Source organism: Ranitomeya imitator, chromosome 6 (genome assembly GCF_032444005.1).
Source record: "Ranitomeya imitator isolate aRanImi1 chromosome 6, aRanImi1.pri, whole genome shotgun sequence".
Classification (NCBI taxonomy): Eukaryota; Metazoa; Chordata; class Amphibia; order Anura; family Dendrobatidae; genus Ranitomeya; species Ranitomeya imitator.
Window position 1 is genome coordinate 13,164,318 of NC_091287.1, and position 72,089 is coordinate 13,236,406.

The 72,089-nt window shown below is 47.5% G+C and overlaps 1 protein-coding gene across 2 annotated transcripts; it reads left to right on the forward strand.

The window, feature by feature from the left end:
- The first annotated feature begins 312 nt into the window (after positions 1–312).
- On the forward strand, positions 313–22,698 carry CCDC12 (coiled-coil domain containing 12). 2 transcript variants are annotated; one of them, XM_069729166.1, is made up of 7 exons: positions 313–425; positions 7,731–7,801; positions 15,924–16,003; positions 16,092–16,153; positions 16,727–16,761; positions 17,158–17,234; positions 22,308–22,698. In XM_069729166.1, exons 1-7 carry the CDS (start codon positions 348–350, stop codon positions 22,385–22,387), a joined length of 483 nt encoding a protein of 160 aa, XP_069585267.1. In that variant the 5' UTR covers positions 313–347; the 3' UTR covers positions 22,388–22,698. The 2 variants fall into 2 exon arrangements, with proteins under 2 accessions (XP_069585267.1, XP_069585268.1); XM_069729167.1 differs by having other exon boundaries at positions 7,731–7,789.
- The last annotated feature ends 49,391 nt before the right edge of the window (positions 22,699–72,089 follow it).

Sequence of the window (72,089 nt, forward strand, 5' to 3'; positions counted from 1 at the left end):
CACGGTGGATTAGATACACAGCTCAGTATCACGGTGGATTAGATACACAGCTCAGTATCACGGTGGATTAGATACACAGCTCAGTATCACGGTGGATTAGATACACAGCTCAGTATCACGGTGGATTAGATACACAGCTGAGCTTGGGGTTTCTCTCGCTTTCCTGCTCTTCGCTCTGCTGTTGCAGCAGCCGATCTTCTCCGTCATCCATTGCTCTTCCTTATCTGTCGCTCCGTCTCCATGGCATCTTAGCTCAGCAGCGATCTATTTATCTGGCCTTGCATCACGTGGTGCCCGTGCTCCGCTGTGATTGGCGGTGCTGGTGTATCGCGGTGCGTTGTGGGAAGATGGAGGGAAATGTGGGCAAATTGGAAGAAGCGGCGCTGAAAAGGAAGGAGAGGCTGCGGGAGCTGCGGAGGAAGCGGGTGAGAGGCCGGGAGGGAGGCGGGCGGGGACCGGGCGCTTGTGTCTGCGGCCTCGTACCTCAGACAGAGCCGCGGTACCGGGACTGTGCGCTCGGGATGAAAAGGTCTCAGTTTGGTTTTCACGTTTTGACTCCAAGAACAAGTTCTCCCATCATCCAGGACAGTGTGGAGAGGATGATTCCTCCATGATGGAGACCAGGTGACAGAGGAAAGTGAGAACTGAGAGACCAAACACCGGAAACTCCCAGACCCGAGTCTCGGGGAGAAGCCGCGGGGGATGCTGGGAAAGAGACAAACCGGAATGTGCCTGGGGCGGCTGTGGAGCGAGGGCCCCCCTGGTCTGTTGGGGCGAGGGCCCCCCCTGGTCTGTTGGGGCGAGGGGTCCCCCTGGTCTGTTGGGGCGAGGGCCCCCCTGCGTCTGTTGGGGCGAGGGCCCCCCCTGGTCTGTTGGGGGCGAGGGCCCCCCGGGTCTGTTGGGGCGAGGGGTCCCCCCCTGGTCTGTTGGGGCGAGCCCCCCCTTCCCCCGGGCTGTTGGGGCGAGGGCCCCCCCTGGTCTGTTGGGGGCGAGGGCCCCCCGGGTCTGTTGGGGCGAGGGGTCCCCCCCTGGTCTGTTGGGGCGAGGGCCCCCCGGGTCTGTTGGGGCGAGCCCCCCCCCCCGGGCTGTTGGGGCGAGGGCCCCCCTGGTCTGTTGGGGCGAGGGCCCCCCGGGGCTGTTGGGGCGAGGGCCCCCCTGGTCTGTTGGGGCGACAGTGTCTCCCTTTGCTCAGAGTGGGGGCAGAGAGCAGCCATCATACAGGCCCACATATCTCAGACATATCTCTGTAGGTTTTACCGTCCGGTGACGATGACATGAGACATTCGGACTTCTCTGCCGCCGTCCTCCCTGCTGGCGCTCGGTGCGGGGACGTCGGTCACACTCACCTCTCATCCTCTCCCAATGTGTGTGGTGCCATATGTGAGCACACGGTGACTGAGGGGGGCAGCGCACTATAGGTTTGCTCCCCCTGGGTGTGTGCAGACACTATAAGGCTGTGTGCACACGTTGAGTAGTTGCTTGCAGATATTTCTGTAATGTTTCTGCATCTCTTGGCAGGAATAACACGTGCGGTTTTGCTGTGTTTTTATAAAGCAATGGAGGCTTTTCTGGGCTAAATAAAGATATTGAAAAAATGTTTTCTCTTCTAATTTCTTGGTTCAACACCATCTTTTTCATGCTGATGTAGTAGCATCAGGGTAATGGGATTAGGGCTTGGTGTCAGCAGCTGTCATTGACACCAAGCCAATAGCCATAAAGGTTCCTGGGCTATTAATATCAGCTCACAGCTGTTTACTTGGCCTTTACTGGCTAGTTTACAGGGGGACTCTGCATGATCGGCAGTAGCATTACCGCGTGTGACGGTCGCAGTGACATATGACAGCATGATCCCACAGCGCTCTGACCGGCAGTAGCATTACCGCGGGTGACAGTCACAGCTGCAGGGTCACGGTGACATATGACAGCATGATCCCACAGCGCTCTGACCGGCAGTAGCATTACCGCGGGTGACAGTCACAGCTGCGGGGTCACGGTGACATATTACAGCACGATCCAGCAGTGCTCTGACCGGCAGTAGCATTACCGCGGGTGACAGTTGCAGCTGCGGGGTCGCGGTGACATGACAGCATGATCCCGCAGCGCTCTGACCGGCAGTAGCATTACCGCGGGTGACAGTTGCAGCTGCGGGGTCGCAGTGACATATGACAGCATGATCCCGCAGCGCTCTGACCGGCAGTAGCATTACCGCGGGTGACAGTTGCAGCTGCAGGGTCACGGTGACATATGACAGCATGATCCCACAGCGCTCTGACCGGCAGTAGCATTACCGCGGGTGACAGTCACAGCTGCGGGGTCACGGTGACATATTACAGCACGATCCAGCAGTGCTCTGACCGGCAGTAGCATTACCGCGGGTGACAGTTGCAGCTGCGGGGTCGCGGTGACATGACAGCATGATCCCGCAGCGCTCTGACCGGCAGTAGCATTACCGCGGGTGACAGTCACAGCTGCGGGGTCACGGTGACATATGACAGCATGATCCCGCAGCGCTCTGACCGGCAGTAGCATTACCGCAGGTGACAGTCGCAGCTGCGGGGTCGCTGTGACATATGACAGCATGATCCCGCAGCGCTCTGACCGGCAGTAGCATTACCGCAGGTGACAGTCGCAGCTGCGGGGTCGCTGTGACATATGACAGCATGATCCCGCAGCGCTCTGACCGGCAGTAGCATTACCGCGGGTGACAGTCGCAGCTGCGGGGTCGCGGTGACATATGACAGCATGATCCCGCAGCGCTCTGACCGGCAGTAGCATTACCGCAGGTGACAGTCACAGCTGCGGGGTCACGGTGACATATTACAGCATGATCCCGCAGCGCTCTGACCGGCAGTAGCATTACCGCGGGTGACAGTCACAGCTGCGGGGTCGCGGTGACATATTACAGCATGATCCCGCAGCGCTCTGACCGGCAGTAGCATTACCGCGGGTGACAGTCACAGCTGCGGGGTCACGGTGACATATTACAGCACGATCCCGCAGTGCTCTGACCGGCAGTAGCATTACCGCGGGTGACAGTCGCAGCTGCGGGGTCGCGGTGACATATTACAGCATGATCCCGCAGCGCTCTGACCGGCAGTAGCATTACCGCGGGTGACAGTCACAGCTGCGGGGTCACGGTGACATATTACAGCACGATCCCGCAGTGCTCTGACTGGCAGTAGCATTACCGCGGGTGACAGTCGCAGCTGCGGGGTCGCGGTGACATATTACAGCACGATCCCGCAGTGCTCTGACCGGCAGTAGCATTACCGCGGGTGACAGTCGCAGCTGCGGGGTCGCGGTGACATATGACAGCATGATCCCGCAGCGCTCTGACTGGCAGTAGCATTACCGCGGGTGACAGTCGCAGCTGCGGGGTCGCGGTGACATATGACAGCATGATCCCGCAGCGCTCTGACCGGCAGTAGCATTACCGCGGGTGACAGTCACAGCTGCGGGGTCGCGGTGACATATGACAGCATGATCCCGCAGTGCTCTGACCGGCAGTAGCATTACCGCGGGTGACAGTCGCAGCTGCGGGGTCATGGTGACATATTACAGCATGATCCCGCAGCACTCTGACCGGCAGTTTTACCGATGGTAGCGTTACTGCCAATAAGAACCACTGTGTCGATGTTTCCCACGCTGCCACACAGATAACAGCGTGGGAAACACCATAGGAAGCCAGTAAAACGCAGAACAAAAACACAGAAAATCCGCAAACATTTTACTCCTGTGTTTTTGCTGTGGATTTGACTGACTCAATTGAAGTCAGTGGGTGAAAAACACTGCGGAAACGCACAAAGAATTGACATGATGCAGAAAAAAATGCTGCAAATACACAAGGAAAATTACCGACCATGTGCCCAACACTTCAGGATTGTCATTGAGTTATCTTGCATAAAGATTCCATAGTTTTTGGCCTATTTCCGCATGGAAAAAACCTGCAGTGAAAATGCACCGTGTGTACACAGCCTAAGGGCTTGTTGCCACATAGCAAATTTGCACGCAATCCTGATGCCAGCCAAGTGAATGAGAAACCTGAAGTGTCTTGCACACGTTGAGCATTTTTGAGTTGCAGAAAAGTTTATTCTGTGTTTTTGGCAGCGGTTTTCACCATTGACCTCAAATCAGTCAAACGGAAGCAAAAATGTACCAATAATGTGCGTTTTTCTCTGCAGAGAGATGCAGAAATGTCTGAATCCATTTCCTCAGTGCCGCTGCCCCGGGGCCGGGGAGATCCGTCAGATGGAAATGCCCACAACAGGATGAAGCCTGTGTAATAATGGTCTGCGCTGCTGGAGAGGCGTCTCGTGCTGCGAAATCCTTAGGTCATTTGTTTCACTGCAGCACTGACGTCTTTATCAAGTGTGGAAAAAAACAACCCCACACAGGTTTATTTTACAGCATCATGTGCTGAGAAGCAGGAGTCCGCGTCCTGGTGGGGTGTACTGGGGCCAATAAACCATTTCACCTTTATATTTCTGGGTTTTGTTTTCAGTGTTCATTATAAAGCGGAAATGATCCTGCACATCAGGAAGATTACAGCCAGATCACATTATTTATGTTTTTTAATTGGTGAAAAAAGTTCAAGACTTGGTAAAAACAACCATATGTTTTTTTTTTTTGTTTTTTTTTTTTTTACTTGTCCATCAATGCAACTGGGTGGGTCTTGTTCTTTTGCTGATGTTTTTTTGCTACGGTTTTGGGGGCCGTAAGACCTGTATTGTATGTTCTCGGTGGTTGTGACTGAAGTAACATAGTTCTGACATTTGTTTTCTTTTTCGTCATGACATTTACCATTCGGGTTAAAGCGTCGATTGTGATGGGACTTTTAGGGACATAACAAATATGGTTGTGGAGGGTTTTTATATTGTGGGGGGGGGGGAAAGCAGATTGATTTCAAAACTTATTTTTAAACTATTTTTTTTTTCTTTTTTTCAACTTGAATCTTTGATCGTCTGCTGGATTGTGCTGTAAACTACGGTATTACAGTACACGATCATGGTCTCCCTGGAAGCGCAGAGGAGGACTAGCATAGAACGACGGGGGTCTTCATCAGACCCCGACTGTCATAGCTGATGCTCCACGACTGTATCATGGGGGGCTAATATGAGCTGTCGCGCCCCTCGGCTTTGATGTCATTTAAATGCCACTGTGAGAGATTGACCGCAGCGTCAGGTAACAGCCAGAGCGCGGGTCCTGAGCCCCCTTCACGTGCAGGTCCCGAGCCCCCTTCACGTGCGGGTCCCGAGCCCCCTTCACGTGCGGGTCCCGAGCCCCCTTCACGTGCGGGTCCCGAGCCCCCTTCACGTGCGGGTCCCGAGCCCCCTTCACGTGCGGGTCCCGAGCCCCCTTCACGTGCGGGTCCCGAGCCCCCTTCACGTGCGGGTCCCGAGCCCCCTTCACGTGCGGGTCCCGAGCCCCCTTCACGTGCGGGTCCCGAGCCCCCTTCACGTGCGGGTCCCGAGCCCCCTTCACGTGCGGGTCCCGAGCCCCCTTCACGTGCGGGTCCCGAGCCCCCTTCACGTGCGGGTCCCGAGCCCCCTTCACGTGCGGGTCCCGAGCCCCCTTCACGTGCGGGTCCCGAGCCCCCTTCACGTGCGGGTCCCGAGCCCCCTTCACGTGCGGGTCCCGAGCCCCCTTCACGTGCGGGTCCCGAGCCCCCTTCACGTGCGGGTCCCGAGCCCCCTTCACGTGCGGGTCCCGAGCCCCCTTCACGTGCGGGTCCCGAGCCCCCTTCACGTGCGGGTCCCGAGCCCCCTTCACGTGCGGGTCCCGAGCCCCCTTCACGTGCGGGTCCCGAGCCCCCTTCACGTGCGGGTCCCGAGCCCCCATCACGTGCGGGTCCCGAGCCCCCTTCACGTGCGGGTCCCGAGCCCCCTTCACGTGCGGGTCCCGAGCCCCCTTCACGTGCGGGTCCCGAGCCCCCTTCACGTGCGGGTCCCGAGCCCCCATCACGTGCGGGTCCCGAGCCCCCATCACGTGCGGGTCCCGAGCCCCCTTCACGTGCGGGTCCCGAGCCCCCTTCACGTGCGGGTCCCGAGCCCCCTTCACGTGCGGGTCCCGAGCCCCCTTCACGTGCGGGTCCCGAGCCCCCTTCACGTGCGGGTCCCGAGCCCCCTTCACGTGCGCTCCCCCCAGATACACCTATGTGTGTGGAGGAGAATGGCTGATTATATTACACTGCGCCATGTCCTCCCTGATAAGAGCCTCATAGTGTGGGGGGCAGTGCGGACCCCTGTACAAGGTCCATGTACCCTAATATCTCTTCTAAATCCATAATAAAAGTTCTGCAACTGTCTCAGGCTTTAGGGGATGGGGATTCCTCATTACGGATGTTTTATACATCAGTCTGTGCCAGGCTCACAAAAGCTTGCGCTTCCTGATGGATGTGAGCATCGCCCGCCAGTACTTCTCACAGCTGAGGGTTTGTTACACTTGCATTCACTGTAGATCCTCTGAGTCAAACTTCCATCAGCAGCCACACAAGTCTTTATCCTTAGCAGATGTCACTTGTACTGATACTTAGTAACAAACCCTCAGCTATGAGATGTAGTGGGGAATGTGTAGTTTCTGCATACTGACAGCAAGCAGAGGTAGTGCAAATTGTTGGAAATTAAATAAGTCTAGGTTTCTGAGATTCTCCTGATTCAGAGGGTCTGGAGCGCGGACATCTCTTGTGTGATGATAATCCCCCCCAGTCCTGTGTGGGAGGAAGCGCAGGATGTGTGCGGGGAGATAGACGGCGACCATGGAAATATCAGCGGCAACTTCCTGACACTTCTGTCACATGATCCGATGCAGATAATGCTCCGGGGGCCGCTGACAGTAGACATCTGGGCTCCAGTGACTTCTGCTGGGTCCGTCATGTGCACTGCTTCTGTTAGGGGGTCTTCTGCTCTGTAGGGTATATTGCTGTGTTGTATAAATGCGATAGGTGGAGGTTTGGGGGTCCTTCTGTCTTTCGGGTTGAATATACTCAACACCATGCTTTACTGTGCCATAAGTGACCTGCAGTGGCCGTCCTCCTCTGTATGAGATGTGAATGTTAAGGCAAAAGCTGCGTCACATCCTTAATGTGAGGGCTTGTCTTATATCACAAGCCGCACAGATGTCGCATAAAGTATGGAGGACACTGTTTTTGCAGGATTCTGTTTAGGAAGCATGATGGCGGCAACAGGGTGGCTGTGTCTGGGCGCGGGGGGGCTGTGTCTGGGCGCGGGGCGGCTGTGTCTGGGCGCGGGGGGGCTGTGTCTGGGCGCGGGCGCGGGGGGGGCTGTGTCTGGGCGCGGGGGGGCTGTGTCTGGGCGCGGGGCGGCTGTGTCTGGGCGCGGGGGGGGCTGTGTCTGGGCGCGGGGGGGGCTGTGTCTGGGCGCGGGGGGGCTGTGTCTGGGCGCGGGGCGGCTGTGTCTGGGCGCGGGGGGGGCTGTGTCTGGGCGCGGGGGGGGCTGTGTCTGGGCGCGGGGGGGGCTGTGTCTGGGCGCGGGGGGGGGCTGTGTCTGGGCGCGGGGGGGGGGGGCTGTGGCTGTGTCTGGCTCCGGGGGCTGTGGCTGTGTCTGGCTCCGGGGGCTGTGGCTGTGTCTGGCTCCGGGGGCTGTGGCTGTGTCTGGCGCGGGGGGGGGGGCTGTGTCTGGCGCGGGGGGCTGTGTCTGGGGCCGTGGCTGTGTCTGGCACAGATCTGTGCGGCATCACTGACCCATCTTTTTTTTTTTTTTTCCCCCTTATAGTTACGAGAAGATGGCGACCCAGACGGAGATGAGCCCGAGAACAAGGAAGAAAAACACCAGTCAGTTCCTATGTAATATATATTCGTACACGGCTGAGTCATAAATAATCCGCACTCTCGCTGTACAATTTATTGTAATCAACTTTCAGAAAAAAACAATACTTAATTTTTCATAAAGTTTTACTTTTTAATAGACAATGTGTATCTGTCCGTACGCTTTCGTATTCCCTCACTAAAAAATATTTTAGGCTGAGGTCCGGTCACGAATGCACCGCTGTCCTCACCTCGTCTTCAGACATGAATCTTTGCCCTTGAAGGGATCGAGCTGGTGATGATGGCGGTTCCTCCTTGTAGTCCTGATCCTGCTATACCGGACGATCACCTCAGTCCGGCTCCTTCCTCCTTGTAGTCCTGATCCTGCTATACCAGACGATCACCTCAGTCCGGCTCCTTCCTCCTTGTAGTCCTGGTCCTGCTATACCGGGACGATCACCTCAGTCCGGCTCCTTCCTCCTTGTAGTCCTGGTCCTGCTATACCGGGACGATCACCTCAGTCCGGCTCCTTCCTCCTTGTAGTCCTGGTCCTGCTATACCGGACGATCACCTCAGTCCGGCTCCTTCCTCCTTGTAGTCCTGGTCCTGCTATACCGGGACGATCACCTCAGTCCGGCTCCTTCCTCCTTGTAGTCCTGGTCCTGCTATACCGGACGATCACCTCAGTCCGGCTCCTTCCTCCTTGTAGTCCTGGTCCTGCTATACCGGGACGATGACCTCAGTCCGGCTCCTTCCTCCTTGTAGTCCTGGTCCTGCTATACCGGACGATCACCTCAGTCCGGCTCCTTCCTCCTTGTAGTCCTGATTCTGCTATACCTGACTATCACCTCAGTCCGGCTCCTTCCTCCTTGTAGTCCTGATTCTGCTATACCGGACGATCACCTCAGTCCGGCTCCTTCCTCCTTGTAGTCCTGATCCTGCTATACCGGACGATCACCTCAGTCCGGCTCCTTCCTCCTTGTAGTCCTGGTCCTGCTATACCGGGACGATCACCTCAGTCCGGCTCCTTCCTCCTTGTAGTCCTGATCCTGCTATACCGGACGATCACCTCAGTCCGGCTCCTTCCTCCTTGTAGTCCTGGTCCTGCTATACCGGGACGATGACCTCAGTCCGGCTCCTTCCTCCTTGTAGTCCTGGTCCTGCTATACCGGACGATCACCTCAGTCCGGCTCCTTCCTCCTTGTAGTCCTGGTCTTGCTATACCGGACGATCACCTCAGTCCGGCTCCTTCCTCCTTGTAGTCCTGGTCTTGCTATACCGGACGATCACCTCAGTCCGGCTCCTTCCTCCTTGTAGTCCTGATCCTACTATACCAGACTGTAACGGGGTCTACCAAGCTGGGGTACCTGTTTCAGTACCACCCCGTGTTTCAGGAGGTCCACTCTGCTTTTGCTGGATTCTGAATGAAGGACGCTGGCAGGAATTTCATGATTACATGAGAGCATATAAAATATCACTGCTTCTCCACGTATTTCCAGTCTAAGAACACACTTTATTTACAGCACACAGAATATATAACACAGATACACAGGGCAGTCCAATAGAAAAACAGCAGGCCAGACCTACATTACAATAGCCGCAGGGGGCCAGAGCCTGCCGATATTTACTGTGGGAATTACAAAGGTGGGGGGAGGTCAGAAAGAGAATATATTGTCCAGGGGCGCAGCCTGTGGACTGATGCATTTCACATGGAAACTATTATACATACATACATACAGTTAGGTCCATATATATTTGGACAGAGACAACATTTTTCGAATTTTGGTTATAGACATTACCACAATGAATTTTAAACAAAACAATTCAGATGTAGTTGAAGTTCAGACTTTCAGCTTTCATTTGAGGGTATCCACATTAAAATTGGATGAAGGGTTTAGGAGTTTCAGCTCCTTAACATGTGCCACCCTGTTTTTAAAGGGACCAAAAGTAATTGGACAATTGACTCCAAGGCTATTTCATGGACAGGTGTGGGCAATCCCCTCGTTATGTCATTTTCAATTAAGCAGATAAATGGCTTAGAGTTGATTTGAGGTGTGGTGCTGCATTTGGAAGGTTTTGCTGTGAAGTAAACATGCGGTAAAGGAGCTCTCCATGCAGGTGAAACAAGCCATCCTTAAGCTGCAAAAACAGAAAAACATCATCTGAGAAATTACTACAATATTAGGAGTGGCAAAATCTACAGTTTGGTCCATCCTGAGAAAGAAAGAAAGCACTGGTGAACTCATCAATGCAAAAAGACCTGGGCGCCCACGGAAGACAACAGTGGTGGATGATCGCAGAATAATCTCCATGGTGAAGAGAAACCCCTTCACAACAGCCGACCAAGTGACCAACACTCTCCAGGAGGTCGGCGTATCAATATCCAAATCTACCATAAAGAGAAGACTGCATGAAAGTAACTACAGAGGGTTCACTGCACGGTGCAGCCACTCATAAGCATCAAGAAGAAAAAGGCCAAAAACATCTAAAAAAGCCGCACAGTTCTGGAAGAACATTCTATGGACAGATGAAACCAAGATCAACCTCTACCAGAATGATGGAAAGAGAAAAGTATGGCGAAGACGTGGTACAGCTCATGATCCAAAGCACCACATCATCTGTAAGACCCGGCGGAGGCAGTGTGATGGCGCGGGCATGCATGGCTGCCAGTGGCACTGGGTCACTAGTGTTTATTGATGATGTGACACAGGACAGAAGCAGCCGAATGAATTCTAAGGTATTCAGAGCCGCCATAGTGTGTGCTCAGATCCAGCCAAAAGCAGCCAAACTGATTGTCCATCTATAGTATGAAACGACGACCAATGACCCAAAACATAAAGCCAAAGCAACCCAGGAGTTTATTAAAGCAAAGAAGTGGAATATTATTGAATGGCCAAGTCAGTCACCTGATCTCAACCCAACTGAGCAGCATTTCACTTGTTAAAGACTAAACTTCAGACAGAAAGGCCACAAACAAACAGCAACTGAAAACCACCGCAGTGAAGGCCTGGCAGAGCATCAAAAAGGAGGAAACACAGCGTCTGGTGATGTCCATGAGTTCAAGACTTCAGGCAGTCATTGCCAACAAAGGGTTTTCAACCAAGTACTAAAAATGAACATTTTATTTAAAATTATTGAATCTGTCCAATTACTTTTGGTCCCTTTAAAAACAGGGTGGCACATGTTAAGGAGCTGAAACTCCTAAACCCTTCATCCAATTTTAATGTGGATACCCTCAAATGAAAGCTGAAAGTCTGAACTTTGACTGCATCTGAACTGTTTTGTTTAAAATTCATTGTGGTAATGTCTATAACCAAAATTCGAAAAATGTTGTCTCTGTCCAAATACATATGGACCTAACTGTATACTGCATAACATTCTTGGTGCTGGGGGGTTCTGTAACACAGACGATCACCTCAGAGTCCGGCTCCTTCCTCCTTGTAGTCCTGATCCTGCTATACCGGACGATCACCTCAGTCCGGCTCCTTCCTCCTTGTAGTCCTGATTCTGCTATACCGGACAATCACCTCAGTCCGGCTCCTTGGGTCGACTCTGGGTTCAGCACCTGTTCACACTCAGTCTATGTTTGGATGTGCAGATCAGGTTTTTTGAAATGTATTCTCTAGCCTTCTGATCGTGCACTCCCTGCCTCCTAGCTTCAGGTGTTTTAATTATAGTAGGTCCAATACCCCTCCACAGTGAGAGAGAATTTGAGTCCAAGGAGAGGTTTCACAGGTACCCATTCAGATGGAGACGTTTATTCTCAGGGAGATAGGTTTAGAGTAGGACCTCGTATAAGAGAGATGCCGTAAAGTGGCTACGAGGTACACATAAAATTGGCCATTTTTATGCGCTAAAAGCTCTCATTTTTCATATTTCTAGTGCAGTAATGCAGTTTAAATTTCGTGTTTTCAAGTTTGCATGTTTTGGCGCTGCAGTGTGCTGCCCTATTTATTTAACTATATACGAGTTGGCGACTCTTGGTTCAGCACCTGTTCACACTCAGTCTATGTATGGATGTGCAGATCAGGTTTTTTGAAATCCTTCCTCCTTGTAGTCCTGATCCTGCTATACTGGACGATCACCTCAGTCCGGCTCCTTCCTCCTTGTAGTCCTGATCCTGCTATACCGGGACGATCACCTCAGTCCGGCTCCTTCCTCCTTGTAGTCCTGATCCTGCTATACCGGACGAGCACCTCAGTCCGGCTCCTTCCTCCTTGTAGTCCTGATCCTGCTATACCGGACGATCACCTCAGTCCGGCTCCTTCCTCCTTGTAGTCCTGATCCTGCTATACCGGACGATCACCTCAGTCCGGCTCCTTCCTCCTTGTAGCCCTGATCCTGCTATACCGGACGATCACCTCAGTCCGGCTCCTTCCTCCTTGTAGTCCTGATCCTGCTATACCGGACGATCACCTCAGTCCGGCTCCTTCCTCCTTGTAGTCCTGATCCTGCTATACTGGACGATCACCTCAGTCCGGCTCCTTCCTCCTTGTAGCCCTGATCCTGCTATACCGGACGATCACCTCAGTCCGGCTCCTTCCTCCTTGTAGTCCTGATCCTGCTATACCGGACGATCACCTCAGTCCGGCTCCTTCCTCCTTGTAGTCCTGATCCTGCTATACCGGACGATCACCTCAGTCCGGCTCCTTCCTCCTTGTAGTCCTGATCCTGCTATACCGGACGATCACCTCAGTCCGGCTCCTTCCTCCTTGTAGTCCTGATCCTGCTATACCGGACGATCACCTCAGTCCGGCTCCTTCCTCCTTGAAGTCCTGATCCTGCTATACTGGACGATCACCTCAGTCCGGCTCCTTCCTCCTTGTAGTCCTGATCCTGCTATACCGGACGATCACCTCAGTCCGGCTCCTTCCTCCTTGTAGTCCTGGTCCTGCTATACCGGACGATCACCTCAGTCCGGCTCCTTCCTCCTTGTAGTCCTGATCCTGCTATACCGGACGATCACCTCAGTCCGGCTCCTTCCTCCTTGTAGTCCTGATCCTGCTATACTGGACGATCACCTCAGTCCGGCTCCTTCCTCCTTGTAGTCCTGGTCCTGCTATACCGGACGATCACCTCAGTCCGGCTCCTTCCTCCTTGTAGTCCTGATCCTGCTATACCGGACGATCACCTCAGTCCGGCTCCTTCCTCCTTGTAGTCCTGATCCTGCTATACCGGACGATCACCTCAGTCCGGCTCCTTCCTCCTTGTAGTCCTGATCCTGCTATACCGGACGATCACCTCAGTCCGGCTCCTTCCTCCTTGTAGTCCTGATCCTGCTATACTGGACGATCACCTCAGTCCGGCTCCTTCCTCCTTGTCTGACATCTGTTCGACATTCCTTGATCTTCTCCGTCCAATCACACACTTCTTCGTGACAAAACACTTTCTCCATACTGTGCACAAATATCGGCACAGACGCCCTCAGACCACAAAAAGCGATTCACCACACACTGACGTTCTCTCATGCAAATCATGAGTGCGGCCACCATTGTTTTCTGCACAGAGGACCTGATAAATCGCGTCCAAACCTGCACAGCAGCGACCGGAGAGACTCGTACAGGAAGCGCTGAGGAGACTGATCGGACAACAGAAGATTCAATATAACCCGAGTGCGGAAAACTTGTAATTCGCCCATGTGTGTGTATAAACAGATATACCATCGTGGCCAAAAGAGTTGGCACCCTTGTAATTGTTAAATCTCCCCTGACGAATCCCCAAAATAGGGGAGGAAACGCGTTGGGAGGCCACACTGCATAGGGAGGTTGTCAGGATTTCCTGACCGCTGCCACCAATTTGTCACGATTCACACCGTGACGGTCACCCCCTACGTCACGGGTCGGGGTGACTTTAGGCCAACAGACGGCTATCACATGTGCAGGGGGGCTTATCTTAGTTATCCCTCCACTGCTACAATGTGATGAAAAACACACACAAGGCTATTGACCTCTTAGTTTACAGCAGGGGCTTATTTTAGGTATCCCACTGCTTTTCAATATACCACGAACTGCAGGGATTTATGTATATCCCGCTTACAGTTCCACTCAACACTTGCAGCTCTCTGGCGCCCCCTTACTCTCAGGTCAGATTTGGTACTGCACCTGGGGTAATTAGTTGCCAGACAGGCTGCCTGCTATGTACTGGCTATTGGGCACGCTGCAGCGACGCGATAAACTACTCCCACTCAGGCAGGAACAATAATTATCAACGCCGCAGTCGCTACATCATCACCCAAAAGCCTGCACGGTATCGCTGCCACCAGCTTCGATTAAACGGGTCCGAAGCTAACCCAACACAGTAGCGTAATTCCCTTCAGGAGACTTAGGGTACGGTTTAGAACAGGAGAACGAACTAGTATTAAATAGTATACCCCATCAAAAGTTTCAGGCAGTGTTTTATCAAAATAATTTACAAAGATGTTACAAATGAGACAATTGCATATATGTACAAGGTAATTATAACATAAAGGGGATTAAAGGAGAAAAGATAACACTCACATGTTCTCAGTTCATTGCATTGCAGGCAACCATACGTCCCAGTTCATTGGACATGCTCAGGGCTCTTCCAGGAGAAGACAAGAAGTCAAGAAGACTGAGCTGGGGATCTTGGCAGACAGTTATAGCTTCAGCCTGTGACATCCCAGAAAGGGGTTGGATCACCTCGTCCCTCCTACCTCTTCAGTCTAACTAAACTTTAAACTATTTTCTCTAATTTCTATAACTTCGCTACAAAACATGTTAGTCATAACAAGCTCAGCATTCATCTCGGATTAACGTGGGCATTCTAATGAGATCAAATATGTCCTATCTGTGATATATATTTACAGAGAAATCCCTACTTCTTTACCAGATGGAGTTAGGAGCCCGTGTTTAGAGGGATGGGCAGATCCACCGAGGGAGAGTAAGAATATATATTTTTGTGTTCTTAACGTAAACGGTTTGCATAATATCTTACAAAAACAGAACAAAGAACTTCCATGGATTTCGGCCATAAAATTCCCCCAGTACATTGACAAGGCAGCTCTTGGCTGAGTGGAAGGGGGGGGGGACTTTTTTAGCCCGCAGCCTGCTAACAAGAGAAACTACTTATATGATATTTCATACCATATCGTGACAGAGGCTATACTGTTTATGGGTATTTTTTAAGCAGGATTACACTTGGGTACTGCCCTTGTTAGGGCAGGAGCTATACAGGGGCACGACAAAGAGAAACAGACCCCATGTCCCCCTTGCTTTTTTGTCCTGCTAGAGTAGTTTATTTCTAGAAGAATAAGTTATAAGCTTTCAAGAACAAGGAGAAACTCATATGGGTGAAATTGAACCAAATCTCTTTACTTGAGCACTGGTGATCATGAGCACTTGTATTGTTCAATATTGATTGTATGTTGGTCTTAGATTTTAATATTATAATAAATGTTAAGTTTTAGTATTATCTGGGTTGGCTATGCTGTAATTTATGAATTGAAACAATACAAAAACCAGAGAAAAGAGGCAAATTGGACAAATTTCACACAAAACACCCAAAATGGGCCGGACAACATTATTGGCGCCTTTCACTTAATATTTGGTTCCATATTATATGGGGTGGACTTCAGTGATTGATGTCAGACTAGCGGCGGCCATATACCCTCCATGGCCATTGGCCCCAGGCTCGTTCAGCTGACAGCTCTGTCCCCGGACCCCCTAAACAGGAACCTTCTATTCATCCTTAGTGCTGCTGCTAGCGGACCACCTTGTCTCCCCTTCCTTTATATACTGGGAGAATTACAACATCAGGCCATTGAATGGAATGTTGTGGGAGACCACCGTAGACATCAGCTGCTCGGTGTCATAGTTAAGACATGGTTAATGTCCTGTTCTCTCAGGGTTAATGTTGCTGGCCTCCCTTTCGATCTGTTTTTCTATATTCGGCAGTTCTAAAATAAGAAATATGACCCCCCCTACATATTGGAGCAGATTCTTTCCCCTCCGATCTGGTGATGGCAGGAGCAGCGGTACAGGATAGTATAACTCCTGGCCCATCTTCTCGTGAAGTTATACCAGCAGGTTCCCCGAGACCCCATAACATAGAGGAGAGACCCTTCCCAATCATCCAGCTCCATGGAGACTGGTGATGGCTGCAGACGAGCGACCCCTGATTCTTATTGTGTTACTTCTTGCAGGGAGCTGAAACTGAGGAATTATACCCCCCTGGACGAGAGCCTGAAAGGGCGGCAGATCGCGCAGGCCAAGCCTGAGTCCGGTGAGTGCCGCGCGTCAGAGGATGCGTCGTCCATGTGCGTCGTCCATGTGCTGCCGTAACCTCACTCCTGTCTCATTGCCCCCTCTAGTGGAGGAGAAGGTGAAGGAGCAGCTGGAGGCCGCCAAACCAGAGCCCATCATAGAGGAAGTGGTGAGTGCCCAGGGGCCACATAGGAGGGCCCCTAAACTACTTTATGTAAAATCCCAGGAGGAGGGTCTCAGGGACCTCAGTGTATAGGAGGGCCCCTAATACCACTCTATGTAATATCCCAGGTGCCACAGTGTTTAGGAGGGCCCCTAGTACTATTCTATGTAATATCCCAGGGGCCACAGTGTATAGGAGGGCTCCTAGTACTATTCTATGTAATATCCCAGGGACCTCAGTGTATAGGAGGGCTCCTAGTACTATTCTATGTAATATCCCAGGGACCTCAGTGTATAGGAGGGCTCCTAGTACTATTCTATGTAATATCCCAGGGGCCACAGTGTATAGGAGGGCTCCTAATACGACTTTAATTTCCCCAGAGGAGGGTCCCAGAGGCCACAGTGTATAGGAGGGCCCCTAATACCACCCTATGTAATATGCTAGGGGCCACAGTGTATAGGAGGGCCCCTAGTACCACCCTATGTAATATGCTAGGGGCCACAGTGTATAGGAGGGCCCTAGTACCACCCTATGTAACATCGAGTAGTATAACCACCATCATTATATTTTGTTCTTCAGGATTTGACAAACCTTGCCCCCCGGAAGCCGGACTGGTAAGTGCACGGCCGATGTCAGACGCTGGCGCGGACGAGGTGTTATAAAGCTGATCAGTGACAAGAGTCGGCCATTTGTCCTAAAAATCTCTGTTCTGTTTCGTTCTATCCCAGTGTTCCCTGGATGCAGCCTGCAATGTAAAGAATAGAGGTGTTCAGTCTGGCTGTCGTGTACACAGGAGGGTCTCTGCCGCTGCCTTCTTCTCCCAATGTGGTGTTGTTTGTCAGAGAAGTGCGCTTACACCCAGGATGTGACCGTATACACTACCATTATTTACACTGCAGGCTGACCAGTAAAATCGGTTGCAATAAAGATTTATATTATATTGAGGCACAGAGAGGCTTATTGGATTATTTCTGGCTCCGGCCCAGACTCCTATTCTTTTTTTTTTTCAGGGATCTGAAAAGAGATGTCGCCAAGAAGTTAGAGAAGCTGGAGAAGCGAACACAGCGAGCCATCGCGGAGCTCATCCGTGAGTTTCCACCCGACACCTCCACATTCAGCATATAAGAGAAAAGACATGCTATCCTCACTGCAATAACGAGCCCAACTACTGCTCCCTGTTATCAGCCATCATAGGCTGAGGAGAGAGGAGGCCGATTTTATCCTGACTGATATCAGCCCCTCTTACATCGCTCTAGTATAGTGATGAGCAAGCGTGCTCGGGTATCGTGTTGTCTGTGCACGCTCGGGTATCGTGTTGTCTGTGTGCGCGCTCGGGTATCGTGTTGTCTGTGTGCGCTTTCGGGTATCGTGTTGTCTGTGCACGCTCGGGTATCGTGTTTGGGCGCGCTCAGGTATCGTGTTGTTTGGGCGCACTCTGGTATCGTGCTGTCTGCGTATCTCGGGAGTGCTTGAGTAACATGGTCGAGTCCCCACGGCTGTTGGGTAATCCCGCATGTGTTGCAGCGGTCCAGCAGCTGCAGGGACTTGAACGTATTACTCGAGCATGCCCCAAATACGCGGCTAACACCTGAGCATGCTCGCTCATCACTACTGAGTATTGATATGCGGCGCCTTGAAAAAGTCTTCACAAACTTTTCCACATTTGACACATTAAACCCACAAACGTAAATGTATTTTATTGGGATTTCCGGGGACACCAACAAAGTAACAAGTATTTGTGATGTGTAAAGGAAACGATACAGGGTTTCCGTAATATTTTACTATTCTAAATCTGAATATTGTGAGGTGCATTTGTTTTCAGCCCCTGCAGTCAGTACTTTGCAGGACCACCTTTCTCTGCACTTCTGCAGACTTTGGGGTCTGTGTCTCCAGCTTTGCACATCTAGAGGAGACATTTTACCTGTTCCTTTCCCCCCTCGCTCTTGCTCAGTGACATTGGATGGAGACGTCTGTGATCAGTAATTTTCCCGTCTTGTCACAGACTTTCTGGGATTTGGGTCTGGACGGTGACTGGGCCGTTCACACACAGGAATATGCTCTAATCTAAACCCTCTATTGTGGCTTTGGCAGGAGGTTTAGGGTCGGTGTCCTGCTGTAATGTAAACCTACGCCACAGTCTCGTGTCTCCTGCTGCCTTTAACAGGTTTACCTCCAGTATTGCCCTGTATTTAGCTCCAACCATCTTCCCATCAACTCTGACCAGCTTCCCTGCCTCTGCTGAAAAAAAGCCTCCCCACAGCATGAAGCTGCCACCACCATGTGGGATGTTGAGGTGTTAGTTTTCCGCCACGTAGATAGAAATTCACTGCACACTCCTTTGAAGCTGCAAGTAATATATTTATTTCACCTGCAATATTTCAGATGTGTGCACAAACATGAAAGGGTGCAGGTAGATGCGAGACAGATTTTTTCTTTTTTTTTTACATTTTGACCCTTCATGGGCCTTACTCATAATGTCGCCTGATCCAGTTTGTAAACATTATGTCTGAAATATTGCAGATGATATAAGTATATTACTTGCATCTGCAAAGGAGTGTGTGGTGAATTTCTATCTACATATTGCGGGGATTGCACGTCCCATTCCACCAGCACTTCACAACCGAGTGCTCGCCAATCTGCCTTCCTTAGTTTTCCTCCACACAGAGCACTTTGCATTTATCCCATAAAGTTCTCCTTTGTTCTCATCTGACCAGAGCCTCTTCCACATGCTCCCTGTGTCCTCTACATGAGACTTTTTATGGCTTCTTCTTGCCGCTCTTCCATAAAGGGCAAATTTGTGGAATATATGACTAATAGTCGTCCTGTGGACAGATTCTCCCCCCTGAGCTGTGGATCTCTGCAGCTCCTGTGGTGACCATAGGCCACTTGGCTGCTTCTCTGATTAGTCCGCTTATCGGTTAGGATGTCTCGGCTGGTTTGCAGTTGGGCCATACTCCTTCGATTTTTGGATGATGGATTGAGCAGTGCTCTGTGAGATGTTCACACCTTGGGCTATTTTCTATAACCTAACCCTCCTTTCCTCTTCGCCACAACTTTATCCCTGACATGTCTGGTGAGCTCCTTGGTTTTGATGATGTTGTTTGATTCTAATGTTCTCACACAAACCTCTGAGGCCTTCACAGAACAGCTGTTGTTATACAGGACGCAATGTGCTGATTATGTGACTCCTGGGAAAGATTGGTCACTCAGGATTTTATTTAGGGGATCAGACTACAGGGGGCTGAAAACTAATGCACCTCGCAATGATCCTTCTATATTATTTCTAAACACTCTTTTTCGGTGATTCCTTTGTATCTCTGTTCATACTGCACCCACACACACAAATGATACACCATTTGAAAGGTAAGCTTGCCCCCTTCAGCAAGAAAATAGCCAAACAAACTACACATCCACGATGTTATCACAAAATACATTTTAAATATTAATTTTCATAAAACTGCAGTAAGGAAAAATGACCTGCAGGTGGCACCACACTACCACAGAGCTGACACAAATCCTAACATTTGCCTTGGGGGCTTTCCAGCTTGCCGAACTCCTTGCCCAGCCGATTTCAGGCAGGGACATATAAAATATTTGCTACTTATGTGGAAGTAGAATAAAAGTAAAACTTTACCTGTTTAAGACTAAAGCTTTAAAACTGAAGATATTAATGAATGCAGCCTAAAAGGGAGCGGACAGGTTCTGAACCATCAGATTTTCCGTATTATTGGACAGTCATTGAAAAGTCTTTCTTCCTTCTAATTGGTGACCTGCTTATTGGTGACCTGGAGTCACCTCTGGTTCCAAGTAAAAAACTGCAGCGTTGACATAACTGAGACTGTACATTGTTTCCTGATGGGAGAGATTGGTGGGAACAACCTTGCAAAAATTGAAGAAAAAAATCCAACCGTAGGGGAAAAAATAGGTAAAATAATCTGCAGATATTACTTTATTTATTTATTTTTTTTAAAGGGATATTCTCAATTATTATACAATGGTGTAAATACGCTCGGTTATGGGGTCAATTCTCCATCATTTCTACTGTCAAAGTGGCACTGCTGTACAGGGAGCTGCTCCGTTCACATACATAGGGCTGTGCTGCACTTCCCTACACTGCAGATAGATGGCAGTGCTGCTGTGGAGGGGAAAAAAATGCTGCCCCTGTTCTTTTGCAAGGTCCTGACAATCAGACCCCTTCTGATCAGTAAGTAAAATACCATTATGTTTAATGTTGGGGGCTGGAGTCGCACACAACGAATAAAAAAATCGGTCTGTTTTACACGGACAAGAATCGCAGAAATGTTCCCTGCACAGTGATCCGTATGTCATCCGTGTGCAGTGCAAGGAGGCGATTTTCTCGCATGTAAGCATCCGTATGACATCCGTATGGTGAGATTTTCTCGCCGGCTTGCAAAATGGACATAAAATGGATCCATGGGTTCAAATATTTATGAAAACACATATTTACCGTATATACTCGAGTATAAGCTGAGATTTTCATCCCACTTTTTTGGGCTGAACGTCCCCCTCTCGGCTTATACTCGAGTCATACTCGGGGGTCGGCAGGGGAGGGGGAGTGGGGGCTGTCTAATTATACTTACCTGCTCCTGGCGCGGTCCTTGCAGGTCCCTGGCTTCCCCGGCAGCAGCAGCTTCTTCGTGTACTGAGCGGTCACATGGTACCGCTCATTACAGTAGTGAATATGCGTCTCCACCTCCCATAGAGGTGGGCATATTCATTACTGTAATGAGCGGTAAAGGTGACCGCTCAGGACAGGATGAAGCTGTGGCGTTCTGGGAAGCAGGGACTGCACCGCGCCAGGAGCAGGTGAGTATAACGGGGAGGGGAGCGCAGCGCGATAGTCACCTTTCCTCATTCCGGGCGCCGCTCTGTCTTTAGCAGACACGCTCAGGTGAGAGGGCGCGGTGACGTGGATAGTCAGTGCTGAAGATGGGGCTGCACCGGAACAAGGAGCAGGTGACTATTGCAAGTGCCGGGGGCCTGAGCGACGGAGAGGTGAGTATGTGATTTATTTATTTTTATCGCAGCAACAGCAAATGGGGCAAATGTCTGTATGGAGCATCTTATGGGGCCATAACGTTTGTGCAGCACTATATGGGGCCATAACATTTGTGCAGCATTATATGGGGCCATAATGTACGTGCAGCACTATATGGGGCAAGTGTCTGTATGGAGCATCTATGGGGCCATAATCAGGGTTTGTGCAGCATTATATGGGGCAAATGTGTTTATGGAGCATCTTGTGGGGCCACTATTACCCTTTATGCAGGATTATATGGGGCATATTTTGTATGGAGCATTATTTAGGGCCCATCATGAACTGTATGGAGCATTATATGGGGCTCCTGATTCAATATGGATATTCAAAAACACTTAACCTACTGATGTCTCAATTAATTTTACTTTTATTGGTATTTATTTTTATTTTTGACATTTACCGGTAGCTGCTGCATTTCCACCCTAGGCTTATACTCGAGTCATTAAGTTTTCCCAGTTTTTTGTGGCAAAATTAGGGGTCTCGGCTTATACTCTGGTCGGCTTATACTCGAGTATATACGGTATATAATATGTAATGTCAGTGAGACACATACCTCTGTGTTCATCATCTCATTGAATACATTTACATTTGATCAGCTCAATTTTCCTGAAATTGCCTGTGCCCCCGACAACCAATGTGCGAAAATTTTGCATGGACCAATTAGTCAGATTTATATTTTTAAAATATTTACAAAGCCTTGTATCCTTTCCACTTCACAAATACTTGTTACTTTGTGTTGGCATCACAGAAAATCTGGCTCATTAGAAAAAATCCATCTAAAATATAACATTTATTTAAATCAAATACTAAAAAAAAAAAAAAAAAAACAGGATAAGATGATCAAATATAACAATAACACTATTAGATACAAGGGCGTATAATACCCAAAATATAAATGTGGCGTCCTCTCTCGCCCTGTTGATGCCCTGAGAATCGTCCCTTCCTGAGCCGGAGTTCGTTAACCTGTCACTTGGTAATAAGCTTATCACAGACAATCACAATAAACTATGGGTATGAAGACTTCTTCAAGGCACTGTAACCTCCAGATATTACATCACATGTGACCTTATAACGCTGTTGTCGTCTCTCTCTTTTCGGTAGGAGAGCGATTGAAGGGTCAGGAGGAGAATCTCGCCGGCGCGGTTCAGTCTGCAAAACAGGAGAATGAGGATTCTGACTGATGAGGTCGGAGCGGACACCGGACGGCTCCGCGGTTTCCTCAGTGACGGCGGCTCTGGTGGGGCCATTACCAGCCCAGATTCGGGATCATCACATGATGCGGGCGCAGTGGTCTCACCCGTGTGTTGGGGGCGATGTGATCCTTCCTGCCCAGTATATAAGTCTGGTCTGCACCCGGCTGCAGGGGTCGGGGAGATCAGCACGAAATGAACGCGGCGGAGAATATTCTGTTTGTATATGAGAATTATTTGCCCAAAATTTTTCAATTTATTTATTTTTTTTTTTATGCACAATAAACTCAAAGAAAAAGAAATATTGTTTCAGTTGTGGAAAATGGGCGAGATGTACGGCGAATCAGCAGTGAACAGTCTCACCCTCCATGATGGAGAATCAGCAGTGTACAGTCTCGCCCTCCATGATGGAGAATCAGCAGTGTACAGTCTCGCCCCCAATGATGGAGAATCAGCAGTGTACAGTCTCACCCCCAATGATGGAGAATCAGCAGTGTACAGTCTCACCCCCCATGATGGAGAATCAGCAGTGTACAGTCTCACCCCCCATGATGGAGAATCAGCAGTGAACAGTCTCACCCCCCATGATGGAGAATCAGCAGTGTACAGTCTCGCCCCCAATGATGGAGAATCAGCAGTGTACAGTCTCGCCCCCCATGATGGAGAATCAGCAGTGTACAGTCTCGCCCCCAATGATGGAGAATCAGCAGTGTACAGTCTCACCCCCCATGATGGAGAATCAGCAGTGAACAGTCTCACCCTCCATGATGGAGAATCAGCAGTGAACAGTCTCACCCTCCATGATGGAGAATCAGCAGTGTACAGTCTCACCCCCCAATGATGGAGAATCAGCAGTGTACAGTCTCACCCCCCAATGATGGAGAATCAGCAGTGTACAGTCTCACCCTCCATGATGGAGAATCAGCAGTGTACAGTCTCGCCCCCAATGATGGAGAATCAGCAGTGAACAGTCTCACCCTCCATGATGGAGAATCAGCAGTGTACAGTCTCGCCCCCCAATGATGGAGAATCAGCAGTGTACAGTCTCACCCTCCATGATGGAGAATCAGCAGTGTACAGTCTCACCCCCCATGATGGAGAATCAGCAGTGTACAGTCTCACCCCCCGAGATGGAGAATCAGCAGTGTACAGTCTCACCCCCCGAGATGGAGAATCAGCAGTGTACAGTCTCGCCCCCAATGATGGAGAATCAGCAGTGTACAGTCTCACCCCCCGAGATGGAGAATCAGCAGTGTACAGTCTCGCCCCCAATGATGGAGAATCAGCAGTGTACAGTCTCACCCTCCATGATGGAGAATCAGCAGTGTACAGTCTCACCCCCAATGATGGAGAATCAGCAGTGTAGTCTCACCCCCCAATGATGGAGAATCAGCAGTGTACAGTCTCACCCCCCGAGATGGAGAATCAGCAGTGTACAGTCTCGCCCCCAATGATGGAGAATCAGCAGTGTACAGTCTCACCCCCCGAGATGGAGAATCAGCAGTGTACAGTCTCACCCCCCATGATGGAGAATCAGCAGTGTACAGTCTCGCCCCCAATGATGGAGAATCAGCAGTGTACAGTCTCGCCCCCAATGATGGAGAATCAGCAGTGTACAGTCTCACCCCCCAATGATGGAGAATCAGCAGTGTACAGTCTCGCCCCCAATGATGGAGAATCAGCAGTGTACAGTGTCACCCCCCATGATGGAGAATCAGCAGTGTACAGTCTCACCCCCCATGATGGAGAATCAGCAGTGTACAGTCTCACCCCCCATGATGGAGAATCAGCAGTGTACAGTCTCGCCCCCAATGATGGAGAATCAGCAGTGTACAGTCTCACCCCCCATGATGGAGAATCAGCAGTGAACAGTCTCGCCCCCAATGATGGAGAATCAGCAGTGTACAGTCTCGCCCCCAATGATGGAGAATCAGCAGTGTACAGTCTCGCCCCCAATGATGGAGAATCAGCAGTGAACAGTCTCGCCCCCAATGATGGAGAATCAGCAGTGTACAGTCTCACCCCAAATGATGGAGAATCAGCAGTGAACAGTCTCGCCCCCAATGATGGAGAATCAGCAGTGTACAGTCTCACCCCCCAATGATGGAGAATCAGCAGTGTACAGTCTCGCCCCCAATGATGGAGAATCAGCAGTGAACAGTCTCACCCCCCGAGATGGAGAATCAGCAGTGTACAGTCTCACCCCCAATGATGGAGAATCAGCAGTGAACAGTCTCACCCCCAATGATGGAGAATCAGCAGTGAACAGTCTCGCCCCCAATGATGGAGAATCAGCAGTGTACAGTCTCGCCCCCAATGATGGAGAATCAGCAGTGTACAGTCTCACCCCCCAATGATGGAGAATCAGCATTGTACAGTCTCACCCCCCAATGATGGAGAATCAGCAGTGTACAGTCTCACCCCCCAATGATGGAGAATCAGCATTGTACAGTCTCACCCTCCATGATGGAGAATCAGCAGTGTACAGTCTCGCCCCCAATGATGGAGAATCAGCAGTGTACAGTCTCACCCCCCAATGATGGAGAATCAGCAGTGTACAGTCTCACCCCCCAATGATGGAGAATCAGCAGTGTACAGTCTCACCCCCCAATGATGGAGAATCAGCATTGTACAGTCTCACCCCCCAATGATGGAGAATCAGCAGTGAACAGTCTCACCCCACAATGATGGAGAATCAGCAGTGTACAGTCTCACCCCCCAATGATGGAGAATCAGCATTGTACAGTCTCACCCCCCAATGATGGAGAATCAGCAGTGTACAGTGTCACCCCCAATGATGGAGAATCAGCAGTGTACAGTCTCACCCCCCAATGATGGAGAATCAGCAGTGTACAGTCTCACCCCCCAATGATGGAGAATCAGCAGTGTACAGTGTCACCCCCCGAGATGGAGAATCAGCAGTGTACAGTCTCGCCCCCCATGATGGAGAATCAGCAGTGTACAGTCTCACCCCCCAATGATGGAGAATCAGCAGTGTACAGTCTCACCCCCCATGATGGAGAATCAGCAGTGTACAGTCTCACCCCCCAATGATGGAGAATCAGCAGTGTACAGTCTCACCCCCCAATGATGGAGAATCAGCAGTGTACAGTCTCACCCCCAATGATGGAGAATCAGCAGTGAACAGTCTCACCCCCCAATGATGGAGAATCAGCAGTGTACAGTCTCACCCCCCAATGATGGAGAATCAGCAGTGTACAGTCTCACCCCCCAATGATGGAGAATCAGCAGTGTACAGTCTCACCCCCAATGATGGAGAATCAGCAGTGTACAGTCTCACCCCCCGAGATGGAGAATCAGCAGTGTACAGTCTCACCCCCCAATGATGGAGAATCAGCAGTGTACAGTGTCACCCCCCGAGATGGAGAATCAGCAGTGTATAGTCTCGCCCCCCATGATGGAGAATCAGCAGTGTACAGTCTCACCCCCCAATGATGGAGAATCAGCAGTGAACAGTCTCACCCCCCGAGATGGAGAATCAGCAGTGTACAGTCTCACCCCCCAATGATGGAGAATCAGCAGTGTACAGTCTCACCCCCCAATGATGGAGAATCAGCAGTGAACAGTCTCACCCCCCAATGATGGAGAATCAGCAGTGAACAGTCTCACCCCCCAATGATGGAGAATCAGCAGTGAACAGTCTCACCCCCCAATGATGGAGAATCAGCAGTGTACAGTCTCACCCCCAATGATGGAGAATCAGCAGTGAACAGTCTCACCCCCCAATGATGGAGAATCAGCAGTGTACAGTCTCACCCCCCATGATGGAGAATCAGCAGTGTACAGTCTCACCCCCCAATGATGGAGAATCAGCAGTGAACAGTCTCACCCCCCAATGATGGAGAATCAGCAGTGTACAGTCTCACCCCCCAATGATGGAGAATCAGCAGTGTACAGTCTCACCCCCCAATGATGGAGAATCAGCAGTGTACAGTCTCGCCCCCAATGATGGAGAATCAGCAGTGTACAGTCTCACCCCCAATGATGGAGAATCAGCTGTGTACAGTCTCACCCCCCAATGATGGAGAATCAGCAGTGTGCTGCTCAGTTTATTCTGATAGATTTTCAGTCATACATGGACATTTATGTAATGCTAATATACCTAGTTCTATTATTTATTGTATTTGTTATGCTTTGCTGCCATCTACTGGCCGTTTGCTATATCACTGTAATATTTGTTATGGAATTTTCCCACAACACCTTTCTGTCTTTAGCTCCTCCTATCTTTTTCCTTCTCTTCATGTTTTGTACTCCGTGCCATCTTGGATCCCACATGTGCTGCAGAGCTGGAGAAAGGATTCTCTTGTTACCTCTAACCTGAAGCTTCTATTATCTCTATCTGGTGATTCTGTAACAGCTCTAACCTACAGTCCTCACTCTCACCAAGGTACTGTAAATAAACCTGTTGAATGTATCACTGCATCATCCTTCCGGATCACCACGCGCGGCTGATAGAGACTGGTGGCACAGTTGGCGAGTAACGCTGTCCGCCATTGTTTATATAGCGATTCATGATCACATTTCTCAGATACATCATCCACATATATCGGTGGCAGAATAGTAACAAGAGACCTAAGTCTACAGTGTCTGTGTGCATATGCATTGTCTGCTAGCAAGTCTTAACCGTCCGCCATCTTAGCTAAAACATGTCCACAAAGGGCACCGTGGACCCATCTGCAAGTGAAGCACATCATGTTCCCGACACCATAGATGCTGCAGGAGCAGAGCCCACACTTACTGCAGAGCAGGACGTACGACCCAAACGTGTAACCAAGCCGACACAAAAGGCCAGAGAGAACTTTGAGACTACTAGAGACGAGTTCCATGATAACCTAGAACATTTATGGGGCAGAGTTGATCACTATTTAGCAGCTCTTCCACGTTACCACAGTGACGCTGCAGGTTTAACCGCCACATTGAAGAGTTTATCTGCCGCCTATGATCGCTACCAGAGACTGTCTGCAAAGTACATCACATTCCTGAGTAACTGTGACATAGAAGATGCCCATGCAGAAGTAACTGAAAGGGAAACTGTTCTCCAAGAAAAGACCTCATTAGTGCGAGATGCCCAGGATAAAGCAGAACTCCGCATCGCTCACCTCCAAGAGGTTAGGTCACATCGCACAACATCGACCAAAATCACAGCTTGGTCTTCCAGATCATCTCACTCCAGGAATTCAACATTTATGTAAACATATAACCCAAACCCATTACCACACACTTAGGATGGGTAACACTCCGATACAACACTAAACATACTGATCCACTGGGCAGATATTAAGCTGCATGTCGAATCAAAAAGAGTGCCATAATTTTTTTAATATAAAGTTAGAAATTTATTGACACGAACAATACACATAATAAAACAATGCCTCAAAACCATACACAATATACTAGAAATAGGCGTTTTATAGAATTATAGGAAAGCACTAGGTAATATATATATAATTGAACATTGTTATGTTTGGCACTAAAGCATGCTAAGAAAATTCTTGATAGATTTTAGTATTTATTCTTTATTACCTCATGATACCAATCTATACATTGATTCCATATCTCAAACTAATTTGATGAAGATATAGATTGTATCATTTATATTAAAGGCATGCTAAAGAACCAACACAGGCACTTGAAAGCGCTAAAGCAAAATAATGCATACGGGCGCTGGGCACACTCTTACAAAAATCTTATTCACGGTATAGTTTATATCAAAGTCGATACTGCCAAAGCAAATTATTACACACGGGCGCTTGGCACACTATTGGTTTAAAGTGCTACTTAGTGATAACTTGCATACACCATCGGAAAATCCCCTACTTCAACCCCAGCTAGTGCAACAGCTAATAGACTGATGATTATATCGTCAGGGCAGTCTATTATGAATAGGCGTTAATTGCCGTATGGGGAAGTACCCCTGTAATGTCATACCAGCTATTCTCAATGCCGTGACCACTGGATATATAAACAGAGCCGCCTGACAAAAATAAGCGCTAGCCGCCGTATGCGTGAATAGCTTTTAAGATGACAAACTGGCTACTGTTGATACCGTAACTATAAGATTAATGATTATAACCACAGGGCAGTTTGTTATAAATGTGCACCTGCTGCCATATGGATACACGGTTATACAATGTGAATTCAACTACTATTGATGTCGTCACCGTTGGACTCATAGACAGCACAGCCCGTTATACATACGCCACTGTTGCAGTGAGGGTAAACAGCTCTAGAATATCAAAAGCCGATTTTGGCCACACAAAATACACTAAATAGATATATTCCAATACATACCATGTGTTGATAGCATTAGCTGCAATAGACCAACCATGCAGAGCCGCTGCACGCCCTGATTTCAACACCGCATAAGGTAAGTACACTCTATATCAAGGATTTCCATATATTACTATGAACAGGCTAACAGACGGTACTCAGAACTAAAATTAGAGCGATATAGCCACTCATAAATACATAAATAAACAGTGCGCCCATTAACCAGTCCCAGATAGGTTTGAAATGCCGTGTGATCAGTCACCTGCATACATTAATGCATGCCTGAATAATGGGTACACCAAGACCCACAAATATACATATTACCTAAATGTGAAGTGCTAATCGCTTCCAGCCGCACATGGCACGCCGCTTTCCACAAACCCCGACGCGCGTTTCGCGACAGCTTCCTCCTGGGGGCGTGTCTGCAAAGAGGCATCATAGAGCTTTTAAACACCAAAGAGCCAATGAAATCTTAGAGGGGCGGACCATGTCGTCACGTACTGTTGGTTAGAACAATCAGCAGAGCTCACTACAGCCACGGGACCAATAATACAAGTAAATTCACGGGTACATCGCCGTATTATTAGATAACCTCATTGTATTAGAGATATCCATATGCCAGTGGTATTTATTGGCAAAGGTATTAACGGCCAGGTTTACTTACTGATAACGGACTATGCTAAACTGAACACAGGACTCAAAAAAGAGGTATGAATACACGATATTAACTAAACACAAAAAGCACATAGACCGGCAATAACCACGATCGCTTATGAATAACACTATCAATACAACTGTCAAATAGGACAAAAACTAACCCCACTCAATAATTGAAAATGTTAAAACCGGAAAACAATAGTGCTGGAAAAAAAAAAAAAGGTGAGCATAGCGGCATAAAATGTCACTATGTAGACATAAACCATAGTGGTGACAATGAACACCCATGCAGGTCGGTATGAGGAGATTGGAGCCTCCCCCTGCAGGTAGGGGCAACCAACTACCATCACAACCCCCGCATAGGTGAACAACTAACGAATTGGACCAAACGGCCAAACCTACTATTGATCAGTGAAAGAAAAATAAAATGTTAATGAAACCGACAAAAAGATGAAAATAAAAATAATTTCCAGAAGGAAATATAAAAATAAAAAGAACATCCATAAATGGCCGTGAAAATCAACAAAGAGCCCACTACAATGGTGGGACCATCTGCCGATATCCACAGCCAAATGATAAAATTCATGTAGTAAACAAGTGATAGAACCACAAAAACAGATTGAAAAAAACATTTACTAGGAAAGGTCGAATGTGTATCACAAATAAATATAAAAAAAAATAAAAAAAAAAAATTAATAAATAAATAAATGAAAAAATAATTAGAAAATATTATTTAAACTAGCACATGACTTAAGTCAGTGGAACACCTCCACAGCTAATTAAAGTGTTTATAGTGCACTATATAGTAAAAGCTATAAAGCAGTGAAACACTCTTCTTCAAGATGATTGTAGTCCAGTATCCAGATAAGAATTTCCACTAATAAACATGCATTCTAAGTTGTTAAAGATCCATTGTGGCTCCTATTTAATCATGAACCACACATCGTGAATTATAACAAGTCCAGAATGGCCCTGCTCTACTTATGACCCACAGAAAGTGAGTCTTAACCAGTCCAAAATGGCTCTTCCTTATCCATTGGCCACAAAATTCAAAGTGCACCCAATGTTTCCGATGGCTGAACAGATCCAAAATTCTGTGGATGAAAACTGGAGAGCCTGCTTGTGACACAGCTGTATTTTCCAAAGAAGAGTCAGCAACCACATCGATACATGGCGTCTCTTGAATCTCATCTTTTATCCCGGGCACAAGGAAGAACAGGCCATCTGTATCCGCAACACACACATCCTCTAAAGATCAGTGGGACCAAGGCTCTATGAAAAAATAGAACTGGATTAAAACAAGTTAAAACGAAACTATATAAAGACACCTCAACGACACGAAAATTAAATTAAAAATGACCAATACAACTAAACCGAAAGAGATGGGTGAACTATGTAAGTCACAAAAAGGCCCCAAAGCCAAAGTTTTCATTAAGGCCCTGTGGTGCTAATGTTCCTAATCGATAGATCCATCGGCTTTCAACCTGGGCCAATCTCTTAGCCAAGTCACCCCCTCTAGGTCCCATGTTGACAAGATCTATGGCCCTAACCTTCATAAGCCTTGGATCACTGTTGTGAAATTTCTTATAATGCCTAGGGAGCGTTTTAAGGCTGGCCAAATCCTGAACACCCTTAGATTTTTCTATATCAAGGCAATGCTCCCGAACACGAACTTTTAACTCCCTCGTTGTGAGGCCTATATAGATCTTGCCACATGGGCACGTAGAGTGGTAAATCACGCCTTTAGATCCACATGACAAAAAATTCCTGATCTCATAAATTCTGGATCCATCAAAATTGGAAAATTTTTTGGCTTTAACGCAGTTGGCGCAAGCCTTGCAGCGGCCGCAAGGGAAAAAGCCAATAAGATCCCGTTTGGTTCCCTTACTCCGATCATGTGGCTCATAATGGCTATGGACCAAAACATCTCGAATGTTTCTCGACCTTTTTGCCACTATCGATGGTCTAGAAGGCAAGCATTGTTTGAGAACTGGATCAGTGTGTAACACAGCCCAATGTTTCTCTATAATGTTTTTAAATTGAAACCACTTATTGTGGTATCCGGTGATCAATCTAACTTGGTCCCCATCCTTATTCAACCTAGAGGTGTTGCCATACAATAAGGTGTTTCTGGGAGTCCTTTCGGCCCTTATCCGACCCTTCCGTATAGTTTTTTGGTTATAACCTCGCTGCAAAAATCTCTCAGCAAGGTCATCCGCCTGCACAGAGAAATCATCATCATTGGAACAAATGCGTCTAACCCGCAAAAACTGTCCTACAGGTATTCCTCTAATTGTGGACGGCAGGTGGGCGGATTCTGCATGAAGCAGCGAATTGGTGGCAGTGGGCTTACGAAAAACATTAGTAACAAGGTCCCCTTCAGGCAGGGCACGTATCTGCAAATCGAGAAAATCGACCGACCTTCCATATTTGAAGGTCAATTTGATGTTAAGATTGTTGCGATTGAGGTCCGCCATGAGATTATGTAGATCATTGATGCCCCCCTCCCATACAAACCAAACATCATCAATATATCTCATCCAACCTTGGATGAGATCACTCTGGGGGATGGGATTACTCATAAAAATCTCCCTCTCCCAAGCCCCCAGAAAGAGGTTTGCATAGGAGGGGGCACAGCAAGCCCCCATCGCAGTACCTTGCAACTGCAGATACGTGCCCTGCCCGAATATAAACACGTTATGAGACAACACGAACCCTAGCAATTCCAGCAAAAGTTGAACCAAGTTACTGTCAAGATTGCTTGCGCTCAAATATAGAGCCACAGCCGCAACACCATCAGCATGTCTGATGGAGGTGTAGAGTGCCTCCACATCGGCGGTCACCATTACACTATTGGGACTCAACTGGAGGTTATCCAACCTCTGCAGGGCAACCGTGGTGTCTTTGATAAATGATGGAAGTTGATTTACTAGAGGTTTAAGGTAATGATCCAATACCTGAGTAATTACGTCACATAAACCACCATTACCGGACACGATCGGCCTGCCAGGAGGGTCCTTGGGGTTTTTGTGTATTTTAGGAATAAGGTATAGTGTCGGCATCCTAGGTTGCATATTTCTAATCAATTCAAGCAATCTTTTTGGAATAATGCCTTCATCAAAGGCCCTTTCTAAGATCTCAATCAGTTCGGATTGAAAAGAATTCATAGGGTTCAAAGCAAGTTTTTTGTAGCATGCTCTATCATTCAATAATTTGTAGGCTTGCTTCAATAAAGAGCGCGAGGCCAGATGACTAAATTTCCGCCTAGTCATGTGCTAGTTTAAATAATATTTTCTAATTATTTTTTCATTTATTTATTTATTAAATTTTTTTTATTTTTTTTTTTTATATTTATTTGTGATACACATTCGACCTTTCCTAGTAAATGTTTTTTCAATCTGTTTTTGTGGTTCTATCACTTGTTTACTACATGAATTTTATCATTTGGCTGTGGATATCGGCAGATGGTCCCACCATTGTAGTGGGCTCTTTGTTGATTTTCACGGCCATTTATGGATGTTCTTTTTATTTTTATATTTCCTTCTGGAAATTATTTTTATTTTCATCTTTTTGTCGGTTTCATTAACATTTTATTTTTCTTTCACTGATCAATAGTAGGTTTGGCCGTTTGGTCCAATTCGTTAGTTGTTCACCTATGCGGGGGTTGTGATGGTAGTTGGTTGCCCCTACCTGCAGGGGGAGGCTCCAATCTCCTCATACCGACCTGCATGGGTGTTCATTGTCACCACTATGGTTTATGTCTACATAGTGACATTTTATGCCGCTATGCTCACCTTTTTTTTTTTTTTTTTTCCAGCACTATTGTTTTCCGGTTTTAACATTTTCAATTATTGAGTGGGGTTAGTTTTTGTCCTATTTGACAGTTGTATTGATAGTGTTATTCATAAGCGATCGTGGTTATTGCCGGTCTATGTGCTTTTTGTGTTTAGTTAATATCGTGTATTCATACCTCTTTTTTGAGTCCTGTGTTCAGTTTAGCATAGTCCGTTATCAGTAAGTAAACCTGGCCGTTAATACCTTTGCCAATAAATACCACTGGCATATGGATATCTCTAATACAATGAGGTTATCTAATAATACGGCGATGTACCCGTGAATTTACTTGTATTATTGGTCCCGTGGCTGTAGTGAGCTCTGCTGATTGTTCTAACCAACAGTACGTGACGACATGGTCCGCCCCTCTAAGATTTCATTGGCTCTTTGGTGTTTAAAAGCTCTATGATGCCTCTTTGCAGACACGCCCCCAGGAGGAAGCTGTCGCGAAACGCGCGTCGGGGTTTGTGGAAAGCGGCGTGCCATGTGCGGCTGGAAGCGATTAGCACTTCACATTTAGGTAATATGTATATTTGTGGGTCTTGGTGTACCCATTATTCAGGCATGCATTAATGTATGCAGGTGACTGATCACACGGCATTTCAAACCTATCTGGGACTGGTTAATGGGCGCACTGTTTATTTATGTATTTATGAGTGGCTATATCGCTCTAATTTTAGTTCTGAGTACCGTCTGTTAGCCTGTTCATAGTAATATATGGAAATCCTTGATATAGAGTGTACTTACCTTATGCGGTGTTGAAATCAGGGCGTGCAGCGGCTCTGCATGGTTGGTCTATTGCAGCTAATGCTATCAACACATGGTATGTATTGGAATATATCTATTTAGTGTATTTTGTGTGGCCTAAATCGGCTTTTGATATTCTAGAGCTGTTTACCCTCACTGCAACAGTGGCGTATGTATAACGGGCTGTGCTGTCTATGAGTCCAACGGTGACGACATCAATAGTAGTTGAATTCACATTGTATAACCGTGTATCCATATGGCAGCAGGTGCACATTTATAACAAACTGCCCTGTGGTTATAATCATTAATCTTATAGTTACGGTATCAACAGTAGCCAGTTTGTCATCTTAAAAGCTATTCACGCATACGGCGGCTAGCGCTTATTTTTGTCAGGCGGCTCTGTTTATATATCCAGTGGTCACGGCATTGAGAATAGCTGGTATGACATTACAGGGGTACTTCCCCATACGGCAATTAACGCCTATTCATAATAGACTGCCCTGACGATATAATCATCAGTCTATTAGCTGTTGCACTAGCTGGGGTTGAAGTAGGGGATTTTCCGATGGTGTATGCAAGTTATCACTAAGTAGCACTTTAAACCAATAGTGTGCCAAGCGCCCGTGTGTAATAATTTGCTTTGGCAGTATCGACTTTGATATAAACTATACCGTGAATAAGATTTTTGTAAGAGTGTGCCCAGCGCCCGTATGCATTATTTTGCTTTAGCGCTTTCAAGTGCCTGTGTTGGTTCTTTAGCATGCCTTTAATATAAATGATACAATCTATATCTTCATCAAATTAGTTTGAGATATGGAATCAATGTATAGATTGGTATCATGAGGTAATAAAGAATAAATACTAAAATCTATCAAGAATTTTCTTAGCATGCTTTAGTGCCAAACATAACAATGTTCAATTATATATATATTACCTAGTGCTTTCCTATAATTCTATAAAACGCCTATTTCTAGTATATTGTGTATGGTTTTGAGGCATTGTTTTATTATGTGTATTGTTCGTGTCAATAAATTTCTAACTTTTTATTAAAAAAATTATGGCACTCTTTTTGATTCGACATGCAGCTTAATATCTGCCCAGTGGATCAGTATGTTTAGTAAAGGAATTCAACATTGTCTGACAAGCTACTGGAGATCCGTGCAGCTGCAGAGGAAGCTAGGGTAAAAAGCTCCTTTGCTAAAAGGGAGGCTGAAGTGGAAGTGGAAGCTCAAAGAAACAAAGTGGAAGCTCAAAGAAATGAGATGGAAGCTCAAAGGAAATTAACCCCTTCATGACCCAGCCTATTTTGACCTTAAAGACCTTGCCGTTTTTTGCAATTCTGACCAGTGTCCCTTCATGAGGTAATAACTCAGGAACGCTTCAATGGATCCTAGCGGTTCTGAGATTGTTTTTTCGTGACATATTGGGCTTCATGTTAGTGGTAAATTTAGGTCAATAAATTCTGTGTTTATTTGTGATAAAAACGGAAATTTGGCGAAAATTTTGAAAATTTCGCAATTTTCACATTTTGAATTTTTATTCTGTTAAACCAGAGAGTTATGTGACACAAAATAGTTAATAAATAACATTTCCCACACGTCTACTTTACATCAGCACAATTTTGGAAACAAAATTTTTTTTTGCTAGGAAGTTATAAGGGTTAAAATTTGACCAGCGATTTCTCATTTTTACAACGAAATTTACAAAACCATTTTTTTTAGGGACCACCTCACATTTGAAGTCAGTTTGAGGGGTCTATATGGCTGAAAATACCCAAAAGTGACACCATTCTAAAAACTGCACCCCTCAAGGTGCACAAAACCACATTCAAGAAGTTTATTAACCCTTCAGGTGCTTCACAGCAGCAGAAGCAACATGGAACGAAAAAATTAACATTTAACTTTTTAGTCACAAAAATGATTTTTCAGCAACAATTTTTTTATTTTCCCAATGGTAAAAGGAGAAACTGAACCACGTACGTTGTTGTCCAATTTGTCCTGAGTACGCTGATACCTCATATGTGGGGGTAAACCACTGTTTGGGCGCACGGCAGGGCTTGGAAGGGAAGGAGCGCCATTTGACTTTTTGAATGAAAAATTGGCTGCACTCTTTAGCGGACACCATGTCACATTTGGAGAGCCCCCGTGTGCCTAAAAATTGGAGCTCCCCCACAAGTGACCCCATTTTGGAAACTAGATGCCCCAAGGAACTTATCTAGATGCATAGTGAGCCCTTTAAACCCCCAGGTGCTTCACAAATTGATCCGTAAAAATGAAAAAGTACTTTTTTTTCACAAAAAAATTCTTTTAGCCTCAATTTTTTCATTTTCACATGGACAACAGGATAAAATGGATCCTAAAATTTGTTTGGCAATTTCTCCTGAGTACACCGATACTTCACATGTGGGGGTAAACCACTGTTTGGGCACATGGTAAGGCTCGGAAGGGAAGGAGCGCCATTTGACTTTTTGAATGAAAAATTATCTCCATCGATAGCGGACACCATGTCGCGTTTGGAGAGACCCTGTGTGCTTAAACATTGGAGCTCCCCCACAAGTGACCCCATTTTGGAAACTGGACCCCCCAAGGAACTTATCTAGATGCCTAGTGAGCACTTTAAACCCTCAGGTGCTTCACAAATTGATCCGTAAAAATGAAAAAGTACTTTTTTTTCACAAAAAATTTATTTTCGCCTCAATTTTTTCATTTTCACATGGGCAATAGGATAAAATGGATCCTAAAATTTGTTGAGCAATTTCTCCCGAGTACGCCGATACCTCATATGTGGGGGTAAACCACTGTTTGGGCACACGGCAGGGCTCGGAAGGGAAGGCGCGCCTTTTAACTTTTTGAATGGAAAATTAGCTCCAATTGTTAGCGGACACCATGTCGCATTTGGAGAGCCCCTGTGTGCCTATGCAATGGAGTTCCCCCACAAGTGACCCCATTTTGGAAACTAGACCCCCCAAGGAACTTATCTAGATGCATACTGAGCACTTTAAACCCCCAGGTGCTTCACAGAAGTTTATAATGCAGAGCCATGAAAATAAAAAATAATTTTTCTTTTCTCAAAAATGATTTTTTAGCCTGGAATTTTCTATTTTGCCAATGGTAATAGGAGAAATTGGACCACAAATGTTGTTGTCCAGTTTGTCCTGAGTATGCAGATACCCCATATGTGGGGGTAAACCACTGTTTGGGCGCACGGCAGGGCTCAGAAGGGAAGGCACGCCATTTGGCTTTTTAAATGGAAAATTATCTCCAATCATTAGCGGACACCATGTCGCGTTTGGAGAGCCCCTGTGTGCCTAAACATTGGAGATCCCCCACAAATTACCCCATTTTGGAAACTAGACCCCCAAAGGAACTAATCTAGATGTGTAGTGAGCACTTTGAACCCTCAAGTGCTTCACAGAAGTTTATAACGCAGAGCCATGAAAATAAAAAAAAAAAATTATTTTCTCAAAAATGAATTTTAGCCCGCAATTTTTTATTTTCCCAAGGGTAACAGGAGAAATTTGACCCCAAAAGTTGTTGTCCAGTTTCTCCTGAGTACGCTGATACCCCATATGTGGGGGTAAACCACTGTTTAGGCACATGCTGGGGCTCGGAAGTGAAGTAGTGACGTTTTGAAATGCAGACTTTGATGGAATGCTCTGCGGGCGTCACGTTGCGTTTGCAGAGCCCCTGATGTGGCTAAACAGTAGAAACCCCCCACAAGTGACCCCATTTTGGAAACTAGACCCCGAAAGGAACTTATCTAGATGTGAGGTGAGCACTTTGAACCCCCAAGTGCTTCACAGAAGTTCATAACACAGAGCAGTGAAAATAATAAATACGTTTTCTTTCCTCAAAAATAATTTTTTAGCCCAGAATTTTTTATTTTCCCAAGGGTTACAGGAGAAATTGGACCACAAAAGTTGTTGTCCAGTTTCTCCTGAGTACGCTGATACCCCATGTGTGGGGGTAAACCACTGTTTGGGCACACGTGGGGGCTCAGAAGGGAAGTAGTGACTTTTGAAATGCAGACTTTGATGGAATGGTCTGCGGGCGTCACATTGCGTTTGCAGAGCCCCTGGTGTGCCTAAACAGTAGAAACCCCCCACAAGTGACCCCATTTTGGAAACTAGACCCCCAAAGAAACTTATCTAGATGTGTGGTGAGCACTTTCAACCCCCAAGTGCTTTACAGAAGTTTATAACGCAGAGCCGTGAAAATAATAAATACGTTTTCTTTCCTCAAAAATAAATTTTTAGCCCAGAATTTTTTATTTTCCCAAGGGTTACAGGAGAAATTGGACCACAAAAGTTGTTGTCCAGTTTCTCCTGAGTACGCTGATGCCCCATGTGTGGGGGTAAACCACTGTTTGGGCACACGTGGGGGCTCAGAAGGGAAGTAGTGACTTTTGAAATGCAGACTTTGATGGAATGGTCTGCGGGCGTCACGTTGCGTTTGCAGAGCCCCTGGTGTGCCTAAACAGTAGAAACCCCCCACAAGTGACCCCATTTTGGAAACTAGACCCCCCAAGGAACTTATCTAGATATGTGGTGAGCACTTTGAACCCCCAAGTGCTTCACAGACGTTTACAACGCAGAGCCGTGAAAATAAAAAATCATTTTTCTTTCCTCAAAAATGATGTTTTAGCAAGCAATTTTTTATTTTCTCAAGGGTAACAGGAGAAATTGGACCCCAGTAATTGTTGCGCAGTTTGTCCTGAGTATGCTGGTACCCCATATGTGGGGGTAAACCACTGTTTGGGCACACGTCGGGGTTCGGAAGTGAGGGAGCACCATTTGAATTTTTGAATACAAGATTGGCTGGAATCAATGGTGGCGCCATGTTGCGTTTGGAGACCCCCTGAAGTGCCTAAACAGTGGAAACCCCTCAATTCTACCTCCAACACACCCCTAACCCTTATCCCAACTGTAGCCGTAACCCTAATCACAACCCTAACCCCAACACACCCCTAACCCTAACCACAACCCTAATTCCAACCCAACTCTAAGGCTATGTGCCAACGTTGCGGATTCGTATGAGATTTTTCAGCATCATTTTTGAAAAATCCGCGGGTAAAAGGCACTGCGTTTTACCTGTGGATTTACCGTGGATTGCCAGTGTTTTTTGTGCGGATTTCACCTGCGGATTCCTATTGAGGAACAGGTGTAAAACGCTGCGGAATCCGCACAAAGAATTGGCATGCTGCGGAAAATACAACGCAGCGTTCCCGCGCGGTATTTTCTGCACCATGGGCACAGCGGATTTGGTTTTCCATATGTTTACATGGTACTGTAAACCCGATGGAACACTGCTGCGGATCCGCAACGGCCAATCCGCACCGTGTGCACATAGCCTAATTCTAAAGGTATGTGCACACGCTGCGGAAAACGCTGCGGATCCGCAGCAGTTTCCCATGAGTTTACAGTTCAATGTGAACCTATGGGAACCAAAAATCGCTGTACACATGCTGCGGAAAAACTGCACGGAAACGCAGCGGTTTACATTCCGCAGCATGTCACTTCTTTCTGCGGATTCCGCAGCGGTTTTAGAACTGCTCCAATAGAAAATCGCAGTTGTAAAACCGCAGTGAAATGCGCAGAAAAACCGCGGTAAATCCACGATAAATCGGCAGCGGTTTAGCACTGTGGATTTTTCAAATCCGCTGCGGAAAAATCCGCATAGGACCAGAATACGTGTGCACATACCGAAACCCTAACCCTAGCCCTAACCCTACCCCTACCCCTAACCCTAGCCCTAACCCTACCCCTACCCCTAACCCTACCCCTAACCCTAACCCTACCCCTAACCCTAACCCTACCCCTAACCCTAACCCTACCCCTAACCCTACCCCTAACCCTAACCCTAGTTCTTACCCCAACCTTAGTGAAAAAAAAAAAAATTCTTTATTTTTTTTATTGTCCCTATCTATGGGGGTGACAAAGGGGGGGGTCATTTACTATTTTTTTTATTTTGATCACTGAGATAGGATATATCTCAGTGATCAAAATTCACTCTGGAACGAATCTGCCGGCCGGCAGATTCGGCGGGCGCACTGCACATGCGCCCGCCATTTTGGAAGATGGCGGCGCCCAGGAAAGAAGACGGACGGACCTCGGGCGGCCAGGTAAGTATAAGGGGTGGGAGATCAGGGCACGGGGGGGCGTCGGAGCACGGGGGGGTGGATCGGATCATGGGGGGGGGTGGATCGGAACACGGGAGGGAGGATTGGAGCACGGGGAAGGATTGGAGCACGGGGTGAGGGATCGCTGTGCGGGGGGGGGTGGATCGGAGCACGGGGGGGGGGTCGCTGTGTGCGGGGGGGGGATCGGAGTGCGGGGGGGTTTGATTGCAGCACAGGGGGTGTGATTGGTGCACGGGGAAGCGGACAGGAGGACGGGGGAGCGGAGCACAGGACGGAGGGGAGCGGACCACAGATCGGGGGGCTGGGGGGGCGATCGGTGGGGTGGGGTGGGTGCACATAAGTGTTTCCAGCCATGGCCGATGATATTGCAGCATCGGCCATGGCTGGATTGTAATATTTCACCAGTTTTTTAGGTGAAATATTACAAATCGCTCTGATTGGCAGTTTCACTTTCAACAGCCAATCAGAGCGATCGTAGCCACGAGGGGGTGAAGCCACCCCCCCTGGGCTAAACTACCACTCCCCCTGTCCCTGCAGATCGGGTGAAATGGGAGTTAACCCTTTCACCCGGCCTGCAGGGACGCGATCTTTCCATGACGCATATGCTGCGTCATGGGTCGGAATGGCACCGACTTTCATGACGCAGCGTATGCGTCAAAGGTCGGGAAGGGGTTAAAAATACTCCAAGCAGAAATGGAAGAAGCAACAGCCCTTGCTAAACTGAAGGTCCTTGAAGAAGCATTGGGACAAGAAGATAATTCGGACTGTCTTATTCCAGAAGAAATGGAGGACTCAGCTGATCGCACTTCAGACTACGTGCTAAGACATTTAACATCTGCACCAGCACCACCTCCAGTTTCTAACACGGATGCACCCGCAAGTCAAGAAATGTCGCCACCTACTGCCGACAAGGTAACTTCCAGCACTAACTCACAATTTAGGCAATAGCCAGCAGAACCTATAGAGACTAAACCGCAGTTTAACCCTTATGCCGCATCATTTCGTCCTGATTTGTCGCAGTCATATAAGCCAGAGAACTTACATTCCCTACGGATACCACAAGTTCATCCTGCAACAATGACCGGGAGATCGGACATGTCTGACTTCGCCAGATACATGATTCGCCAGGAGTTAATAAACATTAGTCTCTCAAAGTTTGATGATCGTGCTGAGAATTATAGAGCCTGGAAATCCACCTTTCAAACAGTGATCCAAGACCTTAAAGGGACACTGTCACCTGGATTTGGAGGGAACAATCTTCAGCCATGGAGGCGGGGTTTTGGGGTTTTTGATTCACCCTTTCCTTACCCGCTGGCTGCATGCTGGCTGCAATATTGGATTGAAGTTCATTCTCTGTCCTCCGTAGTACACGCCTGCACAAAGCAATCTTGCCCTGCGCAGGCGTGTACTATGGAGGACAGAGAATGAACTTCAATCCAATATTGCAGCCAGCGGGTAAGGAAAGGGTGAATCAAAAACCCCGCCTCCATGGCTGAAGATTGTTCCCTCCAAATCCAGGTGACAGTGTCCCTTTAATCTCACCGGCAAGGAACAACTGGATTTGCTTGTTAACTGGTTAGGCCCTGAATCAGCAGAGCGCATAAAGACAATAAGGGCAGTTCATGTGGACTATTCAGATGCAGGTCTTATTGCAGCCTGGGAGAGACTGGAACAAACCTACGGCAGTTCAGAAGCCATAGAATGTGCCTTATTTAAAAGACTGCAAACCTTCCCAAAGATAACTAACAAGGACAATAGAAAACTTCAAGATTGGTGAGGATCATATTCCTCACCAACCGTTACACCGATGCCTCTACCCTGTGCCAGTCATTACACTGGCTACCCATCCACTCCAGAATCCAGTACAAAACTACTACCCTCATCCACAAAGCACTCCATGGCTCAGCACCACCCTACATCTCCTCCCTGGTATCAGTCTACCACCCTACCCGTGCCCTCCGCTCCGCTAATGACCTCAGGTTAGCATCCTCAATAATCAGAACCTCCCACTCCCGTCTCCAAGACTTTACACGTGCTGCGCCGATTCTTTGGAATGCACTACCTAGGTTAATACGATTAATCCCCAATCCCCACAGTTTTAAGCGTGCCCTAAAAACTCATTTGTTCAGACTGGCCTACCGCCTCAATGCATTAACCTAACGATCCCTGTGTGGCCTATTTATAATAATAAAAAAAAAAAAAAGGTTCCTCGCATCATGTTCTCATACACTTTATGCAGTATTAGCCCTCTGTGTCTGTACTGCTACATACTTAGGCAGTTAACTGGTTCATGCAGCTTTACATGAACACCTGAGCCTTACACTATAGCTGGTCCGAATAACTAAAGCAATTCTTACCATCCACCTCTCGTGTCTCCCCTTTTCCCCATAGTTTGTAGCTTGCGAGCAGCAGGGCCCTCACTCCTCCTGGTATCTGTTTTGAACTGTATTTCTGTTATGCTGTAATGTCTATTGTCTGTACAAGTCCCCTCTATAATTTGTAAAGCGCTGCGGAATATGTTGGCGCTATATAAATAAAAATTATTATTATTATTATAAGATCTGAGCAACCTGCTAAAGGAAATAGAATTGGCAAAATTAGACCCACGTCTCTCAGGACTGCGCTACCTAGATACTGCTCATGGCGTTAATCCAATAGTGTCCAAGTTGCCACACGGCATGCAGGATAAATGGGCAGACCACGGCTCACGATATAAAAGGCAGCATGATGTGTCCTTTCCCCCCCTTTTCATATTTTTCCAGGTTCATCAGTGACCAAGCTCGGAAGAAGAGTGATCCCAGCTTCGACTTCACTGAGCCTACTCCACCAGCATCATCATCATCTACAAGGTATGATAACATTGCCAAACGTAGAGATTCAAGGAACACAGTGTCTGTGAGAAAGACTGATGTTCCACTTACTACACCTGCCTTCACTAAGACAAATAATGTTGCTCCTAAAGTCATGGACAGTAACCGTATGTGCCCTATCCACAAAAGGCCTCACCCACTAAAAGAATGCCGTGGATTCAGAGCAAGGACTTTGCAGGAGCGTAAAGATACCCTCAAGGAGCTTGGGATATGTTATAAGTGTTGCACCTCCTCAGACCACCTCGCTAAGGACTGTAAGGCCGCCATTAAGTGCACTGAATGCAGCAGTGATAAACACGTCACAGCCATGCATCCCACGCCAGCTCCATAAAACTCACAACCTTCTGCAGCATCTAATCCTGCTCAAATGCATGGCGGGGAGCCACAGGTCCCTGACCCAACTGCAACTGCTGTTTCCTCCTCATGTACTGAGGTATGTGGAGAAGGGACTGATCCTAAATGCTGTGCCAAGGTATGTCTGATTAAGGTCTATCCAGAAGGACAACCGGACAAGGCCTCCAAAATGTATGCCATAATAGATGAGCAAAGTAACCGATCTCTAGCAAGGCACAAATTCTTTGAGATCTTTAACATAAAGGGACAAACGACTCCATACACCCTCAACACCTGCTCTGGTCGTATTGAGACTTCTGGCAGGAGAGCCTCTGGGTACATAGTCTCTTCAATAAAGGGAAACGTGCATAAACCCTTGCCAACCCTAATTGAATGTGACCAGATACCTGATAACAGGGAGGAGATTCCCACTCCAGAAGCCGCACTTCATCATTGCCACTTGAGGCACCTGACTAATGAAATTCCTCCTCTGGACATGAATGCTGATATTCTAATCCTACTCGGAAGGGACATTCTGAAGGTCCACAAGGTACGCCAACAATGCAACGGCCCAGATGATGCTCCATACGCCCAAAGACTCGACCTAGGCTGGGTAATCGTGGGCGATGTATGTCTGGATAGGAGTCACAAGGCATCCGAAGTCAACGCCTGTAAAACATACAGGTCCTTCTCAAAAAATTAGCATATAGTGTTAAGTTTCATTATTTACCATAATGTAATGATTACAATTAAACTTTCATATATTATAGATTCATTATCCACCAACTGAAATTTGTCAGGTCTTTTATTGTTTTAATACTGATGATTTTGGCATACAACTCCTGATAACCCAAAAAACCTGTCTCAATAAATTAGCATATCAAGAAAAGGTTCTCTAAACGACCTATTACCCTAATCTTCTGAATCAACTAATTAACTCTAAACACATGCAAAAGATACCTGAGGCTTTTATAAACTCCCTGCCTGGTTCATTACTCAAAACCCCCATCATGGGTAAGACAAGCGACCTGACAGATGTCAAGAAGGCCATCATTGACACCCTCAAGCAGGAGGGTAAGACCCAGAAAGAAATTTCTCAACAAATAGGCTGTTCCCAGAGTGCTGTATCAAGGCACCTCAATGGTAAGTCTGTTGGAAGGAAACAATGTGGCAGAAAACGCTGTACAACGAGAAGAGGAGACCGGACCCTGAGGAAGATTGTGGAGAAGGACCGATTCCAGACCTTGGGGAACCTGAGGAAGCAGTGGACTGAGTCTGGTGTGGAAACATCCAGAGCCACCATGCACAGGCGTGTGCAGGAAATGGGCTACAGGTGCCGCATTCCCCAGGTAAAGCCACTTTTGAACCATAAACAGCGGCAGAGGCGCCTGACCTGGGCTACAGAGAAGCAGCACTGGACTGTTGCTAAGTGGTCCCAAGTACTTTTTTCTGATGAAAGCAAATTTTGCATGTCATTCGGAAATCAAGGTGCCAGAGTCTGGAGGAAGACTGGGGAGAAGGAAATGCCAAAATGCCTGAAGTCCAGTGTCAAGTACCCACAGTCAGTGATGGTGTGGGGTGCCATGTCAGCTGCTGGTGTTGGTCCACTGTGTTTCATCAAGGGCAGGGTCAATGCAGCTAGCTATCAGGAGATTTTGGAGCACTTCATGCTTCCATCGGCTGAAATGCTTTATGGAGATGAAGATTTCATTTTTCAGCACGACCTGGCACCTGCTCACAGTGCCAAAACCACTGGTAAATGGTTTACTGACCATGGTATTACTGTGCTCAATTGGCCTGCCAACTCTCCTGACCTGAACCCCATAGAGAATCTGTGGGATATTGTGAAGAGAAAGTTGAGAGACGCAAGACCCAACACTCTGGATGAGCTTAAGGCCGCTATTGAAGCATCCTGGGCCTCCATAACATCTCAGCAGTGTCACAGGCTGATTGCCTCCATGCCACGCCGCATTGAAGCAGTCATTTCTGCCAAAGGATTCCCCACCAAGTATTGAGTGCAGAACTGAACATTATTATTTGATGGTTTTTTTGTTTGTTATTGAAAAACACTTTTATTTGATTGGATGGGTGAAATATGCTAATTTATTGAGACAGGTTTTTTGGGTTATCAGGAGTTGTATGCCAAAATCATCAGTATTAAAACAATAAAAGACCTGACAAATTTCAGTTGGTGGATAATGAATCTATAATATATGAAAGTTTAATTGTAATCATTACATTATGGTAAATAATGAAATTTAACACTATATGCTAATTTTTTGAGAAGGACCTGTATGTGCTCCAAAATGGTCGCGCAACTCACTTTAAGCCATGCCTTCATCACTACGAAGTGAGAGGTTCTCTGATTGCATCCAGGAGCCTGACATTCCCACTCCCTACGGTGATGACTTAGGGAGAACAGTGTTTCACACAAAAGATGACAACAAAGTCGCCTTATCCATAGAAGACAAGGAGTTTCTTAAAATCATGGACAGTGGATTCTTCAAAAATGAATCTGACCGCTGGGTTGCTCCCTTACCCTTCAAGGCTTCAAGGACCAGGCTTCCTAACAACAGAGAACAGGCCTTATCTAGATTCATCTCACTGCAGAGAGCATTAAGGAACAAGCCTGAAATGAAGGATCATTTCATAGCTTTTATGGACAAGATATTTCGCAATGATCACGCAGAGCCAGCTCCACCATTGCAAGCTGATGAAGAATGCTGGTATCTACCTTCCTTTGGAGTGTATCATCCAAGAAAGCCGATACAAATCAGGGTGGTGTTCGATTCAAGTGCCAAACATGACGGCGTATCTCTGAATGACGTTCTCCTCACTGGTCCGAACCTGACTAATAACCTGGTGGGAGTGCTCATGAGATTCAGAAAGGAACCGGTCGCCATTACCGCCGACATCGAACAAATGTTCCATTGTTTCATCGTGCAACAAGATCACAGAAATTATCTCCGTTTTCTATGGCACCGAGACAACGACACCAACAAGTAAATGATCGAATACCGCATGAAGGTGCACGTGTTCGGAAACAGTCCTTCTCCTGCAGTCGCTACATACGGCCTACGTAGGACTGCCTCCGATGGTGCTGCGGAGTTCGGGAAGGATGCTCAACAGTTCGTTGAAAAGGACTTCTACGTGGACGACGGTCTTAAATCCCTTCCTACAGTGGAGGAAGCCATAGATCTGCTCCAACGGACACAAGGTATGCTTTCTAAAGCTCATTTAAGATTGCATAAAATTGCCTCCAATAGTGCTGTTGTCATGAAGGCCTTTCACCCTAATGATCATGCCGCAGAATTTAGGGACTTGAACCTAGGCTCAGACAATCCACCAGTACAGAGAAGTCTAGGCCTGAGGTGGAACTTGCTAAAGGACTCCTTCAGCTTTCAGGTTAGTGGTGCAGAAAAACCATTTACTAAGCGTGGGGTTCTGTCAGTGGTGAACAGTCTATATGATCCACTTGGGTTTGTCGCACCCCTGACTATACAAGGCAAGCTCCTGCTGAGAGAACTCTCAGAGTACATTAAGGACTGGGATATACCACTCCCTGCAGACAAATAACTAAAGTGGAAGTCATGAAGAGAATCTCTTTGCGCCTTGAATAAGATCCATGTACCACGTTGTTACACTCCAGCATCCATAACTACAAGTCAAAGGAAGGAGATTCATGTATTCGCTGATGCCTCCACTGAAGCTATTGCCGCTGTCGCTTACTTGAAGGTTGTAGACTCTAATAATGAAGCCCATGTTGGATTTCTGTTTGGAAAGGCTAAACTGGCTCCTAAACCCGAGCACACCATACCCAGACTCGAGCTCTGTGGGGCTGTACTAGCCATAGAGATTGCAGACTTCATACAGAGCGAACTAGCTATTCACGTGGATGACACAAAATTCTACACAGACAGTAAGGTAGTTCTGGGCTACATATACAACCAGACGAAACGCTTCTACGTCTATGTCAGTAACCGAGTGGAAAGGATCAGGAAATCCTCCGAACCCCAGCAATGGCAGCACGTCCAATCCCATCTTAACCCTGCGGACCTTGCTACTAGCCCAGTGTCTATTGGTGCCTTCGCAAGCTCTTCTTGGTTGATAGGACCGGAGTTCCTTCACGAACAGTGCAAAGAGACTGCCGTTGAAGACAGCTTCAGCCTTGAGGATCCAAATGTCGACCCAGAGATCCGTCCTGATGTCAGCACCTTCATCACCAAATTCAAGGAGAAGGTTGGCTTGGACTGTCGGCGTTTTGATCGCTTCTCAAGATGGACGAGGCTGGTTCGTGCCATTGCAAGGTTAGTACACATTGTACAATGTTATCGCAATAAGGACAGTAACACTGATTGTCATGGTTGGCATATCTGCCATAAGCCTCTCTCTGCAGAAGACATTGCTCTGAGTGAACTCATTGTGATACGCAATGTGCAGCAGAATGTTTTTCACAAGGAACTGGAATGTATACATAAAAAATAAGACGTTCCTAAAAACAGCCCCATTGTCAACTTAAACCCAGTAATAGACGAAAGGTGTTTATTGAGAGTTGGTGGTCGTTTAAACAAAGCCAAATTTACAAGTAGGAGATATTATCCTCATGAAAGACCAGAAGGAGGAAAGAAACACATGGCCTATGGGACTTATATCTAAAACCTTTCCAAGTGACGATGGCAAGTTACGCAAGGTAGAAGTGACAGTTACTAAGCAAGGTGACCCCAAATCTTTCATTAGGCCTATATCAGAGATTATCTTACTCATAACGGTTGAGGATTGATTATACATCCAATCAGTAGGAACTCTTTCAAGGAACTTCAACCTTTGGATTACAAATGGGTTGGAGACAGTTTGGCCTAGCGCAGCTTCTCCAATCCGAAGATGGGTTATCCGTTGGATTACTTCAGGAACTCGTTATAGACATTCATCTATCTTGTTATACAATAAGTTGTTATATTGCATGCGTTGTTTTTATCTTACAGGTTGAGGTATCCCTCCATGCACTTCTGGTGAACACTCCCAATTCGAGACTGTTGGTATAGTGAAATCCGAGGATTTCAGACGGGGAGTGTGCTGCTCAGTTTATTCTGATAGATTTTCAGTCATACATGGACATTTATGTAATGCTAATATACCTAGTTCTATTATTTATTGTATTTGTTATGCTTTGCTGCCATCTACTGGCCGTTGCTGTATCACACTGTAATATTGTGTTATGGTACTTCCCACAATACCTTTCTGTTTTTAGCTCCTCCTATCTTTTTCCTTCTTTTCCTGTTTTGTACTCCGTGCCATCTTGGATCTCACATGTGCTGCAGATCTGGAGAAAGGATTCTCTTGTTACCTCTAACCTGGAGCTTCTATTATCTCTATCTGGTGATTCTGTAACAGCTCTAACCTACAGTCCTCACTCTCACCAAGGTACTGTAAATAAAACCTGTTGAATGTATCACTGCATCATCCTTCCGGATCACCACGCACAGCTGATAAGTACTAAGCACAGTTAGAGAGTAACGCTGTCCGCCATTGTTTATATAGCGATTCGTGATCACATCCCTCAGATACATCATCCACATATATCGGTGGCAGAATAAGCAGTGTAGAGTCTTACCGCCCCATGATGGAGAATCAGCAGTGTACAGCCTCACCCCCAATGATGGAGAATCAGCAGTGTACAGTCTCACCCCCCGTGATGGAGAATCAGCAGTGTACAGTCTCGCCCCCCGTGATGGAGAATCAGCAGTGTACAGTCTCGCCCTCTGTGATGGAGAATCGGCAGTGTACAGTCTCACCCCCTGTGAAGAAAACCCAGTTCCTCCCACGTCACCAATCCGTGACGTCACTACACAGGCACAGCTCTTCGGTGCCCCCTTTGTCTCTCGGGTCAATAAGGGAACTGCACGTAGAGCAAATGGCTGCAGGGGAGACTGCCTTGTTACCCACGCTGGGTATTCTAAGATTCGCAATCAGAGTAAAAGGATCAGCCCAAAATAAATTTATGATTTAATTGCCTTAAGGGCGCACTAGGTAATTACAAGAAATACAGTAAAAATATATCAAGTTACAGTCAGAGTAAAATATAACAATAATAATGCAAGGCTTAAAGGTATAAAGCTGGAAGTCAATTTACCAGGCTGAAGGTCACTTGTGGAAGCCGGGGGGCTCAGCGTTCCGCAGGTCCAAGACTTAGTTGCCAGGTAGCCCCCAGAAAGCGTGTGCTTGCTCCCCTCTGGCTGGCATACCCTCTCCCTTAGTTAGTCATCTTCCTCTGTTCTGTCTGAGTGTCTCTCCAAGTGTCCTCAGCACTTAAACCTTCCATGTCCCTTCCCCCTGTAACTGGGTGGGCTAGCATTCTCCACCCCTCAGCTTCCCTGCAAGATTTATTCCAATATCTAATAAATGGGATAACTGCTCTCAGGGTGATCGGATCAGTACACGGGCGGTACCAGCACATGAGGTTTGTTCTGCCAGTTGTATGGGGATCAAACCTGGACCCATTCGGTCACTGTGGGAGACTGATCTCTATATCTCAGCCACTGGAACTCCCATGGACCCGGGAGTTCCATGGGAAAATTTCGCAATTTTCACATTTTGAATTTTTATTCTGTTAAACCAGAGAGTTATGTGACACAAAATAGTTAATAAATAACATTTCCCACATGTCTACTTTACATCAGCACAATTTTGGAAACAAATTTTTTTTTTGCTAGGAAGTTATAAGGGTTAAAATTTGACCAGCGATTTCTCATTTTTACAACGAAATTTACAAAACCATTTTTTTTAGGGACCACCTCACATTTCAAGTCAGTTTGAGGGGTCTATATGGCTGAAAATACCCAAAAGTGACACCATTCTAAAAACTGCACCCCTCAAGGTACTCAAAACCACATTCAAGAAGTTGATTAACCCTTCAGGTGCTTCACAGCAGCAGAAGCAACATGGAAGGAAAAAATGAACATTTAACTTTTTAGTCACAAAAATGATTTTTCAGCAACAATTTTTGTATTTTCCCAACGGTAAAAGGAGAAACTGAACCACGAAAGTTGTTGTCCAATTTGTCCTGAGTACGCTGATACCTCATATGTGGGGGTAAACCACTGTTTGGGCGCACGGCAGGGCTTGGAAGGGAAGGAGCGCCATTTGACTTTTTGAATGAAAAATTGGCTGCACTCTTTAGCGGACACCATGTCAAGTTTGGAGAGCCCCCGTGTGCCTAAAAATTGGAGCTCCCCCACAAGTGACCCCATTTTGGAAACTAGACGCCCCAAGGAACTTATCTAGATGCATAGTGAGCCCTTTAAACCCCCAGCTGCTTCACAAATTGATCCGTAAAAAAGAAAAAGTACTATTTTTTCACCAAAAAAATTCTTTTAGCCTCAATTTTTTCATTTTCACATGGACAACAGGATAAAATGGATCATAAAATTTGTTTGGTAATTTCTCCTGAGCACACCGATACCTCACATGTGGGGGTAAACCACTGTTTGGGCACATGGTAAGGCTCGGAAGGGAAGGAGCGCCATTTGACTTTTTGAATGAAAAATTATCTCCATCGTTAGCGGACACCATGTCGCGTTTGGAGAGACCCTGTGTGCTTAAACATTGGAGCTCCCCAACAAGTGACCCCATTTTGGAAACTGGACACCCCAAGGAACTTATCTAGATGCCTAGTGAGCACTTTAAACCCTCAGGTGCTTCACAAATTGATCCGTAAAAATGAAAAAGTACTTTTTTTCACAAAAAATTTCTTTTCACCTCAATTTTTTCATTTTCACATGGGCAATAGGATAAAATGGATCCTAAAATTTGTTTAGCAATTTCTCCCGAGTACGCCGATACCTCATATGTGGGGGTAAACCACTGTTTGGGCACACGGCAGGGCTCGGAAGGGAAGGCGCGCCTTTTAACTTTTTGAATGGAAAATTAGCTCCATTTGTTAGCGGACACCATGTCGCATTTGGAGAGCCCCTGTGTGCCTATGCAATGGAGCTCCCCCACAAGTGACCCCATTTTGGAAACTAGACCCCCCAAGGAACTTATCTAGATGCATACTGAGCACTTTAAACCCCCAGGTGCTTCACAGAAGTTTATAATGCAGGGCCATAAAAATAAAAAATAATTTTTCTTTTCTCAAAAATGATTTTTTAGCCTGGAATTTCCTATTTTGCCAATGGTAATAGGAGAAATTGGACCACAAATGTTGTTGTCCAGTTTGTCCTGAGTACGCAGATACCCCATATGTGGGGGTAAACCACTGTTTGGGCGCACGGCAGGGCTCAGAAGGGAAGGCATGCCGCAATTTTTTATTTTCCCAAGGGTAACAGGAGAAATTTGACCCCAAAAGTTGTTGTCCAGTTTCTCCTGAGTACGCTGATACCCCATATGTGGGGGTAAACCATTGTTTAGGCACATGCCGGGGCTCGGAAGTGAAGTAGTGACGTTTTGAAATGCAGACTTTGATGGAATGCTCTGCGGGCGTCACGTTGTGTTTGCAGAGCCCCTGATGTGGCTAAACAGTAGAAACCCACCACAAGTGACCCCATTTTGGAAACTAGACCCCGAAAGGAACTTATCTAGATGTGAGGTGAGCACTTTGAACCCCCAAATGCTTCACAGAAGTTCATAACACAGAGCAGTGAAAATAATAAATACGTTTTCTTTCCTCAAAAATAATTTTTTAGCCCAGAATTTTTTATTTTCCCAAGGGTTACAGGAGAAATTGGACCACAAATGTTGTTGTCCAGTTTCTCCTGAGTACGCTGATACCCCATGTGTGGGGGTAAACCACTGTTTGGGCACACGTGGGGACTCAGAAGGGAAGTAGTGACTTTTGAAATGCAGACTTTGATGGAATGGTCTGCGGGCGTCACGTTGCGTTTGCAGAGCCCCTGGTGTGCCTAAACAGTAGAAACCCCACACAAGTGACCCCATTTTGGAAACTAGACCCCCAAAGGAACTTATCTAGATATGTGGTGAGCACTTTCAACCCCCAAGTGCTTTACAGAAGTTTATAACACAGAGCCGTGAAAATAATAAATACGTTTTCTTTCCTCAAAAATAATTATTTAGCCCAGAATTTTTTATTTTCCCAAGGGTTACAGGAGAAATTGGACCCCAAAAGTTGTTGTCCAGTTTCTCCTGAGTACGCTGATACCCCATATGTGGGGGTAAACTACTGTTTGGGCACACGTCGGGGCTCAGAAGGGAAGTAGTGACTTTTGAAATGCAGACTTTGATGGAATGGTCTGCGGACGTCATGTTGCGTTTGCAGAGCCCCTGGTGTGCCTAAACAGTAGAAACCCCCCACAAGTGACCCCATTTTGGAAACTAGACCACCCAAGGAACTTATCTAGATATGTGGTGAGCACTTTGAACCCCCAAGTGCTTCACAGACGTTTACAACGCAGAGCCGTGAAAATAAAAAATCACTTTTCTTTCCTCAAAAATGATGTTTTAGCAAGCAATTTTTTATTTTCTCAAGGGTAACAGGAAAAATTGGACCCCAGTAATTGTTGCGCAGTTTGTCCTGAGTATGCTGGTACCCCATATGTGAGGGTAAACCACTGTTTGGGCACACGTCGGGGCTCGGAAGTGAGGGAGCACTACTTGACTTTTTGAATACAAGATTGGCTGGAATCAATGGTGGCGCCATGTTGCGTTTGGAGACCCCATGATGTGCCTAAACAGTGGAAACCCCTCAATTCTAACTCCAACACTAACCCCAACACACCCCTAACTCTAATCCCAACTGTAGCCATAACCCTAATCACAACCCTAACCCCAACACACCCGTAACCCCAACACACCCCTAACCCTAACCACAACCCTAATTCCAACCCAACCCTAGCCCTAAGGCTATGTGCCCACGTTGCGGTTTGGTATGAGATTTTTCAGCACCATTTTTGAAAAATCCACGGGTAAAAGGCACTGCGTTTTACCTGCGGATTTACCGCGGATTTCCAGTGTTTTTTGTCCGGATTTCACCTGCGGATTCCTATTGAGGAACAGGTGTAAAACGCTGCGGAATCCGCACAAAGAATTGACATGCTGCGGAAAATACAACGCAGCGTTCCCGCGCGGTATTTTCCGCACCATGGGCACAACGGATTTGGCTTTCCATATGTTTACATGGTACTGTAAACCTGATGGAACACTGCTGCGAATCCGCAGCGGCCAATCCGCTGCGGATCCGCAGCGGCCAATCCGCACCGTGTGCACATAGCCTAATTCTAAAGGTATGTGCACACGCTGCGGAAAACGCTGCGGATCCGCAGCAGTTTCCCATGAGTTTACAGTTCAATGCAAACCTATGGGAAACAAAAATCGCTGTACACATGCTGCAGAAAAACTGCACGGAAACGCAGCGGTTTACATTCCGCAGCATGTCACTTCTTTCTGCGGATTCCGCAGCGGTTTTACAACTGCTCAAATAGAAAATCGCTGTTGTAAAACCGCATTGAAATGCGCAGAAAAAACGCGGTAAATCCGCCATAAATCCGCAGCGGTTTAGCACTGCGGATTTATCAAATCTGCAGCGGAAAAATCCGCAGAGGACCAGAATACGTGTGCACATACCGAAACCCTAACCCTACCCCTAACCCTACCCCTACCCCTAACCCTAACCCTACCCCTAACCCTAACCCTAGTTCTTACCCCAACCTTAGTGGAAAAAAAAATATATATATTTTTTTAATTGTCCCTACCTATGGGGGTGACAAAGGGGGGGGGGGGGGGGTCATTTACTTTTTTTTATTTTGATCACTGAGATATAACCTATCTCAGTGATCAAAATTCACTCTGGAACGAATCTGCCGGCCGGCAGATTCGGCGGGCGCACTGCACATGCGCCCGCCATTTTGGAAGATGGCGGCGCCCAGGAAAGAAGACGGACGGTCCCCGGGAGGCCGGGTAAGTATAAGGGGGGGGGAGATCAGGGCACGGGGGGGGCGTCGGAGCACGGGGGAGTGGATCGGAACACGGGGGGGTGGATTGGAGCACGGAGTGGAAGGAGGATTTTTGTGAGCAGCACAGAGGATTACAGGAAACGTGTGCTGATTTAATGAGAAGTTAGAAATGGAGCATTACATAATACAATGTATAATTCGGCCGCACGGAGTCTAATCTGGGACAACATGGCGGACTTGATGAAACTAAGAGTAAGTGGGATACCCAGCAGGACAGAGTATTTCAGGAGGGGGAGTGGGCTGACTGTGGAGTGTACAGTTTGCACCAGCAGCCAATGTGACATTCCCGCTCCTTACATAGCTCTGACCTCAGGAGTCTCTTATCATGGAAGTGACTACACAGAAAATTACAAAAAAAATTACTGGATTTTCATCTCCAGGATTGTTGGGCGGTCGATATGGAGTGAGCATTGTATCCAGTGGTGGGTCACCGTGGAGTCAGCCTGGATCCGGTGGTCGGTCACCGTGGAGTCAGCCTGGATCCGGTGGTCGGTCACCGTGGAGTCAGCCTGGATCCGGTGGTCGGTCACCGTGGAGTCAGCCTGGATCCGGTGGTCGGTCACCGTGGAGTCAGCCTGGATCCGGTGGTCGGTCACCGTGGAGTCAACCAGGATCCAGTGGTTGGTCACCATGGAGTCAGACTGGATCCGGTGGTGGCTCACCATGGAGTCAGACTGGATCTGGTGGTGGCTCACCATGGAGTCAGCCTGGATCCGGTAGTGGGTCACCGTGAAGTCAGCCTGGATCTGGTGGACGGTCACCGTGGAGTCAGCCTGGATCTGGTGGACGGTCCCCGTGGAGTCAGCCTGGATCTGGTGGATAGTCACCGTGGAGTCAGCCTGGATCCGGTGGTGGGTCACCGTGGAGTCAGCCTGGATCCGGTGGTAGGTCACCGTGGAGTCAGCCTGGATCCGGTGGATGCGTCTTGTTCCCTGTGATATGTGCAATGTACTTCTGCCCCCTTGCGGTCACTTGATGGATTATTGGTCATCCCTTGTGAATGCTTTTGCTCCTCACATTGAATGTACGTCATTGGACTTGTCCAGTCTCTGCACAGGACTCCAGCCAAGGAGTACAACCCCCATCACCACATGATCCTCTTGCCGCACAGCTTGGGGAGGTCGATCCCATGGATGAGGCGGATTGGAACTTGCTCCCCAGTAGCGTCTGCTTCATCTTTGCTGCTCTCGGGGGTACTTTGTTTTATTGTGGTCGTCCAGACCTGTAGACAAGTGCAGTGTGAATCGTGTGTTCACTTACACGTGATATAGGCGGCCATTCCAACAATGACGAAAAAACTCAGAAAACCTCTCGCCTAACGCAATAAAAACTAATCCTATCAGAACAGTCCTGTATCCCTGCCCTGATCTCGTGTGATGGGAGCCGCCTTTCCTAGCTGTCAACCTGCAACCTGATCACTGGTTGTACATGCCCTGATCTCATGTGATGGGGTCCGCCTGTCCTAGAGGGCACCCTGCAGCCTGGTCCCCAGTTGTACATGCCCTGATCTCGTGTGATGGGGGCCGCCGGTCCTAGATGTCACCCTGCAGCCTGGTCACCGGTTGTACATGCCCCGATCTCGCGTGATGGGGCCGCCTGTCCTAGATGTCACCCTGCAGCCTGGTCACCGGTTGTACATGCCCCGATCTCGCATGATGGGGCCGCCTGTCCTAGATGTCACCCTGTAGCCTGGTCGCCTGTTGTACATGCCCCGATCTCGTGTGATGGGGCCGCCTGTCCTAGAGGGCACCCTGCAGCCTGGTCACCGGTTGTACATGCCCTGATCTCATGTGATGGGGTCCGCCTGTCCTAGAGGGCACCCTGCAGCCTGGTCCCCAGTTGTACATGCCCTGATCTCGTGTGATGGGGGCCGCCGGTCCTAGAGGGCACCCTGCAGCCTGGTCACCGGTTGTACATGCCCCGATCTCGCGTGATGGGGCCGCCTGTCCTAGATGTCACCCTGTAGCCTGGTCGCCTGTTGTACATGCCCTGATCTCGTGTGATGGGGGCCGCCTGTCCTAGATGTCACCCTGCAGCCTGGTCGCCGGTTGTACATGCCCCGATCTCGTGTGATGGGGCCGCCTGTCCTAGATGTCACCCTGCAGCCTGGTCACCGGTTGTACATGCCCCGATCTCGTGTGATGGGGGCCGCCTGTCCTAGATGTCACCCTGCAGCCTGGTCGCCGGTTGTACATGCCCCGATCTCGTGTGATGGGGCCGCCTGTCCTAGATGTCACCCTGCAGCCTGGTCACCGGTTGTACATGCCCCGATCTCGTGTGATGGGGGCCGCCTGTCCTAGATGTCACCCTGCAGCCTGGTCGCCGGTTGTACATGCCCCGATCTCGTGTGATGGGGGCCGCCTGTCCTAGATGTCACCCTGCAGCCTGGTCGCCGGTTGTACATGCCCCGATCTCGTGTGATGGGGCCGCCTGTCCTAGATGTCACCCTGCAGCCTGGTCACCGGTTGTACATGCCCTGATCTCGTGTGATGGGGCCGCCTGTCCTAGATGTCACCCTGCAGCCTGGTCACCGGTTGTACATGCCCCGATCTCGTGTGATGGGGCCGCCTGTCCTAGATGTCACCCTGCAGCCTGGTCACCGGTTGTACATGCCCCGATCTCGTGTGATGGGGCCGCCTGTCCTAGATGTCACCCTGCAGCCTGGTCGCCGGTTGTACATGCCCTGATCTCGTGTGATGGGGTTGCCTGTCCTAGAGGGCACCCTGCAGCCTAGTCACCGGTTGTACATGCCCCGATCTCGTGTGATGGGGCCGCCTGTCCTAGATGTCACCCTGCAGCCTGGTCACCGGTTGTACATGCCTGATCTCGTGCCCTGATCTGTGTCATTACCCTCGGGCACCATTATCTCTGTCGTGTAGCCACCTGTCTCTGAGGTTTCTGCTGGTGGCAGGGGGGGCTCTTACAAGTTATCAAAGTACACTAAGACCCTCCACAGTGTAAAGGTACCGTCACATTAAGCATCGCTGCAGCGATCTAGACGATGCCGATCGCTGCAGCGTCGCTGTTTGGTCGCTGGAGAGCTGTCACACAGACAGCTCTCCAGCGACCAATGATCCCGAAGTCCCCGGGTAACCAGGGTAAATTATACATCTTGTTACCATTGTAAAAGTAAAAAAAAAAAAACACTACATACTTACATTCCTGTCGCGTCCCTCAGCTTCCCTGCTCTGTGTAAGCGCGCTTGCCGGAAAGCTGTGACGTCACCGCTGTGCTTTGCTTTATGGCCGGCCGGCGCTGACACTGGGGGACGCAGGGAAGCTGACGCTGAGGAACGTGACAGGAATGTAAGTATGTAGTGTTTTTTTTTTTTTTTTACATTTACAATGGTAACCAGGGTAAACATCGGGTTACTAAGCGTGGCCCTGCGCTTAGTAACCCGATGTTTACCCTGGTTACCAGTGAAGACATTGCTGAATCGGCGTCACACACGCCGATCCAGCGATGTCAGCGGGAGATCCAGCGATGAAATAAAGTCCTGGACTTTCCCCAGCGACCAACGATCTCCCAGCAGGGGCCTGATTGTTGGTCGCTGTCACGCATAACGATTTTGTTAACGATATCGTTGCTACATCACAAAAAGCAACGATATCGTTATGTGTGACGGTACCTTAAGCAGTAAAGGCAGCAGACACCTACAGATAAGCCGTGGGGCTGTGGTCTATCACTGCCCCGTCCTCTACCAACCTTCTCTGTTTTGTTCTTATGGCCCCCCAGTTGCAGGATCCCCCTCTTGTCTTCGCTCTGGACCTTGTGAACAGCTCTGGACTTTTCTCGGTTGGCATCATGTTTCTGATGGAGCTTAGGCGAGGAGCCGAGATGACTGACCAAATCTGATTTGAAGACTTTCCACCGATTCTGTTCCAGGAAAATTTTACACAGATCGTTGTCGCTGGAAAAACAGATACAAAACATGGACAATTCATTATAAACCAACCTCCAATTATTGCTGCAGTAACGAGCGGCTAAAACCATCACTGCAGCTGTCCCAGGTAATTAATACCTGTAAGTACCAGGCCGGGAGGAGGGGGATGAGGCTGCAGCTTCTTTCTGGGTGAGGGCTGTGCAGGGAGAGAGGAGGGGGATGAGGTTGCAGCTGCTCTGACTGTACTGTTCAGGGAGGAGAGAAATGAGGCTGCAACTTTCCTCTGTGTGTACATGATTCCGCAGGCCAGGAGGAGGGGGATGAGGCTGCAGCTTCTCTGACTACGGTGCAGGGAGGAGGGAGCGGCGGCTGCAGCTTCTCTCTGGGTGTGGGCTGTGCAGTGAGGGAGGAGGGGGATGAGGCTGCAGCTTCTCTGACTACGGTGCAGGGAGGAGGGAGCGGCGGCTGCAGCTTCTCTCTGGGTGTGGGCTGTGCAGGGAGGGAAGAGGGGGATGAGGCTGCAGCTTCTCTCGGTGTGGGCTGTGCAGGGAGGGAGGAGGGGGATGAGGCTGCATCTTCTCTCTGGGTGTGGGCTGTGCAGCGAGAGGGAGGAAGAGCAGTGTTGGGGACATGATTGGTTATAGCCCAGCTCAGACATCACACTAGGAGGAGAAGGTCGATAGATTTGGAAACGTCTTGCTGTGGGTGCAGCCTCATCCCCCTCGTTATACCTGGGGTACTGCACCATTTTCTCCTTCAGCTTCTTCACAGTGTTGACATCCGCCAGCTCCGAGAACTTGTCCAGTTTTATACGCAGAACCTCTGCCCCCTGACTGATGATGACCATGGAGCGGGGGTCTCTCTGGGCCGATGACGACAGGAAGCTGATGCTCTAGAGGGAGAGATGTGACCAATAATCACAAATCTGAGCACAATCGCTGGTGTTTTCTACCTAAGATACAGCAAGTCTGGATGATGAGCTGTCCTGATCTTTCAGCAGACAGCCCTTGCAGATGCTGTGGCCCTTGTACTGTACATGTGGCCCTTGTATATGTGGACGGCCACAATGGCATGAATTCAGTCTCTTCTGCATGGATGGTCTCCCGATGGAGGGGTTGTGGTAATCTCAGGCCTTAGGTGGGGTCTCTCTCCCCCATGGCGCTTACACTGTATCCCACTGTGTGCAATCTATATCACTAATTTCCCGGTCAGAGATGTCGTCGATGTACCTGATCATTCGGCGCTCGTCCCTCCTTCTCAAAGCAGCACTCAATGAAATCCACATCCACGCCTCTCTGTAAAAAGTGTCATGGATGTTAGACATATCCTTAAAGATTGAGCCATGGGAATATAAGAACCACTGAGGGCCCCCTGGTGATATGCTCGATGTCACATATGGCCATACTGTGATCAGGGGTGGCCTATGCCGACAACAGAACAGGTAGATGGGCTGCTATGCCAGGCTGATGATTCAGAACTGAACCTGCTGGTTGATTCTGACCCAGAACCAGGTTCGGCTGTTGCTTCCATGCTACCAGGCTCAGGTGGTACAATGGTTTTGGTGCCCTGCGTTCGTAACAGACATTTAACACATACAGTGGGGAAAATACTTATTTGATACACTGCTGATTTTGCAAGTTTTCCCACCTGCACCGAATGGAGAGGTCTGTAATTTTTATCGTAGGTACACTTCACCTGTGAGAGACAGAATCTAAAAATAAATCCAGAAAATCACATTGTAGGATTGTTACATAATTAATTTGCATTGTATTGCATGAAATAAGTATTTGATCACCGACCAACCAGCGAGAATTCTGCGCTCACAGACCTGTTAGTTTTTCTGTAAGAAGCCTCCTACTCTGCACTCATTACCTGGATTAATTGCGCCTGTTTGACCTCGTTACCTGTATAAAATACATCTGTCCACACACTCAATCACACTCCAACCTCTCCACCATGGCCAAGACCAAAGAGCTGTCTAAGGACACCAGGGGCAAAATTGTAGACCTGCACAAGGCTGGGATGGGCTACAGCACAATAGTCAAGCAGCTTGGTGAGAAGGCAATGACTGTTGGCACAATTATTAGACGATGGAAGAATCACAAGATAACTGTCAGTCTTTCTCGGTCTGGGGCTCTGTGATAGATCTCGCCTCGTGGGGTAAGGATGAGTCTGAGAGGTTAGGAATCAGCCCAGAACTACACAGGAAGACCTGGACAATGACCTGAAGAGAGCTGGGATCATGGTCTCAAACATTACTGTCAGTAACACACTACGCCGTCATGGATTAAGATCCTGCAGGGCCCACAAGGTCCCCCTGCTCACGCCAGCACATGTCCAGGCCTGTTAAAAGCTCACAAATGACCATCTGGATGATCCAGAGGAGGCTTGGGAGAAGGTCATGTGGCCAGATGAGACCAAAATAGAACTTTTTGGTATCAAATCCACTCATTGTGTTTGGAGGAAGAAGGACGAGCACAACCCCAGGAACAGCATCCCAACTGTCAAGCATGGTGGGGAAAACATCATACTTTGGGAGTGCTTTTCTGCAAAGGGGTCAGGACAACTGCACCTTATTGAAGGGAGGATGGATGGGGTCATGTATTGTGAGATTTTGGCCAACAACCTCCTTCCCTCAGTAAGAGCATTGAAGATGGGTCGTGGCTGGGTCTTCAACATGATAATGACCTGAAACACTCAGCCAGGGAAACTAAGGAGTGGCTCTGTAAGAAGCATTTCAAGGTCCTGGAGTGTCCTAGCAAGTCTCCAGACCTGAACCCAATAGAATATCTTTGGAGGGAGCTAAAACTTAATGTTGCCCAGCGACAGTACCGAAAACCTGAAAGATCTGGAGAAGCATGTATGGAGGAGGGGGCCAAAATCCCTGCTGCAGCGTGTGCAAACCTGGTCAAGGACCACAGGACACGTGCGACCTCTGTAATTGTAAACAAAGGTTTCTGTACCAAATATCAATTTCTGTTTATCTATTGTGTCAAATAAAATGCAAATTAATTATGCAACAATCATACAATGGGATTTTCTGGGGGGTTTTATGTTATGAATTCTGTTGTCGGGCTCCCTCCTGTGGTCATGAATGGTACTTCGGCTGGTTCTGTCCATGGACTTCCTCTGGTGGGTGTTTCTGAGTTTCCTTCCACAGGTGACGAGGTTAATTCGTTAGCTGGCTGCTCTATTTAACTCCACTTAGATCTTTGCTCCATGCCACCTGTCAATGTTCCAGTATTGGTCTAGTTCACTCCTGGATCGTTCTTGTGACCTGTCTTCCCAGCAGAAGCTAAGTTCCAGCTTGTATTTCTTTGGTTTGCTATTTTTCTGTCCAGCTTGCTATTGTTATTGTTGTCTTGCTTGCTGGAAGCTCTGGGACGCAGAGGGAGCGCCTCCGCACCGTGAGTCGGTGCGGAGGGTCTTTTTGCGCCCTCTGTGTGGTCTTTTTGTAGGTTTTTGTGCTGACCGCAAAGTAACTTTTCCTATCCTCGGTCTGTTCAGTAAGTCGGGCCTCACTTTGCTAAATCTATTTCATCTCTGTGTTTGTATTTTCATCTTTACTCACAGTCATTATATGTGGGGGGCTGCATTTTCCTTTGGGGAATTTCTCTGAGGCAAGGTAGGCTTTATTTTTCTATCTTCAGGGCTAGCTAGTTTCTTAGGCTGTGCCGAGTTGCATAGGGAGCGTTAGGCGCAATCCACGGCTATTTCTAGTGTGTTTGATAGGATTAGGGATTGCGGTCAGCAGAGTTCCCACGTCCCAGAGCTCGTCCTTTATTATCAGTAACTATCAGGTCATTCCGTGTGCTCTTAACCACCAGGTCCATTATTGTCCTGACCACCAGGTCATAACAGTTTTAACAGTTGAAGTGTACCTAAAATAAAAATTACTGACCTCTCAAGTGACTCTGAGTCACTTCTCACGGCCCAGCCATGAGATGGGATAGTCAGGAGTCCGAGGTCAAAAGCCACGCTGGTACATCATAAACAAAAGGAAGAGACAAAGGCATTGTTGGGTAACGTTTAAAGGTCAGAATACCAGGAGATAGCGGATCAGAGCAGAAGGGGTTAAACAGACGGATGGTCAGAACAAAGTCCGAGGTAAGGCAACGAAATATCAACATACAGACCTCAAGGCACAGAGAGAACAAACCACACAGTAGCTGAATCTACGTCTGGCAGGGGTCCAAGAGAAACCTGGCAATCACCTGGGACAATGAACACTTGGAGACAGCCAGCTCCTCACAGTCTCAAATTGGATGGCCGAGCTGTCAGTAACTGCATCCCAGACACACTGAGGGGTTGAACTGTGACATCTCCATTCTTTGCAGGTGGGAAAACTTGCAAAATCGGCAATGTATCAAATAGTTATTTTCCGCACTGTATGTTGTATTGAATGATGGCGTCCATGACATTATCTGGGGTCGGCCTGAATCTGCTTCCTGTGCAGCCTCACCCCTAATACACAGGACCATTATACCGGTCACCTACAGTAACTCCTATCATTGTATCATCTCACAAAGTACTGGCCGGGCTGCAGGCAGTCAATCCTCAGGTAGACGGCGGCCATCAGGTCACAATGAAGCTCCGGATTCCTGGGACATTCAGCAGAAGGGATCGTCAGGTGGTATTGAGAGGCTAGATCCTCCAAGGAGCAGATCCTGCAGACAAGGACGGCGCCATCATCTGTCTCACGCAATACACTAAGTTTGTATTTTCTACTATTTCCATCCATCTTGTCCCCAGGTGGCAGATAATGAATACAGAGCCCTTTCACACTCCAGCCTCCCCCTCAAGCCTCCTCCGGCCTCACCTGCCATTAATATCAGAGGTGTCACTGTCTTCTGGGGATGAGTTTTCATGAGCTCGCTGATCGTTGGGGGTCCACCCTGAAGGAAAGGTAACGGATATGAGTGTTACTTTCACGCTCGCGCCCAGAATGGTTGGCGCGGGCGTGTGGCCCCACTGTGCCACAGAGCAAACTTCCCTGGAAGGGGCGTAACTAAGTAGCTTCCTAGGTGTTCGCTGGAGCCTCTGATGGTGAGGTCAGGCTTGTGCGGCAGGAAGCTACCAGGTACCACTCCAGGGTGGTGTCTGGCTGTGGCGGCTGATCCCACCGGAGAACGGAACATAGACAGGCAAGCGGGCACGGCTGGCACTTTAGCAGGCGGGCACGGCTGGGACACAGGCAGGCGGACAGGTACAACAGAGACACTGTTAGGCGTGCACGGCTGGCTCTCTGGCAGGCAGGTACGGGTGGCTCTCTGGCAGGACAGGAGGACAAGGCTGGTACACTGGAAGTACCGGTAGGGACCGGTCTGCAGGTTGGTATTTAAAACAGGTAAGAACCAGTTCACACAGGAGGACTTATGAATAGGAAGAGAAAGACTGCAAGAGCGGATGCAGAGCAAAAGCACAGGAGGCGGAGCCAGGAGAAGGAGCCAAGTGCAAAAACGCAAGAGGCGAAGTCAAGTGCAGAAACAGGAGGCGGAGCCAAGAGCAGGTTGCAGAGCCACGTGCAGAAACACAGGAGATGGAGCCTAGAGCAGGAGGCGGGGCCAAGGGCAAGAGACGTAGAACCACAAGGAGCGGAGCCAGGTAGAACCGCAAGGAGCGGAGCCGCAGAGCGAGAGCTGAGCAGAGCCGCAGAGCAAAGCCACAGAGTGCAGAGCAGGGTCAGAGTGCAGATCAAAGCTACAGAGAGCAGAGCTGAGAGCAGAGCAAGACACAGAGTGCAGAGCCCAGAGCAAAACCACAGAGAGCAGAGCAAGGTCAGAGTGCAGATCAAAGCTACAGAGAGCAGAGCTGAGGGCAGAGCAAGACACAGAGTGCAGAGCCCAGAGCAAAACCACAGAGAGCAGAGCAGGGTCAGAGTGCAGATCAAAGCTACAGAGAGCAGAGCTGAGGGCAGAGCAAGACACAGAGTGCAGAGCCCAGAGCAAAACCACAGAGAGCAGAGCAAGGTCAGAGTGCAGAACAAGATGCAGAGCTGAGAGCAAAGCCAGGTCGCAGAGAGCAGAGCCAAAAGCAGAGCAAAACAAGACATATGTGTGTTTCTTCTATTTAACATATATTCTATCGAGCGGGAATTTATATGCGTGTTTTAACTGCTATGTGACACGTTTAATAAGTTTCTTGTAATATTTCTGTGGCTATTGTAATTTGTGAAAAATTGTATATACTTTATTTCCTATATTTGGTTATTTTTATTTTTGTTTACACACTGTATTTTATGTATATATTTTTCTTTAAACATTGTAGTGACTGATGAAAGCTCGATAAGGGCTGAAACGTTTCCAGTGCTACCTTAGTACCAATAAAAATCTATCAAGCAATAAGATTTAAGTTGAGTGCGAGACTTTTATGTTATAGGCTAAGACAAAGTCAGGAACAGGTAAAGGCACAGAGACATGAACACAAGCCAGGGTACGATGCCCCTCTGGTTGGCAGACATAGGCCAGGGTATGAAGCCCCGCTGGATGGCAAACACAGGACACAGACCAGGGTGGCGGACATAAGAGTAGCAGAGACAGGGCCTGGCACCTCAGCAGCTAAGAACTGACTGAGGGAGTAAGATGCACAGGCCCCCACCAATGGGTGGGGATGTCTTAAATACAGGAAGCCTCATGGCAATTGGCCAGGGACACCTTAGCAAGGTGCACACAGTCTCAATAAGACACAGGAGTTGTCGGCGCCACCCCCCTATGCACACAGACAGAGCATGCACAGAGCAACCAGCAGACATGACGCACACAGCATGGAGCTGGCAGCAGAGAAGTGAGTTTGAGTGTAATGCAGGTGGGGGATGGGAGGCCATGCAGTGATGCCAGCAGGGTTGTTACAGTTACACTTAGGGAAGATAATAAGTGATGCGCGTGTACTTGGTTACATCATCGGGGAAGTCCCTGATGGAGGAGCTCGCTGACTGCTCCTCTGATCACTGCTCAATCTGCATGTAACCTTCTCCCCAGGATCAAGGTTCTCACTCTACAGTCTGCAGTAAATAGTATGTTATCACGGCACGCTGTAAAGTGAGAGGCTGCCTATGGACGCAGCGTTTGGTTCAGCACCAGGGACGTTTTGCATAAGCAAAAAAAAAAATTGCCATCAATTACATAAGAATCACTGAGGCATTTTCTGGATTTTGCAGCCGCTTCAGTTGACGGACTGTTGTATCGACAGATGTCGACGCCGATTTATTAAGACGATCCGTTCTCCAGTAATGAATGCGGGGCGAGCAGAAATAAGAGTCCAACACCCAGCACCTCTTAGTGAATTTGGCGCATTTTACCAGTGTTGGACTCCTGCACAGGAAAGTGAGGGATCAGCAAAAATATACAGGTCCTTCTCAAAAAATTAGCATATAGTGTTAAATTTCATTATTTACCATAATGTAATGATTACAATTAAACTTTCATATATTATAGATTCATTATCCACCAACTGAAATTTGTCAGGTCTTTTATTGTTTTAATACTGATGATTTTGGCATACAACTCCTGATAACCCAAAAAACCTGTCTCAATAAATTAGCATATTTCACCCATCCAATCAAATAAAAGTGTTTTTTAATAACAAACAAAAAAACCATCAAATAATAATGTTCAGTTATGCACTCAATACTTGGCCGGGAATCCTTTGGCAGAAATGACTGCTTCAATGCGGCGTGGCATGGAGGCAATCAGCCTGTGACACTGCTGAGATGTTATGGAGGCCCAGGATGCTTCAATAGCGGCCTTAAGCTCATCCAGAGTGTTGGGTCTTGCGTCTCTCAACTTTCTCTTCACAATATCCCACAGATTCTCTATGGGGTTCAGGTCAGGAGAGTTGGCAGGCCAATTGAGCACAGTAATACCATGGTCAGTAAACCATTTACCAGTGGTTTTGGCACTGTGAGCAGGTGCCAGGTCGTGCTGAAAAATGAAATCTTCATTTCCATAAAGCATTTCAGCCGATGGAAGCATGAAGTGCTCCAAAATCTCCTGATAGCTAGCTGCATTGACCCTGCCCTTGATGAAACACAGTGGACCAACACCAGCAGCTGATATGGCACCCCACACCATCACTGACTGTGGGTACTTGACACTGGACTTCAGGCATTTTGGCATTTCCTTCTCCCCAGTCTTCCTCCAGACTCTGGCACCTTGATTTCCGAATGACATGCAAAATTTGCTTTCATCAGAAAAAAGTACTTGGGACCACTTAGCAACAGTCCAGTGCTGCTTCTCTGTAGCCCAGGTCAGGCGCCTCTGCCGCTGTTTATGGTTCAAAAGTGGCGCTACCTGGGGAATGCGGCACCTGTAGCCCATTTCCTGCACACGCCTGTGCACGGTGGCTCTGGATGTTTCCACACCAGACTCAGTCCACTGCTTCCTCAGGTTCCCCAAGGTCTGGAATCGGTCCTTCTCCACAATCTTCCTCAGGGTCCGGTCTCCTCTTCTCGTTGTACAGCGTTTTCTGCCACATTGTTTCCTTCCAACAGACTTACCATTGAGGTGCCTTGATACAGCACTCTGGGAACAGCCTATTTGTTGAGAAATTTCTTTCTGGGTCTTACCCTCTTGCTTGAGGGTGTCAATGATGGCCTTCTTGACATCTGTCAGGTCGCTAGTCTTACCCATGATGGGGGTTTTGAGTAATGAACCAGGCAGGGAGTTTATAAAAGCCTCAGGTATCTTTTGCATGTGTTTAGAGTTAATTAGTTGATTCAGAATATTAGGGTAATAGGTCGTTTAGAGAACCTTTTCTTGATATGCTAATTTATTGAGACAGGTTTTTTGGGTTATCAGGAGTTGTATGCCAAAATCATCAGTATTAAAACAATAAAAGACCTGACAAATTTCAGTTGGTGGATAATGAATCTATAATATATGAAAGTTTAATTGTAATCATTACATTATGGTAAATAATTAAATTTAACACTATATGCTAATTTTTTGAGAAGGACCTGTATATACGCTCAAAAAAATAAAGGGAACACTTAAACAACAGAATATAACTCCAAGTAAATCAAACTTCTGTGAAATCAAATTGTCCACTTAGGAAGCAACACTGATTGACAATCAATTTCACATGCTGTTGTACAAATGGAATAGAGAACAGATGGAAATTATTGGCAATTATCAAGACCCCCCCCCCCCCCCTATAAAGGAGAGGTTCTGCAGGTGGGGACCACAGACCACATCTCAGTACCAATGCTTTCTGGCTGATGTTTTGGTCACTTTTGAATGTTGGTTGTGCTTTCACACTCGTGGTAGCATGAGACGGACTCTACAACCCACACAAGTGGCTCAGGTAGTGCAGCTCATCCAGGATGGCACATCAATGTGAGCTGTGGCAAGAAGGTTTGCTGTGTCAGCGTAGTGTCCAGAGGCTGGAGGCCCTACCAGGAGACAGGTCAGTACACCAGGAGACGTGGAGGGTGCCGTAGGAGAGCAACAACCCAGCATCAGGACCGCTACCTTAGCCCTTGTGTAAGGAGGAACAGGAGGAGCACTGCCAGAACACTGCAAAATGAGCTTAAATGTGCATGTGTCTGCACAAACAGTTAGAAACCGATTCCATGAGGATGGTCTGAGTGCCCGACGTCCACAGATGGGGGTTGTGCTCATAGCCCAACACCATGCAGGACATTTAGCATTTGCCACAGAACACCAGAATTGGCAAATTTGCCGCTGGCACCCTGTGCTCTTCACAGATGAAAGCAGGTTTACACTGAGCACATGTGACAGACGTGACAGAGTCTGGAGACGCCGTGGAGAGCGATCTGCTGCCTGCAACATCCTTCAGCATGACCGATTTGGCAGTTGGTCAGTAATGGTGTGGGGTGGCATTTCTTTGGAGGGATGCACAGCCCTCCATGTGCTCGCCAGAGGTAGCCTGACTATCATTAGGTACTGAGATCCTCAGACCCCTTGTGGGACCATATGCTGGTGCGGTTGGCCTTGGGTTCCTCCTAATGCAGGACAATGCCAGACCTCATGTGGCTGGAGTGTGTCAGCAGTTCCTGCAAGATGAAGGCATTGAAGCTATGGACTGGCCCGCCCCTTCCCTAGACTTGAATCCGATTGGTCACATCTGGGACATCATGTCTCGCACCATCCACCAATGTCACGTTGCACCACAGACTGTCCAGGAGTTGGCGGATGCTTTAGTCCAGGTCTGGGAGGAGATCCCTCAGGAGACCATCTACCGCCTCATCAGGAGCATGCCCAGGCGTTGTAGGGAGATCATATAGGCACATGGAGGCCACACACACTACTGAGCATCATTTCCTTGTCTTGAGGCATTTCCACTGAAGTTGGATCAGCCTGTAACTTCATTGTTCACTTTGATTTTGAGCATCATTATAACTCCAGACCTCCGTGGGATATTAGTTGTGATTTACGCTGATCATTTTTAGGTTTTATTGTTCTCAACACATTCCACTATGTAATGAATAAAGATTTACAGCTGGAATATTTCATTCAGTGATCTCTAGGATGTGGGATTTTAGTGTCCCCTTTATTTTTTTGAGCAGAATATGTTTATTACTATAAATAAGTGACAAAAAATAAAACAATACACAAAAAATGCTAAAAGGCCTGTGGCCCAAAGAATTGGGCACAAAAGTGAAAGACTGATAAGACAAACACTTTCCAAATATATATGAATAGCATACAAGGAATCTGTGGGTCACATCCATTACATAGAGTCATGGCTAAAAGTGTCGGCACCCTTGAAATTATTCCAGAAAATGAAGTATTTCTCTCAGAACATTATTACATTCCCCATGTTTTGTTATACACAGGTTTATTTCCTTTGTGTTTATTGAACACAAAAAAAAACACAGAGAATAAAAGGCAAATAGGACATAATTTCACACAAAACCCCCAAAATGGTCTGGACAAAATTGTAGGAACCCCCAACTTAATATTTGGTCACATCCTTTGGAATAAATAACTGTGATAAATCGCTTCCTATAATCATCCACAAGCTTCTTACACATCTTAGCTGGAATTTTGTACGATTCTTCTCACAAACTGCTCCCGGTCTCTCATATGTGAATGCATCTTATTCTAACAGCAATTTTAAGATCTCTCCACAGGGGATCAATGGGATTTAGATCCAGAATCATTGCTGCTACTTCAGAACCCTCCAGGGCTTTATTTCCATCCATTTTTGTGGGTTATTGTCCTGCTGGAACCCACGACCTAGGACACAAATCCAGCTTTCTGACACTGGACACTCCATTGTGTCCCAAAATCTGTTGGTAATCTTCAGATTTCATGATGTCTTGCACACAGCCAAGACACCGAGGACCAAAGGAAGCGAAACAACCCCAAAACTGGTGAACCTCCATCATATCTGACTGTAGGTACTGTGTTCTTTTCTTTGTAGGCCTCATTCGGTTTCAGTAAATAGTACAATGATGTGCTTTACCAAAAAGCTCTATCTTGGTCTCATCTGTCCACAAGATGCTTTCTCAGATGGATTTTGGCTTAGTCATGTACATTTTGGCAGACTATAGTCTAGCTATTTTATGTCTCTGTCAGCAGTGATGTCTTCCAGAGTCTTCTACCATAGTGTTTCATTTGTCACATGTCAATGAATAGTTCGAGCTGACACTGATGTCCCCTGAACTCAAATTTCTCTGGTCCTTGATAGCGGCTGCTTATCCACCATCCGGACTATCCTGCGTTTGAAGCTTTCATCAGTTTTTCTCTGCCGTCCACGTCCAGGTAAATTAGCTACAGAGCCATGGGTTGTAAACTTCTCTATGTTGTGCACCGTGGACAAAGGAAAATCAAGATCTCTGGATATGGACTTGTAACTGTGAAGGAACAAATTAAGAAGGATTCTCCATTTTGTGCTTTTCGACTCCATTTTGTTGTTTTGAATATAAATTTTGTTAGTAGACTAAAGTTTACAGATGTTATGAGACCTTGATGAGACCTTGATTGTTGCAATCTGCCAGGACATGAGACTGAGGGTGTATTGTTCTACGAGACTTTGACGTACAGACTGTTCCTGCATTCTTATAGGTTAAGAACTGTGAACGTGTTCTTATGCTGATTGGTTGAAGTATAATTTCTATGACTATGAAAAGTCAGAGAATAAACGGGGGCCCAGAGATCTGCTCGATCCCCCACACAGAGGCACGAGTCTCAATCTGGTCATTTTCAGTTGCCGGCAACGCCCTTTAGATTAATTTGGAAATCACTGAGTCAACCGTGAAGGATCACTTTAGATCCTCCCTCAACAGCTTGGCGCCCAAAAACGTGGGGCCCCAAACAGGAACGCCTCTGCCCCCGGAGGACAACAAGACAAAGGACCTTCGGAGCGGACACAGGCACTGGAAAATTGGGACTGATCATCCCCCACAACAACCACGGTAAGTTGGCAGTTATACTGTCCAGACTGACCGTTTGGTGTGGTTTTCCTGTGTTTGTTGTTGTAAAGAGGATCTGAGGTTTGTCCCCGATTGTGGGGTGATTCTTGGGTGGAATCATATAGAGTTGTAGTTCCGTTGGGAACCCTAGTGCTCGAACCGTACCTCATAAGGGACTGACACCCCGAATTGACCATTGATGTAATTCTCTTTATAGTCAAAATATCCTGAATTCCTGATCACTGTTAGAATCAGGCGCGGTGAGGTGATCGAAGATGGGTAGGATGCGTAACTCAGGAATATATAGATATATATGTGTATTTCTAGAGGTATCCGGAGGGTTAGTTTGAAACGCCCTCCTCCTTTCGCTGAGTACCGCGTTTTTGGGTTGTCCCAGAGGGGGACAGGTAAACCTAGTGGAACAAAACTAATACAGCTGCTCTGGTATTGTGCACGACTAAGTAAGGATATTTAGCTCTAAAGTAGAATCAGTTTCCGTGTGTGTGATGAATCTGATATTTTTAGCCCAAAGACGGGGAAAGAACTCTGTCAGGAATGCAGGAAAATATTCTGAATTATTGGTTTTTCTAAGGTGTTCTGGCATGTGAATTGTGTGATGAAGGTTTTGTAGAAATTAATTAAGTCTGAGAACTGCTGTATTCTGTTTCTGTGTAGATTTCCAAAATATCCGATGGGAGGGGCAGGTCAAACAGCTGCGCTGTGCCTGTCTCCTTTCTGTGTTGAGGAATGCTGTAAATTCTTATCTGTGTGTCTCTGGTATGGAGGGGGCAGTCGCTGCATTCTCTCTGAATTTTATGTCCTTGTTGTAGAATGCGCTGGGAGATCCGTGTTTTGTTTAAAACAATTATATTGTATTGAATTACAAAGAATTATTGTAAGTTTAAAGTAAAATATGGTGTTTTGTTTTAGAAGGAAACCTGTAAGTGATAGTTTGGTTTTGTTTTTGTTATGTTGAAAAAGGAAAGTTGTCTATTACTATGACAAAAAACTGGATGTTTGTGGTGCATGAAGGAACTGAGAAAGTGACTGAGATTAATGTGTTGGGAAAGCAAACAATTAAAAATTTGGGACAGGGGGGCTCCCTGCTAGATAATATGGTCCCTACCCAGGAAATTAAGCCTCTACTCCCGACTGTAAGCCCTATGCCCCTTAACCCCAAGGCACCAATATATTGTGAAGAGCAGAACAAAAATGATTACCTCAATGAACAAAAATTAAAAAAAAGAATTTGTGATAAATATTGACCTGTCCATTCAAGGACATTTTAGCTATAGTATGAAATCCTGTTTTTCTTGTCTGTGGAATTGCCTTTGTACTGTTTGTTGTGAAACTGCCGCCCACGAAACTGTTTTCTTTTCTTTCTTTCCTGCTTTGTCTCTTTGTTTAAACATGCAAAACTTGTATAACCACTAAACCTACTGAAACAACTATATAAAGAAGGGATAGCACCTTGAAGGCAGGCGTACTTCAGAGACTTCCCAGTGATACACTATACAAGACGTGTCTTGTGTATTATTTCTGGTGATTCCCCACTTCCAAAGGCTGCTCCGACTGAGTGTGATCCCGACATTTCCTGGCG

Bases quoted from the DNA above. Each gene is read 5' to 3' on its own strand.
- CCDC12 (XM_069729166.1), top strand. From the start codon at position 348: ATGGAGGGAAATGTGGGCAAATTGGAAGAAGCGGCGCTGAAAAGGAAG. The intron at 7,802-15,923 runs GTAATATATATT...TACTTCTTGCAG, and splicing joins AAACACCAGTCAGTTCCTAT to GGAGCTGAAACTGAGGAATT. The intron at 16,154-16,726 runs GTGAGTGCCCAG...TTTGTTCTTCAG, and splicing joins AGCCCATCATAGAGGAAGTG to GATTTGACAAACCTTGCCCC.